The sequence below is a fragment of the Onychomys torridus genome, chromosome 13, assembly GCF_903995425.1.
Source record: "Onychomys torridus chromosome 13, mOncTor1.1, whole genome shotgun sequence".
NCBI lineage: Eukaryota > Metazoa > Chordata > Mammalia > Rodentia > Cricetidae > Onychomys > Onychomys torridus.
The window spans coordinates 53,772,337-53,844,425 of record NC_050455.1 but is presented as its reverse complement, the minus strand read 5'-3'; the positions used below and the strand labels follow the sequence as shown (position 1 = coordinate 53,844,425).

The window sequence follows — 72,089 nt, the reverse complement described above, 5'->3', positions numbered from 1 at the left end:
CAGTGCATCTTCAAGGGCCGCTTCCTGTGCAGGCAGCTGGGACGGTCGCTTGCTCCGGCCTTCTTCTTGCCTCCTCTGCCCCTCCCTGGATCGCCCCCTGCTGTACTGCCCCGATTGTGTGTGGCACTCTCCAAGTCATAAAAAACGAATGGCCTGGGCACTGTCCTCAGCAGGCTCCAGAAGAAACCGGGAAAATGCCCAGGGGACACAGCTGGCCAGCCAAGGATAAATACAAGCCTGTGCTGCCCCCTGCCGGAAGTCTCTGCTCACAGCGCTCTCAAACCAGACCTAACTGGCTCCCCCAAAGGAGCAGGGATAAGGACCAGAATGAGAGCAATACTTCTTCAAAGGGTCACCCAGGATTCATGAAGACCCCTCGTGGGTCTTTGCCAGCCAGCCCCTGTAGCGCCTGCCCTCCCTGTGTGGGTACAGGCTGGCCCACAGCTGCAGTTGGAAATACGGTCCCACACTGGAACGCCAGAATGTTGTTGGCTGTTTTCTTTACTCTCTTGCTCTTTTCTCTCTAGGCTTTTTTGGGGGGGGGGGGGGGGGAGGGGCCCGCAACCCAGCTCCCAAATAAATCACCCACAGAGGCTTATTCTTAGCAAGTGCAAGGCCCTGGGTTTGGGCCTCAGCTCTGAAAAAAAGCCAAACAAAACAAAACAAAACAAAACAAAACAAAACAAAAAGAGGCTTATTCTTAATTATAAATGACTGGCCTTAGCTTGGCTTGTTTCTAGCCAGCTTTTCTTAACTTTAAATTATCCCATCTACTTTTTGTCTCTGGGCTTTTCCTTTTCTTACTTCTGTATATCTTACTTTTACTCTTACTCCGTGGCTGGGTGGTTGGGTGACTGGGTGGCTGGCCCTGGAGTCCTCCTCTCCTTGTTCTCTTGCTCTTTCTTCTTTTCCTCCCAGATTTCTCCTTCTATTTTTATTCTCTCTTCCTGCCAGCCTGCTTATCCTTTCTCCTGCCTCGATATTAGCCATTCAGCTCTTTATTAGACCATCAGGTGTTTTAGACAGGCACAGTAACACAGCTTCATAGAGTTAAATAAATGCAACATAAAGGAATACAACACATCTTTGCATCATGAAACAGATGTTCCAGAGCATAAACACATATAACACATCTTAAAATGATATTCTACACACAGCAATACGTGCAAGTCATCGAGATGTCTAGCCTAGTGTCTGCTCGGTCAGCTTCCTTTCCTAAACAGGTCTGGCGAACGTCACTCCTGGTCATATCATCGGAGTCTCTGAAGAGTCCACCTGCTTCTTAGGCCATTAGAGCCTAGCTCTCTCTCTGCAGACTGACTGATCTGTGCAGAACCTTTATCAGATTCCCATGTTCTGCCTGGTTTCCTTCAAATTCAGCCTGCAACCAGGATTGTTATGGAATCCAAAGCCCTTGATGTCTGGTTCCCATCTTATCCATGTTTAATTGGATCGTTATCCTCTCTACCAGTCATACATTCAAATAGCAGCTGGGGGGTTCCCTCTGTAGTTCCATTTGCTAGTAGTGAGACCTGAGCTGAGCAACCCCTGTAGCCTCAATGTCTTCATCTAGGATAACAGTAAGAGAAGAAGGTTTCACGGGGTTCCGCAGTACCAGGCACGAAGAAGGCAGTGCATGAGAAGTCTTAGCCTGACTGTTCATTGAAAGTGTTGTCTGTGTCTCCCTTCACTCCCACTTGTGTGTTTATCAGGCTGCTTGAATAGTCACCAACAGCCTGCTCCTCAAGCTCCAAGCAGCTCTGCGACTTCAATCCCAGCCACCTCCACTGTTCTTTCTCCTTATTTTAAAAATATTTTTATTTCATGTATGTGTATGGGTGCTTTACCTGCATGTGTATCTATGCACTGCTGCTTCCAAGAGGCCAATTGGGAGGAGCTGGATCCCCCGGAACTAGTTACATCCAGTTGTGAGCTGCCATGTAGGGGCTGGGAACTGAACCCGGATCCTCTGGAAGGGCAGCCAGTGCTCCCATCCACTTAACCATCCCACCAGCAACAACCCCCACTTTCAACGGACCTCTTCCAAACACCTCAGAGCCACCTCAGACCTAGTCATCACTTAGAACCATCAGCACCATCTTAAAATCCTACATTTCAGCATCGATTTTGGTAGTGACTACCCATCATTCCTTCATCTCTTTGTGTGCCCAGTTTCATAGTCTCTCATTGAACTTACAGGACATCCAGTTTGGGCCCCTATTCTTTTTTTTTTTTTTTTTTTTTTTTTTCCCTTGGCTCATTAGATTCTTTTTAGCTTTTAAAATTTTTCACTAAGACCGAGTTTCTCTGTGAAACAGTCCTGGCTGTCCTGGAACTCACGCTATAGACTAGGCTGGCCTCGAACTCATAGAGATCTGCCTGCTTCTGCCTCCCCACTACTGGAATTAAAAGCGTGCACCACCACCCCTGGGTGAGAACAATAGAGCATTCTACAGTAGGAAGACAAGCTTCTTGTTTAAAACTTAATTAAGCCAAGAGCCCTGTGTGACAGCAGATGTCAGGTGCCTTTGAAGCTGTGTCTGGATGAAGCTAATCTGTCAAAGGGAAAGCTACTGATGACAGGAAAAGCAATGAGCAGATACATGGGAGCCGGAGCGAAGACGGACCAGAGGGGGTGGACATGTAACGTGAAGAAGGAACATTAGACAGTGGATGTAAGGGGCAGGCGTGAGGCTTAGCTGGTCTCCAGTTTCTCAAGGGAAAGCAAAGAGAAGCTGGAGAAAAGAGAATAAGGGAAGGGGGAGGGAGAGGGCCTGAGGGGTTGAGAGAACGTGTAGGAAGGTGGCCAGGACCAGAGTTTCATCATTTAAAGAAAACGGAAACCATCACTGGAGGAGTTGGAGATGGGAAGTGGAAGAGTGGATGAGAGAAGTTGCTGGCATGTGTGAGTGATAGTGAGGCAATCCAAAGCAAGAGAGAGGAGTCCAGGCTAGCCTAGAGAGGAGTCCAGGCTAGCCTAGAGAGTATGGCAGGCGAGGCCGACAGAAATGAGAAACAGCGGTGGGTCAGCAGTTTTCACTCAGGCGGCTAGAAGGAGTAGTTTAAGTTCATGGTTTGGATGGTGTGTGGAGATGGAGTCCAGGATATCTTCAGGATAGTTGGGTTTATGAGAAGAGGGCTCTTCTGGCGAGGAAGTTGGAGAAACTTTGGGTGGGACATCATCATGGAGTTGAGTTTCCCAAGAATGATGGGGGTGGTGTGCAGGGTGGAGGATGAGACTTCAGTACAAGAGATTGAAGCCTTGAATCTTTCTTCCAGAAGGGGAGAATCACTCCCCGCTGTTAACAGCTCTTTCAATGGTGTTTCTGTGGGTGTTTGGGGACTCTTTCTTTTCCATTTCCCTTCACAAAGAGCTTACAGACCCGACACAATTACTTTGTCTGTGCCAGCAGGGGGAGCGAGAGACTGCAACGTAAAGCCTGAGTTCATCATGGCGGCTGAGGACGCCGCTCATCAGTTAAAGGTGCCTGTCACCAAGCCTGGCGAGCTGAATTCCGTCTCAAGGTTCATCCCACACAGCAAGAAAACCGACTCCCACAGCTGTCTTCTGATTTTCACATGCATATTGTGGCACGCCCCACCCCAATAAATAAAAGTGTAATTTAAAAACATCAAAAAGTTGACTGGGCATGGTGGCGCACCCGATTAATCCCAGCACTCGGGAGGCAGAGGCAAGAGGTCAGCCTGGTTTACATAGTGAGTTCCAGAACCCATCCAGGACTCCATAGGAAGACTGTGTCTCAAAACTAAATAAAATATAAAACTAAGAAGTGAAAGCGAACACGGATCCCTTCTTAGGACTGTGGTAACATTATGTTAATCCTGCTAACTCATGAGCACGGGAGAGCGGTCCATCTTCTATTGCTTTCTTGGGTTTTGTTTTCCTGTGTTGGGAGTTTTTGTTGTAGGGGTCCTTCATGTCCTTGGCTCTGTTTATTCCTAGTTGTTGTGTTGCTACTGTAAATGGATTTTTTTTTTCCTTTGGTTTGACTTCTTTCTCAGCAAGTTTACTATTGATACATACAAAAGCTACTGGATTTTGCATGTTAATTTTGTAGCCTGCTACTTGGCTGAAAGTCTAAAGATTTTCTGGTGCAGTCTTTAATTTAAACAAATAGGGGTAGCAGCCCACCTACTGGGGCCCTCATTTACTCTCTGCCCCCACTCCCAGGGACCACACGATCAGATCTTCTCCTTCCTCCTTCCTCCTTTACACAGTCCCCTGGTCTCAGCGCCAACCCCTGGAGGCACTCTCTGCCTGGAACCCTGCTGGCTACTGCCCGTGCAGATCAAGAAGGCATCTGCACTCTCCTTTTTGTCCTCTGTATCCAATTCCAGTCTCATGCTCAGCCCTGAGTTCGAGGCCAGCCTGGTCTACAAAGTGAGTTCCAGGACAGCCAGAGCTGTTACACAGAGAAACCCTGTTTCAACCTCCCCGCCCTCCCCAAAAGAATGACAAACCCTTATGCAAATTAACTAAAAGGTATAGAGAGAAGATCCAAATTAACAAAATTAGAGGCAAAAAGGGGGACACAACAACAGACATTGAGGAAATCCAGAGAATCATGAGGATTTACTTTAAAAAGCTGTACTCCCATGTGGCTGGAAATCAACGGATCGTAGCCGAAATTTTCTAGCTCCACTCAAGAGGACTCCAGCAATAAACACCTCCACATCAACCAGGAGCCCACCCACTGGCGCTGGGCAGTTGGACACTGTTGAAAACAGGGTACAGATCTAAAAGAATTCTCAGTAGAAAAAACTCAAATGACTTTATCACTCTTGGGCAAATACTCAAATGATACTTCATCCTCCCACAAGGAAACATGCTCAACCATATTCACTGCTGCTCTTAATGATCGCTGGAAATTGGAAACAACCTAGATGTCCCTCAATAGAAGAATAGATAAAGTGAAGGTGCTACATTTACACAATGGACTATTCCTCAGCTGTTCAAAAACAACATCTTGAAAATTAACATCAGCTGGATAGCCCTGCTCCCTAGGCCCTAGTCCCCATGGGCACATCTCATGCCTTTCTCCCACCCAGACACCTAAGCCCCAGAGACCCTGTAGCAGCCTCTCTCTACCCCCAGAAATCCCTGCCTCATCAGTGACCACCTGCACCTGGAGAAGGAGCTACCACAGGAACCACCTGCACTTGGAGGATATGAGTGTGTGGGCTCCAGCTGGACAGCCCTGCCCCCTAGTCCCTATGGGCACATCTCATGCCCTTCCCCCTCAGACATCAAAGCCCTAGAGACCCAGCAGCAGCCTCCCCACAGCCCCAAACATCCCCTGAAGCATCAGCGACCACCAGAGCCACAGACCCCACCTGTACCTGGAAGAAGAAGGACCACCTAAGCCACAGGCCCCAGTGCACCAAGTGGAGGAAGAGAGGGTGGATGACAGTGTAAGAATACATTCAATAACATAAAGAGCAATATGGAACCTCCAGAAACCAGCGGTTCTAAGACAGCAAGACCTGAACACCCCAGTGTAGAAGCAGAAGAAAATGACCTAAAAATAACTTTATAAAGATGATAGAGGCCCTTCAAAAGGAAATGAAATATTCCCTTAAACAAATGCAGGATAAGACAAATAGAAAATTGGAAGAAATCAATAAATCCCTTAAAGAAAGCCAAGAGAAAACAAAACAGGTGAAGGAAACAGTTCTAGACCAGAAAATTGAAATAGAAGCAATGAAGAAAAGACACACTGAGGAAATTCTGGAAATGGAAAATCTGGGTAAATGATCAGAAACTAAAGATGCAAGCATAACCAACAGAATACAAGAGATGGAACAGAGAATCTCAGGTGTTGAAGATATGATAGAAGAAATAGATTCATTGGTCAAAGGAAATGCTAAATCCAACAAATTCTTTCTTTTTCTTTTTCTTTTTTATTATTATTAAGAGATTTTCTATTCATTTTACATATCAACCACAGATTCCCCTCTTCTTCCTCCCCTCCCCCCCAGCTTCCCTCCAACCCACCCACTCCCATTCCCACCTCCTCCAAGGCAAGGTCTCCCATGGGGAGTCAGCAGAGCCTGGTACATTCAGTTGAGGCAGGTCCAAAGCCCTTCTCCCTGCACCAAGGCTGCACAAAGTGTCTCACCATAGGCACTGGGCTCCAAAAAGCCAGCTCATGCACCAGGGATGGGTTCCAATCCCACTGCCTGGGGGCCTCCTAAACAGTTCAAGCTAAACAACTGTCTTGCCTATCCAGAAGGCCTAGTCCAGTACCATGGGGGCTCCTCAGCTATTGGTCCACAGTTCATGTGTTTCCACTAGTTTGGCTGGTTGTCTCTGTTCTTTTTCCAGTCCTGATCTTGATGTCCCTTGCTCATAGAATCCCCTCTCTCTCTCATCGACTGGACTCCTGGAGCTCGGCCTGGCACCTGGCCATGGATCTCTGCATCTGCTTCCATCAGTCACTGGATGAGGGCTCTTTGATGACAGTTAGGGTATTCAGCCATCTGATTATCAGAGTAAGCCAGTTCAGGCACCCTCTAGACGTAGTCTAAGGTGGGGTCATCTTTGTGGATTCCTGGGAACTTTTCTAGCATTCTGTTTCTCCCTGTTCCCATAATGTCTTCATTTATCATGATAACCCTTTTCCTGTTCCAGCTTGAACCTCCCACTCCCCTATGTTCTCATCCCCCATCCCTTGCCCTCCCTTACCCCCCTCACTCCCAGTTTGCTCATGTAGATCCCATCTATTTCTCCTTCGCTGGGCAATCCATGTGTCCTTCCTAGGGTCCTCCCTGCTAGCTAGCCTCCCTGGAGCTGTGGGTTGCAGTCTGGTTATCCTTTGCTTTATATCTAGTATCCACTTATGAGTGAGTACATACCATGTTTGTCCTTCTGAGTCTGGGTTATCTCACTCAGGATGATATTTTCTAGTTCCATCCATTTGCCTGCAAATTTCATGATGTCATTGTTTTTCTCTGCTGAGTAGTACTCCATTGTGTATATATACCACATTTTCTTAATCAATTCCTCAGGGAAGGGCATCTAGGTTGTTTCCAGGTTCTGGCTATTACAAATAATGCTGATATGAACATAGTTGAGCATGTGTCCTGGTGGTATGACTGAGCATTCCTTGGGTGTATGCTCAAGAATGCTACAGCTGGGTCTTGGGGGAGATGGATTCCCAATTTTCTAAGGAAGTGCCATATTGATTTCCAAAGTGGCTGTACAAGCTTGCATTCCCACCAGCAGTGGAGGAGAGTTCCCTTTGTTCCACATCCTCTCCAACATAAGCTGTTATCAGTGTTTTTGATCTTAGCCATTCTGACAGGTGTAAGGTGGTATTTCAGAGTACTTTTGATTTGTATTTCCCTGATAACTAAGGATATTGAGCAATTCTGAGAGAGTGTGTGTGTGGGTAATGGAAGGCAAGGGATGGGGGATGAGAACACAAGGGAAAGGCACGGTTGAGCTGGAACAGGGACAGATGGGAGCCCAATGAAAGAGAGACCATGATAGAGGGAGACATTATAGGGATAGGGAGAAACCAGGAATAGGAAGTTCCCAGGAATCTACAAGGATGACCCCAGCAATAGTGGAGAAGGTGCCTGAACTGGCTTACCCCAGTGATCAGATCCATGAATACCTTAACTGTCATCATAGAGCCCTCATCCAGTACTGATGGAAGCAGATGCAGAGATCCACAGCCAAGCACCAGGCCGAGCTCCAGGAGTCCAGTTGAAGAGAGCAAAGAGGGATTCTATGAGCAAGGAGCATCAAGATCATGATGGGGAATCCTACAGAGACAAGTGAACCAAGCTAGGGGGAACTCATGAACTTTAGACCACCAGCTGTGGAGCCTCGATAGTACTGGCCTAGGCCCTCTGCAGAGGTGAGACATTGTGTAGCTTGATCTACTTAAGGAGCCCCCTGGCAGTAGGATCAGGATCCATCCCTGGTGCATGAGCTGGCTTTTTGGAGCCCAGTGCCTATGGTGGGACACCTTTCACAGGTTTGATGCAGGGGGAGGGGCTTGAACCTGCCTCAACTGAATGTACCAGGCTCTGCTGACTCCCCTTACCTTGTCTGAGGAGGGGATGGGAGGTGGGTTGGTGGGGGGAGGGCTGGGGGCAGGAGGAGGGAAGAGAGGGGGATCTGTGGTTGGTATGTAAAATGAATAAAAAATTTCTTAATAAAAAAATGAAAAAAAAAAAAAAAGCCCCGAAGACCTGAGACAAAATGAAACATCCTCACCTGGAATTGTTTCTTTCAAATATTTTATCACAGTAACAACAACAACAACAACAACAAAGATGGCTAAGAGAAGGAGGAAGGGAGAGGAGGGGAACCGAAGGGAAGGTCTCCGGGTCCATTTAGGAGGAAAGGCTAAGGTTCTGTAGTTTGCATCAGGCCTGCAAGCTGAAGTGTGAGTGGACAAGTTTGTTTCCCTTTTACTGATGAGACCGAAGAGTCCAGACTCCTTAGAGACAACAGGAAGTGGGAACTCGATCTTCACTCTAGGCAGATGTCTCTACTTCTGGGAAAGTGTCTCCAGGAAAAGGAACAGGAGAAGTTCCGATAAGGCCTGAGTAGAAGCCGTCCCCTCACTCGGGCTCCCCCAGGGAAGAGGGCCTCATCTCTGGCCCTGGGTGACTGGCTGGCCACAGAAGGACAGCCACTGAGCATCTCACCGCTGCACTAAGTGCTGTGGATGTGGGTCACCGATGCTGAGTGATGATGCCTCCAGTTAGGGCCTGGCCTTGTGGATCCAAGTTCTATGACTTCAAACTAGTGTAGTGAATGTCAAGGAAGGAGTGAGGGGAAGGATGGGGTAGGCTGGGGGGAAGAGAGGAAGATGCAGAACACAGAGAGAGAGAAAAACAGAAAAGGTGAAAAGAAAAGAGACGAGAGAGAGAGAGAGAGAGAGAGAGAGAGAGAGAGAGAGAGAGAGAGAGCCCTGCCTGGTTGCTCCCTTGTCTCTCTCCTGCTCCTCAGTCCCTTTCTCAGTGCACCCCTGTCCTTAGCCTCTCACTCATGCTGTGCCCGGTGGCTTTTGGCCTGTGTTCAGGCTGGTTTTGAAAAATATGAATGGGTAGATATTCACCTTTTCTTCTGCTCCACCAGATTCAGTCCACCCAGTCTCATCCCCAGTTCTGTGGCAGAACACCTGCTGCAGTCTCCCTTTCTTCCCTAGTGGACCACAAAGATCTTCTCCTACAGCCTTCCTTCCCCCAACTCATCCCATTATTTCAAGTTCCAACACCAGCAGGCATTCATCTGGAAAACACCAGGTGAACAGTCCAGGGAAGCAGAGCCCTGTAACCATACCACTGTAGGCAGACTTTACTTTCCTGCCCACCAGTTCCCAATGACCTGACATAGAGACTTAAGATAAATTATACATGATTGGTCAAAAGCTCAGGCTTACTACTAACTAATTCTTACAACTTAAATTAATCCATCTTTATTAATCTATGTATTGCCACATACCTCATGGCTTTACCTGCCCTCCAGTATATCTTGTTCTCTCTAAATTTCATGAGTTCCCACTAATTTGGTTTGGTCGTCTCTGTAGGCGGGACAAAAGACCCCTCTCTAGCACAGCCAAGTGCAGACCCTTCCAATCACCTGGTAATCACATACATGGTTAAGCCATCTTCTAATGCAGCCCTGCTGGGTGAAGTAAGGTTAGGTCTCCACTAGGAAACCTCCATGGGCCCCACAGGCAGCACAATAGAGCCAACCCTGTTGGTGGAGTTGTGGGTGAGCCATCACCTAAGTTGTGACTATGGGAGAGCTGTCCCCATTACTTATCTGTCTTGTGGTGGCATGGGCGGGGAGGGGGAGAGATGACCTCCCCCATCAATGCCTGAGGCAGGTGAGAGAGCTGGCCCTGAGGTCATGAGAGTAGAACAGCTACCCCTGCCCCCCACCAGCTGCAACACCTGTGTCTCACCTAGAGGCCCTCTATCTCACAATAGAGCCAACCCTGCTGGCAGAGGTGTGGGTGAGCCAGCCCCAAAGTTGTGAGCATGGGAGAGCTGTTCCCATTACTCATATGTCTTGAAGTGGCATGGGCGGAGGAGAGACACCCGCCCCTCCCATACATCAACGCCTGAGGTGGGAGAGCTGTCCCTGCCCCTCATCAGCTACATCTCTCAGGAGGGCAGGCCTTGCGCCTCGCCTGGGCAACACAGTAGAGCTGGTCCTGAAGGTGTAAGTGTGGGAGAACTGACCCTAAGGATGTGAAAGCGGGAGAACTGGCCCATCACCTTGCTCTTTGCTGCAAAGGGTGAACTAGCCATGGCAATGCTAGAAAGCTCACCCTGGTGTCGAGGACAGGGAATCTCTGTGTAGACAAGCCAGCCTGGTCTACAAAGTGAGTCCTAGGGCAGCCAGGTCTTGAAAAAAAAAAACAAAAGCAAAAGAACATAGATGCAAAAAATTCTTAATACTTGCAAACCGAATCCAAGAACACATCAAAAAGATCATCCACCGTGATCAAGGAGGCTTCATTCCAGAGATGCAGGGATGGTTCAACATACTCAAAGCAATAAATGTGATCCACCATATAAACAGACAGAAAGACAAAAACCACATGATCATCTCATTAGATGCAGAAAAAAATCTTTGACAAAATCCAACACCCCTTCATGATAAGGGTCCTGTGACACCACAGAGGGAAAGCATGCTTTAGGAAACAACGCTTAGTTGGCAATAATAACTGATTCAAATGGGAGAGTAGCAGATGGTACTTGACTTTGCTGCCAATATCAGCCAGCAAGCCATATCTTAAATGATGTAGTTGATTTGAGGGCTAAATTTGGTCCTGTTTGTTCCAGGGACCAAAAGTGCTTGTCATCAGCAGCTCAAGATGATCGATTCCCAGGTGCCTTCCTTCTCTGAGAGAGGAGGCTGCAGACTGCAGTCCTCACTGCCTGGTGGGAATCTTATCCCCTTTCCCTCCTCCACAGCGCAGTCTGGTGCTGTTGTGGCTCTATGTGAGAGGAGACTTGTCAAGCAAAGCTGGACTACTGAGACTAGAAGCTGAGAAATTTCATGCAAACCACAGCTTACCTGGAAAGTAAAAGAGATAACAGCAGACTTGGTGTATGAGGCAGAAGGGGGAGCCCCTATTCCCTCAAACAAGAGCTACTAGAACAGTCTGAAAACCACTGGACTCCACTGTGAGGTCAAGCATGTGAACGAGAAAGTGAGAAGGGCTACAAAGCTCTTACTTAATGTGGGAAGAGAGTGGATGATGCTGAGGTCAGATAACAACATCAGAACAGTATGTTGCAGATTGTTACAGATTATCATCAACCTTTAGAGAGAGACACACACACGCTCTTTGCAATTCAGAAAGGAACATTCTATATAACATCTGGAGGAGTAAAACTCAAATTTACAAACCTACTTTAAAGATGGGATGGTTTGAATGAGAACGGACCCAATAGGCTCACATATTTGAATGCTTGATCAGCAGTTGGTGGAACTGTTTGGGAAGGACTAGGAGGTGTGGCTTTGTGGGAGGAGGTGTGTCACTAGGGGAGGGCTTTGATGTTTCAAAAGCCCATACTATTCCCAGTTAGCTCTCTCTTGACTCCAAATTTCAGATAAGGATGTAAGTTCTCAGCTACTGCCTCAGCACCATGCTGACCCACTGCCATTCTCCCCACCATGGTGGTCATGGACTCACTCTCTGAAACTGTGAGCCCCCCATTAAACTCTTGTATAAGTTGCCTTGATTGTAGTGTTTCTTCAAAGCAATAGAAAAGTACCTAACATGTTTTAAAAATATATTTATCAGAACAGGCTTCTCCACTGAACAGACCATGTCAACATCATATTAGGCCAAATCCTTCAGGGATTTTTTTTTTTTTTTTTTGAGACAAGATTTCTCTGTGTAACCCTAGCTGTCTTGGAACTCAATCTGTATATCAGGCTGGTCTCAAACTCACAGAGGTCCACCTGCCTCTGCCTCTCACACCTCATATATATATTTGATATTTTGAGACAGGGTTTCTCTGTGTAGCTTTGGTGACTGTCCTGGATCTCGCTTTGTAGACCAGACTGGCTTCGAACTCACAGAGATCCCCCTATCTCTGCATCCCAAGTGCTGGGATTAAAGGCATGTGCCACCACCACCTGGCTTCTTCATGATATTTTTAATGTGACCTGTGGTTTTCATCTGAGAGATGGCAGATTATTTTCTTCTCTGAACATTTTAGTATTAAAGAATTTTTCTTGGGCTGGGGTAATGGCTTGCTTTGTAAAGTGCTTGCTGTACAAACATGGACCTGAGTTTGGACACCCCAGACCCATGTAGAACCCCAGAACTGGGTAGGCAGATAGGAGGATTCCCAGGGCTCACTGGCCAGTTAATCTTGCAGAATTGGTGAATCCTAGTTTCAGTAAGCGACACTGTCTAAAAGTAGGGGCTGGGGAGATGGCTCAGTAGTTATGAGCACATAATATTCTTGCAGTGGACCCAAGTTCAATTCTTAGTGTTATTGGATGGCTCAAAAAATGCACTCAACTCTAGCTCCTGGGGATCAATACTCTATTCTGATCTTGGAGGGCACCTATATTCATGTACATACACGTGTACACACACACACACACACACACACACACACACACACACGGGGTGGGGTGAGGAGGGAGGGAAGGAGGGAAAGTATTCTCATTGAAGACTGAACTAGTGAGACACTGTTAAAAAATGTTTTCAGAAAGCTGTGCACGGTGGCGCATGCCTTTAATCCCACCCAGCACTTGGGAGGCAGAGGCAGGTGGATCTCTCTGAGTTTGAGGTCAGCCTGGTCTACATAAGGAGTTCCAGGAGAGCCAGGACTAGAGAGCCCCTTTCTCAAAAAATCAAACCAAAAAAAGAAGAAAAAGAAAAAAAAAAAAAAGAAAGAAGTTATCTGAAGCGTTTTCCTGTTGTGGTTAGAGAACCCCAAGACCTAGCACGTGAGGTCTCCTAATTAAAGACATCATTTCTGCTGCTGTCAAAAGACAACAATTTCTTGCAGACTTCAAAAGTAGTTTTGTTACTTTTGTCTCTTAGACATAAAAGTCTCTATTTTTTTCTTCATCAGGTATGAGTACCCGATGGAACACAGCTTTTGCATTGATTTACAGTCACTGCAACTCCTTCCCCATCTTCTGTAACAGCAAAAACATCGCTGTGGTCTAGTTTTGAGTCATCCGAGGTACACGAACATCTCAAGTTAGCCCGACAATCAGTTTCTTCATCTAGAAGTACAAGGCTGCTTAAGGTTAAATGAGGCTGAATAGAAAACGCTCATCTCAGCATACAGAAAGTGATGCTATTCATTGCTTTCAAGCCCAGCAACTTAATGGAGAATACTCACTTGCTGTTTTTTACTGCTTACAATGCTCAAACCTGATGAAAAAAAAATGTGTAGGTAGGACCAGATTTATGTTGGTTTGATGGTGCTGTGTCTCAGACCCAGGGCTTTGGGGGTGCTAGCAAGCACCCACCCCTGACTGAGCTATACCCTCAGCCCAGCTTTACTCATACTGTAACATGAATTAGAAACAAACACCTCTGTAATTCATGACATGAAAATATGCGTGCTGCACCAGTACTCATATGTAAGAGGATGTTTACAGAAGATAAAAACACGTCCTCAGAAGAAACTTGTCAAAATTGGGCATCTTTACATAATGGCATTCATCTATATTTCAAAGTTACACAACAGTTGTTCAGGATGTACACTTTGGAAAACATAGACAAGCAAACAAAAAATATAATCACAATGCAGATAAACTATTATGCTATTCTGGGTTGGTACTCAGAACATGTAATACATTAATAACTGGTCATATCAAATCTGCACTTCTGTTTTTACAAAGTGATTTTGGAGTGAATAAAATTCAACTGTAACTGATTCTTATTTTTTAATTACTCAATTTCATTTACTTTTTTTTTGAGACAAGGTTTGTGTGTCTAGTCCTGGCTGTCCTATAATTCACTATGTAGAGATCCACCTGCCTCTGCCCCGTGTGCTGGGATTAAAGGCATGCATCCCTATGTCTGGCTTTAATTTAAAATGTATGTGTATGGGTGTTTTACATGCATGTATGTCTGTGCATGCCTAGTGCTTTTGGAGGCCAGAAAAGGGCATTATATCCCGTGGAACTGGAGCTCCAGACAGTTGTGAGTCAACCTGTGGGTACTGAGAATCGAACTGAGTCCTTTGGAAGTGCAGCCAGTGGTGCTCTGAGCCCTCTCTCCAGCCTGTGCAACTTATTTTTGCTGTACATTCCCAATCTCATGAAAATCCTTCCCAGACTATACTCTACTTGTATAGGTACAGTTGCGAGAACATCAAACTTGATCCTTTTGAAAAGACTGGTAGTTTTTAGTTTTGCTTGAGTTATCTCTCTCTCTCTAGAGCATAGGCTTCTGAAACTCAACCATGTAGCTCAGGCTGGTCTCCCACTTGGGGCAACCTTGTTTCAGCCTGAATGCTGAATTATCAGTGTTGTCAGTAGGAGCCTCACCATTTGCCCCAACAGCGGCATTTTATAGGAATAGCTTCATTGAGCACTGCCAACTCTGTGAAGGACTTTAGGCCCTCTGATGTTAGCCCGTCATTTGCGGCTGTAGAGAGAAAATAGTAGTCACCATCCAGGAGAAATGAAGCCTCTTCATGAGTAAAGCCAAAGCTTGTGTCTGGGGTACTCAAGTTTTTTCACTGCCACCAAGTTGGAAAAGACAGTATGCACTTACACATCATTCTCATGCTTCAGATGTATTTTTCTGTACCAATAGTTTGTCCATAAGAGAAATATGTCATGTAGTGGTTGGATGTAAAAATTTAAAATATTCTTTAGTTAGACCTGGATAAAACTCATAGTATCAAAATATGAATTAAAACATTGGGGTTACCAACCCTCACCACAGGCCAGGGTGAACCGACTCTAAGGACATGCACATAGGGGAGCTGACTCCATTCATCCCCTTGCCTGAGGTGGGTGGCCCCAGGGGTCTGGACTAACCAGCTTGGCTACCATCCAGGCCCACAGCTGGGCCTTGGGTTGGCCCACCCTAGCATCTACCCCATCTAGGACCTGGGGGAGCTGGTGAAGGGACTCGTCCTGTGGAACGGCACCTGCAAGATCTCCAAGACATGTGGAAGCCATGGGATATGCCAAAGGAGTTCTGGTGAGGATCCAGTGATGAGGGTGTACCAGAAACCAGAGGCCTTGAACCAGAGCAGTGACTCACTGCAATGAACACTAAAGCTGATGGGACAAAGAGGTATACTAGATGGCACACTGAAGCCTCCACTGCCACCAGAATGAATGAAGAGGTGTTGGAGAAGCAGAGATTATTTTGTTGCAGTGGTTTTGGTTTTTGTTTTTTTTTTAATTTTCTTTTGGTTCTTGCTTTTGCTCACTTGCTTGCATACTTTGTTTCCTTATGTGGGGGGGATGTGGCAGGAGTGAGGGGAGGAAATGGGGGACCAGGAGGTGAATAGAATTGGGGCACATGTGAAACTCCCAAAGAGTCAATAAAGCAAAAAGAGAAAAATGTTGGGGTGAACTTGAGAAATGGGGTTAACTACAGAGTGGAATATATACACAAATCTCTCACCCACCAGTCCCACAGCTGCTCAGACCCAACCAAGTAAACACACAGAGACCTGTATTGTCTACAAACTGTATGGCCGTGGCAGGCTTCTTGTTATCTACTTCTTCTATCTCAAATTAACCCATTTCTACTAATTTATACTTTGCCACGTGGCTTGTGGCTTACCGGTACCTTACATCTCCCTTGTCATGGTGGCAGCTGGCAGTGTCTCTCTGCTTCAGCCTTCTACTTCCCAGAATTCTCTTCTCTGCTTGTCCCGCCTATACTTCCTGTCTGGCTACTGGCCAATCAGTGTTTTATTTATTAACCAATCAGAGCAACACATTTGACATACAGAACATCTCACAGCAAACACCTTACGGTATTTTACTTATTTTCCTTTTTCAATTTTTTTGGGAGACAGACTCCTTATATATTCCTGACTGGTTTGGTACTATGTATTTCAGGTTGACATCAACTTTACACTAATCCTGCCTCAACCTCCTAACAGCTAGGATTACAGGAATACATCAGAACACTGCCTTATTCCTGATCAGAATTCAGCATTCAATCTATTACCTTTAAATATTTTTTCAGGTTGAAGGCCTCCTTTTGCTCAGTTTGTTATCACAAAAGGATGTTAGGTTTTAGTGTCTTTTTTTCTACTTATCAGATGGACACACATGATCATGTATTTGTGTCCTTATTGATTTGCTATAACCACCCCCCAAAAATGTGTAGACATGTGTAGACCAGTGAAAACTTGGAGCCATCCAGTACTCGTGTTTCCAGCTGAGGTCTAACAGGGCAATGCTCTGTCTTCTTGCTTCAGCTCTTTCAGCTGATAAAAGGATGGGGATGGGGTAAGGTAGGTCAGTATGCTATGCTATGGGACAAGCTGGACAGGAAGTGAATTCCAACTATGGTCCCTTAGTGGGGCAGCCTCACTGAATACTTCTGAACCTCATTTTTATTTTTGTAAAATCAAATCTAAGGTGGTGTGTACAGTGACTTTCTAGAACATAGCTACTATGAAAAGTAAAACCTCAACTGCATATTAGCCTAATTGAATTTTGGACATTAAACCAACTTTGAGTTCTTGGGATCTTCCGTGATAAGGCTGGCCTTGAACTCACAGATATCCAACCTGGCTCTGCCTCCCAAGTGCTGGGATTAAAGGCATGCACCACCACCACCCAGCATGTGATAAGGTTTAATACTGCTAGATTTAGTTTGGCAGTATTTAATGATTTGGTGTTTGTATGTACAACAGATGCTGGTTTGCAGTTTTGCTGTGATGCTCTGGGCTTGAGAGAACGTGGGACATGTTTTGTATTTCAGGAAGATCTGCAAAGAAAGGTGTTGCTAATTTTAACGTCTGTTAGAACTGAACTGTGTTGGCATCTGCTTGAAGGATTTTCTTTGTCGGGACTCTTGTGATTACTAATCTTTTTGTTACCAGTTACCTTGTTATTTCAAGTTGCTTTTAAGTCTGCTTGTAGGTCAAATAGAAACGATAGGCTATTATCTCCTGTAGCTTTTGAAGTTAAACAAGGAAACAAGGAAGCCACTTTCAATGATTGGAAAATTCAGCAGCCATCAGAACTATCCAGTCTAATCTCTATTCTTAACCTCTACTGTAGCTTTAAACATAAACATTTTATCACTTCCTTGTTTTTCATGAACTTATGAACAAGAAATTTCAGTCTGTTCCACATAAAATTTATATACAAGCCTCTTGACTAACACTTGAAGCAAAATCTTGTAATCACATAATCATAAGCAGTTCTCGGGGTTATAAACAGCTCTTTCTCCCTCTCCCTCTCTCCTTATGTACACAAACAATTCCTATCTGAGAAACTGCAGAAAAGGAAGTGTGGAGTAGGAAACCACTGGAATAGAAATTTGAGCCTAGAACTGAGACTTCAGTTCTGCTTCAATGCAAGACAGTTTGCCTCGATCTATTTTCCCATTGATAAAAGGAAGTTGTTAAATCTGGTGATTGAAAAGATTCTTTCTGGGGCTGGAGTGATGGCTTAGTGATTAAGAGCACTTGCCAGTCTTTTATTTTTTATTTATTTATTTATTTTTGAAACAGGGTTTCTCCATGTAGCCTTGGCTGTCCTGGAACTCGATTTGTAGACCATGCTACAGAGATCTGCGGGCCTGTGCTTCCCAAGTGCTGGGACTGACTACAGGTGTGTGCCACCACCACCTGGTGAGAACTTGGTATTCTTGCAGAGGACACAAGTTAAGTTCCCAGTATTCCCAGTGAGTGGCTCACACTTGTCTGTAATTCTAGTTCTGGGGATCTTATGCCTTCTTCTAGTCTCCATGACAACACGTATATATTCAGGCCCCCACACTTACACATAAAAGAACTCTGAAAAAAGAAAGGGTTCTTTTTTTGGTGCCAACAATATAATTCAATCTTTAGTAATGCCATTCTTACCACTTTTCTGAGTGGTCAAAATGAAAATATTTGGTACACATACACATACACTCTAACAATTCATCTTCCTTTCCAGTAATGATGATTAAGCCCGGGGCCTTCCACCTCTTAGCTGAACACTGTACCATTGAGCTATATTCACAGGCCTGATACTTCATGCTTTTAGAACAAAGTCTTAAAATGAGACGAAAACAAGAGATAGTCTGGTTAAATAATGTAATTCTTTTTTTTTTCCTTTTTTTTTTTTTTTTTTTTTAAATCTTTCCAGACAGGGTTTCTCTGAGTAGCCCTGGCTGTCCTGGAACTCAGTCTGTAGCCCAGGCTGGCCTCACACTCTAAGATCCACCTGCCTCTGCCTCCTGAGTGCTGGGATAAAAAGTGTTGCCACCACCACCACCTAGCTTAAATAATGTAACTCTGGTACCTCACACTCCTGAGAGCCTGCCATAAAAACCTGTTGCCAGTTTTCTTTCTATACATATACGTTTGCCTTTTCACCACACCGCATAGTATGTAAGTGATAGTTCATGTGAAAGTACTGGAATTACTCTAGTTTTTACAAACCTGAGGTCAGTTTTCAGAAATCATAAGCCTGTCAGAAAAACTGAATGGCATCTCATCAGTTGTCTCTACCGGCACGTTACTTCTCCCAAACTGGCAGGAGTACTGGTGGGCGGGATGACTTGAAATAAACGTATGTGGAGTCCGGCTGCAGTGACACCTGTCTGGTGGTAGGTCACTGTCTGAATGACCAAGATGTGAATGGTACATGTCATGGAATGAGTCCTGAGATGAGTGAAAACACCCTGCCCCCCCTGGGGTAGGCGTGGAGCTGTGATAAGGCTCATCGGGCATACGACAAGCTTGAAAGCAAGTCTTCCGGCCCAGTCCTCGATGCATGTCTAACTTGGCTATAAGAGGCTTCCCAACATTCACCTCCTGCTTCTCCTCCACAGTGTCCTCCAGTCCCGAATACTGATAGGATAAACAGACTGTGAAGATCAGGTGCTCCTACAAGTGAAAAGAGGTTTGTCATGTTTATTAACTGTGGAACCTTAAAGAACCACTCCCGTACCCACAACAAAGCCCCACTCAGCTTCCTCTCTGAGGTTCCTTTCCAATACCCTACAGCAAACAGGCGGCTGCATCATTTACTATCTATCTGCTACCAGAGTTTCAGTTCTTACTAAAATAAGCTGCAAAACCAGAGATTTCCCATTTCTGATGCCCTGTGAGAGGCATTTTCCATGCAGTGAGACACTGGAATTTCACCCTTCCCCAGAACCAGAAATAGGGTCCTTTAATGTCAAAATCATCTACTTTACAAGGACATTAAAAGCCCTAGCTGCTTTACCATATTATTAGATAGGAACTCAATCAGATAATGGGAGGAGAGCTGAAGTAAACTAGATATAAACAAAAAATAATAGTCTCTTGTCTGCATAACAAGTGTCCATTCCTTTGCCTAAGTTTTACTACACTGTAACCATGTAGCTAAGAAAAAAAGTGAAAATTTTTTTTTTTTTTGGGGGGCAAGGATATGCTTATATTAGAAAGCTTAACAGTACAGAACCAGTTTCTTATTTGTCAGTCAACAAGAAATGGAATAAAAAGCAATTCCAATTTTAATTTGCTATATGTTTTGTGGAAAGTGACAATAAAGAAATCATGACTCAAAATGTATCACATATCCACTATGTACCTAACTTCTCAACAGGCCAGTGTCAGGGACAGAATTGAATGCCAGATGTATCCCTGGGAAGACCCACTGTAGACTGGTTATTGCTGCTCCAATTTAATATCCCATTGAAGTGGCTCATCCACAGACTATCCCAATCAGGTTCAGTTGCACAGCTTTTTCACTGTGGCTACAAACAGGAAAAGTAGTGACCTTCAGTTTTTGTAGTGAACTGAGTCTGGTGTAGAGGCAATGCTTGGGCAGCTCTCTTGACACTAAATAACTGCCCGTCTCTTCAGGAGTTCCCTTATTTGCATGTTTTGGATCAATATCTAGGTCCTATAAAAAAACACAAATCAGTGAAGGTCAATGATACAATCAATGGAAGTTATAACATTGTCTATAACATAAAATACCCTCATAGATACTGTTCTCTCATTAGCACTGGCTTGAATAGGTAATCCCTTATCCAGGACTAAAGAAACATGGAAACAATCTTCTAAGGCTGCAAGCTGCCATAGGAATTCTGGACTCTATACATTTAAAAAGTAGTTACATTAAAAACATTTGAAGTTATTTCTGAAAGGATGGTTGCCTTTTAAACTACTCTTGAAACGCTTTGTAACCTGTTCAGTTTCCTTTCCAGTCCTATTATTTAACTCCTTGATTTTATTTTGATTATCATTTTGGGAAGGTGCAGGGAGATCCATATGCTTAGAATATTTAGAAAGAATAAATGAGCAAGATAAAAATTAGCTCCTCTCCTTTTCTTTTAGAAGCAACCCTCTAGTGAAGGACCGGAGGGGTTCTGCTCCTCCAGAGGGAAGCCCATGGTCTTCTCTGGCCCATCACCCAGGAGGCCTACCCTATACACTGTAGCTGGGACTGCACCCCATGCTACATACTTTCATGCTACATACTTTGTTCTCACACAAGCTATGTCTTCCATGAATCCTCTGTAAGTAATAACAATGATATTTAGGATTTCTTTTTCTCTTAGTCCTTGCTTATTTAATTTGTCACACGTACATAGGGAAAAAATAGTTATATACTTTTTTTTAAAAAAAAACTAATCCAAAGTGATAACAGAACTAAATGTGTGGAAAAAACTGATTTTTGTTCTTATGGCTACCATAGTTTGACAAGTCAGTCCTTTTTTGAAAAATACTTATTTTTTATTTATGTATATGGATGTGTGCCTGGCTGAGTATATGTATATCACATACATAAGGGTACCTGTGAAGGCCAGAGGATGTTGGATACTCTGGAACTTTAGTTACAGGTGGTTGTGAGCTAGCTAATGTGGGTACTGAACCCTGGTCCTCTGCAAGAGCAGTAAGTGCCCATAACCTCTGAGCCATCGCTCCAGTTCCAGCAGTAAATTTTATGTTGTAATAAACACTTATACTGTACTCAAGTTTTTAAAATAAAGTTACTCAGCTGGGCAGTGGTGACCCACACCTTTAATCCCAGCATTGGGAGGCAGAGGCAGGTGGAACAAAGTGAGTTTCAGAACAGCCAGGGCTACTCAGAGAAACCCTGTCTCGAAAAACCAAACATAAACAAATAAATAAGTACATAAAGTTATTCATGGCATTTACACACACACACACACACACACACACACACACACACACACACACACACAGACCTTGTATATATAATATTCCATTCTTCTCACATTTAAAATTCTATTTAGAGGATAAGATACTGCAGACATCCTTCCTGAGTGAACTTTGGACACTTCTGAATCTGACAAACTTAAGGTATTGTGGCAGTTATTAAACATGATGATCAGTGTTACACAAGTAAGCACACAGAAGAACATAGACTTCCTTTTCACTCACCATTGAATTTTAATTTATTATTTAAGTGACTTTGCTGTGGATATTGCTCTGTGTAAATAAAGTTCTGATTGGCCAGTGGCTAGGCAGGAAGTATAGGCGGGACAAGAGAGGAGAGAATTGTGGGAAGTAGGAGACTGGGGAGAGACACTGCCAGCCGCCACCACGAAAAGCCACATGTAAAGACACTGGTAAGCCACAAGCCATGTGGCAAAGTATAGACTAACAGAAATGGGTTAATTTAAGATAGAAGAAGTAGATAACAAGAAGCCTGCCACAGCCATACAGTTTCTTAACAATCTAAGTTTCTGTGTGCTTTCTTTGTTGGGTCTGAGCGACTATGGGACTGGCGGGTAAGAGAGATTTGTCCTGACTGGGCCAGGCAGAAAGACTCCAACTACATGACTTCTTTTTTCTTTTGGTGCTGGGGCTAGAACATAGGGCCTTACACATCTGTTCCTAAGCTATAGCCTCATCTCAAAGTTTAGTCTTTAATAAATGAGAACATATCATTCTATTTTAAATAAAAGAAACGAGACTTACAAGAGGGAAATCAGTAACATAGGCATCACACATTATTATCTCAGGTGGTTTGTGCACTATACTTGTGTAGATTATCATGACATTCGAGAACTCTGCGGCAAATCCTAATTGAATATGAACACCACATTGAAATTTAAGGCACATACTTTCTGGAAGTTCTGGAAAAGAACAATAAAAACAACATATAAAAATATCATTTAAAGAGTGCTTAGCAAATTTTCTGATGGATAGCAAATATCTGCATGGGGCAGTATATGGTTAAAACTTTTGCTTAAAAATATTATATAATGTTACTGCTGAAACATATGCACACAATTAGACCAAAAGCCAAACTTTTGCCATCTGCATATACAGTTTTCCTAGTGGTAATAAAAATATACATAGATTTTTATTGATGACTCAATCTTTATGACAAGAATTTGTGTGGTGTGGTGTGGTATGGTGTGAAGGATAAAGCCCACAGGGTCTTGCACATTTTAGGTAAGCTCTCTACTATTACACTAAAACCTCTTACTAAAACAAGAATTTTACAAAATATATCACCAAGTGGCTAAGATAATTTGGTAAGTAGTCATTCAGCTACTCCTGAATAACTATAGTATTTTTGGGTTTTGATATTTTTCATTTTCATCTTTTTTCCAAGACAGGGTTTCTTTGTCTGTCCTAGAACTAGCTCTGTAGACCAGGCTGGCCTTGAACTCACAGAGATCCACCTGTCTCTGCCTCCTGAATGCTGGGATTAAAGGTGGGCGCCACCACCACCCAGCTTGATATTTTTCTATCAGCCAATATTTCATATATTTAGGATTCATTCAGGATCATGGGAAGAGCTATTAGATGTCACTTACATATGCAACCATATTGTCTGTAACTGACACAAAATATAAATACACTAAAACAGAATTATTTTTTGAGTGTGTGGGATCGAAAAATAAAATAAATGATTTTAAGTATATATTTCTCTCTGGTTTTTGAGATAGGGTGATAGGTTCTGGGTAGCCCAGACTGACCTGGAACTCCTTAACTAGCCCAGGCTAGCCTTTAACTTTCAACTCTCCTTCCTGCCTCAGGCTCTCAAGGCTGGATTGCAGCTGTGCACCACCATATCTAGTTTGGTATTGTCTGATGAAAGGTTATCTTCTGTCGAGCTAATTTAATTTTAATTTTGTGGTGTGGTGCTAGGACCCTAACCTGAGGACTCATGTATGCCAGGCAAATACTTAACTACTGAGCTATGCCCTATCCCTTAATGTTTACCTTTACCACTATAGTTTTGTTTTGTGTGTGTATCTATCTATCTATCTATCTATCTATCTATCTATCTATCTATCTAGATATATATATACACACACACACACAAAAAAAAAAATACATATACATATATATATATGTGGAAAAGACATTCAATTTTAATTGTTTGTGCAATTATCTAGAAGATGATGGATTTATAGTTCTTTACCCTTTAATGTGCTCTAACATGATAATTTGCCAAAAATTACAACTTCCGAGAACAAAGATTTTTTAAAAAGAAGTTCAAGAAACACATTATTTTTCGATCTTTCTTATGAAAAAAGACTCAGAGTAGATGCTTGGGGAATTTCACAGAAAACCCTTTCCTGCAGGCAATACTTGAAGCTGTTTTTACTACACCATATAAAACCACTAGAAGGTTGTCAAGGTGCAGATCTGACCTCTCTCCATCTTCTTTCTCTGTCTTTGCCACTCTACCCTACTGAGTGAGAGTCTCGGATCGCAGGACAGCAGCAGCTGTGAGCATGCTGTCTGCACAGGTGAACTTGTGGGTGATATCTACAACCCTAGGAGACAGAGCTGAGTGCACGGTGAATCCAGACCTGCCTGGCTCCTGACAACTGTACATTTCAGAAGTCACAGTATGGAGAAGTCAAAGGCTTGCCTGCATCCCACATACATAAAAATTTAACTCAGAAAGAATTAAACATGATTATTTAAGTTTTGGAGTTCTAAGCCAGCTTAGGCTACATAATGAGGTCTTTCTCAAAAGACACAAACAAAAATAAATTAAATTTGTCTTCACTAATAGTAAAATAATGAACTAGATAATTTGGTATTTTTAGCATAAACCAACATAATATATACAACTGAAATATTTTGGACTTGCCTACTAGGTGAACACTTACTTTTTTTGTTTTGTTTTGTTTTTTTCAAGACAGGGTTTCTCTGTGTAGTTTTGGTGCCTGTCCTGGATCTTGCTTTGTAGACCAGCCTGGCTTTGAACTCACAGAAATCCACCTGGCTCTGCCTCCTGAGTGCTGGGATTAAAGGCATGCGCCACTGCCACCCAGTGAACACTTAGTTTTGAGGTAGCATCTTGCCATGGATCTAGACTGGCCATGAACTCATGATCTTTCTGCCCCAGCCTTTCAAGTGCTGGGGTACAGGCACACACCACTATCTGCCACCTACCCCACCCCAATTTCACTGTAAAACTCAGGAGAAAACTCTTTAGTCAGGATAAAAAAAGACTTATGATTTTAAAAATAAGTTTATACCTGGGCATGGTGGCACACACCTTTAATCTCAACACCCAGGAAACAGAGGTAAGTGGGTCTCTTTGAGTTTGAGGCCAGCCTGGTCCACATAGTGAGTTCCAGGACAGGCAGGGCTACATAAGAGAGACCCTGTTTCAAAAAGCATTGCAAAATGAACAAACAAAAAACAAAATAAATAGTAAGTTTATGCTGTAAAGCTCTCAGAAGAAACAGACTTGAGCTTACCATGCGCCTTGGCCCACTGTAGATTCCGTACTAGGGACTCTGCGGAGCAAGCTGTTCCCTGGATTGGATCAGTAAGTGCCCTTTTTTCAGACAAGCTGCTTCGAATCTCTAGAGCTTGTTTGCCCTTGGTAAGGTGACACTTCCCCATATCTGAAAGACAAGAGGGTAAACACTTTTTAAAGACTGATTCTTTTATCTAAAATATTCAGTCAGGTTGTAGTCTCAGTACCACCTGTAACAAACATTTACTCAGTGCCTACTACGTACCAAGCATGGGGAAGAAGCAGTGCGGTCAGCAAACACATAAAAACACTGACCTGAAAGCGTGCTTCCTAATTATTAGTTATGGTTTTCTGAGACAGGGGCTCATATTGCATGTGCTAACAACCTCAACCTCACCACGTCGCTAAGGCTGGACACACACTGGTGTCAGTACCACAAGTGGCTCAGCGTGCTTCCTTTTGAAGGGATGCCACAGTAGCTTTACGTCTGTACACTGCTGAGAAACATTTTCAGTAGAAAGTCAGACGACAGCACATACATGGGAAAACTGAAAATGAAAAGCCCCATTTTCTTCAACTACCTCTATTTTTAAACAGGAAGCAGTTGGTTAAAGCCACCTTCCTAGCCTAAGCACCACCGTTTCCTTGCCCCCAGCTTGAAGTAACCATTACTCAGCTAATGGTTAACAAATATCATCACATAGTACTTGTAAATAGTCCGTTAACATTTTAGCTTTGAGTTTAACAAAAATGATATAAGCATGTTGTTGTAGTTTTATTTTTATCCAACATGGGCAGACTTTTGTATATTTGTATTCACCAATTTAAATTTAAAATCTATCATATATTTGGTATGAGTAAATGGTAATTTACTGATTCTACTTCTGTTTTTTTTTTTTTTTTTTGTTGTTTTTGTTTTTTGTTTTTTGGTTTTTGTTTTTTTTTTCCAAGACAGGGTTTCTTTATGTAGCTCTGGCTGTCCTGGAACTCTCTCTGAAGACCAGGATGGTCTGAAACTCAAGAGATCCCACTACCTGTGCCAACCGAGTGCTGGGATTAAAGGTGTGCACCACCATCAGCAGCCTACTTTTATATACTATACTATGAATTGTTAATAAATAGTAAACCTAAGATAGGGGTGATGGTTTGCTCCTGTAATCTCAAATTAAACATAGATCAGTATGTTGGGATCAAGGACTATATGTTAAAGATTCTTGTTGGTTAAGAAGCAAAGATATACAAAGAACTTAAAAAAAAAAAGATGAAAAAGAAACAGGAAGATTTAACCAAATAGAAAAACTGGATGGCTAAAAATAGTTAAAACTTCAGGTATGGTGGTACATTCCTGTAATCCTAGCATTGGGATTTTGAGTTTCCAGAGGAGTTTGAGTTTCAGGCCAGCCTCAACTACATAGAGAAACTGCTTGAAAACAACAAAACCAACCCATCAACCACCACAAACGAAAACCAAAAAAGGTAAATGAATTAAAATTCTTAGTTTCAAGAAAAGATCATCATTTTGCATTAAAAATCTATTACCTGATGACAGACCGTGGTGGCACATGCCTTTAATCCCAGCACTCGGGAGACAGAGCCAGGTGGATCTCTGTGAGTTTGAGGCCAGCCTGGTCTACAGAGCGAGATCCAGGAAAGGTGCCAAAGCTACACAGAGAAACCCTGTCTCGAAAACAAAACAAACAAAAAATCTGCTACTTGTTGCCTCTACAAGTTATAGCCAAAGCAGAATGACATGAAACGGTTGGAAATAAATGTTTAACAAATAGCATACAGTCAGTCAAAAGGAAGCCGATGTGGCCCTATTAACATGGTACAAAGAGGTAAAAAGCATTCCTAACAATCACTACACAGTGTGTGTTCATCTTCAGACATTACAAACAGCACAGCAGAGTAAATGCAAAGCAAAACAAACACGACAGAGAAGCAGAAACCAGTGATACACCAGCTAATGAAGGATCAGGGGACACAGTGGGCCAAATGTAAAGCTGACCGAGTCTGCAGCAGATGATCAAGGGGAAAAAAGCAAGTAGGCACAAGTCAGAATATTGGTGGAAAGGGCATAAAACTATGGATAATGCAGAAATTAAAGAAGACCACTAGAGAAAACTATCTGCAACTCCATCCCAACAATTTTGAAAACATTTCCTGGGAAAATGTAACTTACTAAAAATTGACTCAGTAGTAGTAAAAATCATCTACCCAAGAAAATACCATTCTTAGACTGTTACACAGTACTACTATAAAACCAAGTACTATAATCACAGTTATATAAAACTCTTCACTAAATTGTGGATTCTCTGAATTAGAGTTCTCAAATGAAATAGCACCAACAAGGTATGTGTGTGTATATACGTGTTTACAGAGAGGGGGAGGGGGAATTAATGTAGGAACTGGCTTAGAAAATTGTGAAGATGCATGTTTAAAACCTGTGACACTGGCAAACAGACGGCATGGACACAGCAAAGAGTTATAGTCTGATTTCTTCTGACAGAAATCCTTGTTTGGGTGACATCCTTATTCCTCTTCCAACCAATGGATAAGGCCCAAACACATCACAATATAACCTGCTTTAATGAAAGCCCATCGATCTAAACATTAATGTCATCTAGAATAATGAATGGGTCAACCATCTAGAAACATCCTGAACAATGTTTGACTAAATGTCTTGGCACTGAGTCCCAGTCAAGTTAACATACAATTAACCACTGTAAGCTCCAATCCACTTTACAAAGCCAACATAACATTGATACCAAAAATCAAAACAAATAGTATGAGAAAGTAAAAATACAGGCTCATCTCTCATATGAATATAGACGTGAACATTCTTTTTCTACTCAACATTTTAATGAACATTTAAAAACATTTAATACTTGCAATGAGATGTGAAAATTCTATGCAAATTGTTGGCATAGTAAATCAGGCTACATTTAAAATGTGCCAATAAAATCCACTCATCTTAGCTCAATATAATCAATCACACTGGCACTACCACAGAAATCACACAACATTCTTCTCAATCAATGAGCAAAGCAAAAACAACACAACCAAAACACGACAAAGGCTGGAGAGACAGAACAGTGGCTAAGAGCACTTGTTCTTGGACCCAGGCTCGGTTCCAAGCACCCACATGGTAGCTCACAACCACCCATATCTCTAGTTCCAGGGGATCCAATGCTCTCTTCTGATCTCCGTGTGTACCAGACATGTGGTGCACAGACACACATGAGCAAAACACTCATACAGATAAAATAAGTTAAAAAATTATGGGAAAACACGAATACATTTTCACTTAGGTGGATTTGCATGACAATTAAAATATGAACAGATATTCAACATCACTAATGATTAGGGGAGAAAAAAGCAAGACCACTTGATATATTATTTATAACATCATTAGATATGCAAAGCCAGAAAAGTCTAATCTATCAAGTGATGGAGAGAGTACAGATTCACACTGTCTCTTGCACAGTGTTAGTGGGGAGTGGGCGCAGACACCTTTTACAAAAGTTTGGTATCACCTCTTACAACTGAACACTGGCATACACTATGACCCAGCAACTCCAAATCACAAGAGACTCTGCATGTACACTCCAGGGTACATGGATGAGAATGTGAGAATAACACTGCTCACAGTAACAAAAATACCAAAGTAATTCCAATGCCCATCCACAGGACGTCATTGAATAAACAGCAGCATTCCCATGATGGAATTTTCTGAGGGCTGCAGTCTTTCAACAGTATGGCTCAATGTGAGTAGTGAAGAAATTCGAGACTTAGGAGATTACATGGAGCACAAGATCTTTTTATTTTTAAAGCTAAAGCTAACCTAAATACAAAGACATAATTTTGAAAAACACATAAAAATTCTATGAAACTGTAACAAGAAAATGGAAGAAATGATAAATAAAATTAGGATGATAGCTGGGTGTGACGGCAAACACCTTTAATCACACACAGCACATGGGAGGCAGAGGCAGGAGGATTTCAGAGTGAGCTCCAGTGCAGTTAGAAACCCTGTCTTGAACAACAACAACAAAAAGAAAAGAAAAGAAATAGAGGACATGCATAGTTATTACATGTAGGTTATTGGCAAAGTCTTAGATTTACATTGAACATCCAGTGATAATAGGGTTGTTCTGAAAAGAAGAAAATACAGGACTAGGCTATAGACTATAAACACTGTGGCCTTATAAAAGCAAGCAATTTATTTCACATTTTGTTTCATTTTTACACAGTTGAAATTGACAAGGTAATTAAAAAAAAAAGATTTATTTATTTTTATGTATGCAACATTCTGTCTGCATATATGCTTGCAAGCCAGTAGAGGGCACCAGATCTCATTACAGATGGTTGTGAGCCACCATGTGGTTGCTGGGAATTGAACTCAGGACCTCTGGAAGAGCAGTCAGTGCTTTTAACCTCTGAGCCGTCTCTCTAGCCCCTTGATAAGGTAATTTTCCCCCTTCAATAACTTCAATATGCTCTTCAAATATTTTCCATCATACATTTTTTTAGATCAACTATTTCAGAAGCTAAAAGGGGAGGAACAGGAAGTTGTATTTCAAAGTTGGATGCCTTTTTTTTTTTCCAGACAGGGTCTTGCTATGTATCCCTGGCTACCCAGGAACTCATTCTGCAGACCGGGCTAGCCTAGAACTCACATAGATCTGCCTGCTTCTGCCACCTAAATGCTGGGATTAAAGGTGTGAAGCTATTAAGCTTGACTTCAGAGCAATTTCTTATAATTACTTCTGTTCTTCACTACTGAGGTCATCAGTTACAACTGTTAACTTGACATATCTAGAATGACCCAGGAAAGGAAGCCTCCCTGGGGAGGAGGTTAGGCTGGTCTGTTGGAGGAGATATTTCGATTATGTTGAGTGAGGCAGAAAGACCAACATTCTCTGGGCAGGCATCCTTGACTGTATGAGTGGAGGCAGAGAGCAATAGACTGCACACATTAATATACTGCTTTTTCTTCTTGACTGTGGATGAAATGTGACTAACTGCTTCAAGCCCCTACCATTCTGACTTCCTCGTAATGATGGATGTAACCTGGAACTGTGACAACCCTTATTTTCTTAAGTTGCTTTTGTTACAATATTTTATTACGGCAATGAGAAAGGAGACTAAGACTATCATGCTACATTTAACTATTATGATTTCATCAAATGTTACTTATTTTTACAGTTGGTTGGCTATTACTCACAATATGAACAGTATGTCTAGCACTGAACTACATGTTTTACTCTAGTCTACTCTTGTCTGGGCAGTTTTAATTGTGGAGGCATGCCAGGTCTGAAACAACAGCAAACTTCTTAAGGAGTTAAAATACACTCATAGCAAAAGACAACTTGGTAACCATCAAAGGTAAATAAGCATGTATCTATTAAATTTTAAAATAGTTAAAATATACTTTGGATAAGTGATCTACCAATGGGCTCCACTTCCAGTTTTAAATATACTTTAAAAATGCAATTGGCCAAAGCATGATGGCTCACGTCCTTCATACAAACACTTGGGAGGTTGTGGTTGATCAACACACCTGTTGTTCCAGGACAGCTTAGGCTACCTGTCTCCCATAAAAGAAACTTAAAACACCCAAAGAGAGGCTGGGAAACCTTCACATACTTCAGTTTGAAGATGACTGAAATAATCCAAGGGCTTTAAATTTGAAGAAGCAGAATGTTTTCATATGAAGGCTTAAGAGGAAAGTCAATATGTAAAACAGATAAAAGCAGAACTTCTCTGGCTGAAGCAGGCAGGAGAAAGTCTAAAAATCTGGCAGGTTATGCTAAGTGATTAAGTCACATGGTGTGTGTGTGTGTGTGCGCGTGCGCACGCACTGCAGCTTGTGAAAAAAATGATCAACAGCCGTTAGTAAAATATTTTATTCTCAATGTGCTATAACTGAGCTGTGTGTATTCAGTAGACTAAGGCAGAGGGACTGCTGAGCATCTGAGGTCAGCCTGGGCTACAGAGTAAGCAAAAAAAGAGACTCAAAACACACCTAAAACACAACCTGTCAACTCTGTAATATCTATGAAATTTCAGTGTTTAGGGTTTGCAAAGGGTGTACCTTCTTTCTGATGTGGTTTACATAAGTTCATTAAAAAAATATACTGCAAAACACAGTACTAAATAATCTGAGGCAGGGGCTGGAGAGATGGCTTAGTAGTTGGCTGCTCTTACAGAGGACCCAGGTTTGACTCCCAGCACCCACATGGGAACTCACAACCACTGTAACTCCAGTCCCTGGGGATCCAATGTCCTCTTCTAGCCTTCTCAGGGTCCAGGCATGCATGTGGTGTATAGACATACATGCAGACAAGACAACTATACTTATGAACAAAATTAACTAAACATAAAGATAATAAAAAGGGCTAGGACAGACGAATTGTGAGGTTAGAGGCCAGCCTGGGCTACCCAGTGAGACCCTGTTTCAAAAAACAAAAACACCAAATCCAAAAATCTAACAAAACAAATTCAACCACACTGTAACCTATGTATTTAACAGGTATGGATTTGGCCTTGTGCGAGCTACCACACTGTGTGAGCAGACAGGGAAGGGGACAATAGGAGATGGAAGATATGACTATAAGGCCATATATGTAAAGCAGGACCTGGAAACATCTAAGTTCATCACAAAATAGTAAGGTTGGCTTTCTTCTAGCAGGGTGTCAACATTTCTGAAAGATAAGGTGTAGAGGAAGATGCCTTGTTCGCATAGACTGCTTACTGTATTTTTAGTTTTTCTAACAACTAGACTGGGCAGCAGCAAGGCACCAGGCTGGACAGAAGGCAGAGCTCTGAGGACTGAACTCCACATCATCACTGCTCATGGCATTCGCTAGGATAGCAAGGAAAGAGAAGAACCGAGAGCATCAGTGTTGCTGAGCATGAAGCCAAAAACTGTTTCCTAAAGCACACAATGATTCCAAACCCGCACAGTACTGTTGAGAGTATAATAACCACCGAGCAAAGAACCCCGAGTGGGCTTCTCCCCACTGCTGGACATTTTCTGAGTGGATTGCTCTGTTTAAAACTTTACCTTCTGCAACTTCATCCAGTAACACAGTGATTTTCTTATCTTCTAATAATCTATCTTTTAAAAATTTCATAAAAATCCCATTTGCCAATCCAGAGTGCTGGATTTCAAAAGCTTCTGCTCCTTGGCACCTTAAAAAGAGAAAAGGTGAGGTAAGCCAGGCACAGAACAACAAACCCCCGTCCGACAGACCTGAACACACAACAAAGAACACCCAAGGCAGAATGGTGGTCTTCAGAGGCTGGGAAGTGGGGGAGGGAGGGAGATGCCAGTCAGGGCATAAAGCTTCTTTCTCTAAGACAGGGGGGTATGAAAGGTAACTTGAATACTAATCAGTCCATGCTAATGCTGTACTCTACAAATATATATGCTTATAATTTGTCACTATCCAATAGAAAAGGAACCAACAAAAAGAAGAGCCAGCATTTGCTAGTGGGGTGCCTACACCCACAGATAAGCTTCCCTTTTATCTGCTCTTCAATGAGTTCCCAACTAGAACTGAACTTCAGGCAAAAGAGAAAGGTTCTGCGGCTTAGTGAGAAGGTGCTGAGACCGAGGTGCACAGCTGAAGCTTTCTATCAAGCACATCAAGAGGGAAAATTTATGCCTAGATGTCTATGGATATTCTGTCTCTAATCTACAATCAAAACAAAGACATACAAGAATAAAGAAAACTGAATATAAAGTCTTCTTACGTGGCATATCCAAATACAATATTGGCAGTGACTTTCAGTGCATCCAAGATTGGAATGGTATCATCATAGTCATTTCTATTTATATGCATGGGAAGGAGAAAAGGGTAGATACAAGTATGAGAAATTACACTGTCCTTCAATGAAAAATATGCTACTACTTTTAGTACACATAAATGACAGATCAACTTCTTTTACTTAGCCAGCTACATACAAACCAAAAGCAACCCAGGTTCCTATGTTATGAAGACAGTAAATGGTCATCCCATCTTTTGTTAAGTTTTTTTTTTTTTAAAGCTAGGATCTTCCTATGTAGTGTGGGCTAGCTTCAAACTCAAGATCTTCCCACTCACTCTCCTGAACTCTAGGATACTGCTGTACCTGGCTTTTAGGTTTTTGTTTGTTTGTTTTTTTCTTTTCCAGGCAGGATATCACTATGCAGCTCTGGCTGGCCTGGAACTTGCTATGTAGACCAGGCTAGCTTTGAACTCACAGAGATCTGCCTGCTTCTACCTCCTGAGTGCTGGGATTAAAGTGAGTTTACACCTGGCTTTTTGTTAGCTTTAACAATGAAGTTATATCTGAACTCCCTCATTGAATTCTGATTGGTAAGCAAAAAATCAGAGAAGAATGATCATTGGTTGTGATTCTTGGGAACACAAAGCCAGACAAACAGATTTAAGACTTCCAAAATCTACCCAACTACTTTCCACATTTGTAAGACAAGACAGACTGATGACTACATGCTCTAAATCCATGGGTGTGACTTGTTAATTCCTAGAGAAAAACGGCAGTGACTGCTAGCAACATGTATATGCATTCTAGAGGGCCGATGCTTTATGGTGAAAATATATAACTTGTACCTTTTAATCCCTTCTACAGCAAACAGAAAGTAAGTTAAAATAATTAGATACCCATTCTGAAAAAATATTTTTATCAAGTCTGCTTTCAGAAACTCATAATTCCCACTGGTTCTTAGTGCCTTACAGAACGGCCTTAGGTTGAATTTGCCAAGGCTGATATTTGATCCCAACAACAGCTTTACAGAGATTAGAAATTGTACCTTTTCCGACACATATCCAACAGGAACACATTGAGTCCAGTTTCCTTTTCTTGCATTAATTTCAGTATGTTTTGTACACACAGGCAATTTTCAGACCTATACGGATTTGGAGCATCAACTGGGACCATAAAACTGTTCCCAAAGTTTTCATAACCATGCCCTGCATAATATAACAACCCTAGGGGAAGGGGGAAGAAGAGATGTCAGCTCTAAATGCATTTCAACGTTTACAGATATACACTGTAATAATGACTTATTTTCTTCAGGCTCATGGAGGCATATCTAAGAACATCCAATTATAGACACAATCAATACTCAAAAGTTGATCTGAACTTTATATTATTTTGAAAATGGTCTTCATTTAAATTCTGTATTTTATAATACCACCAAGCTATTGTCTGAAATACATTCTAATTGATAGGAGAAAGACCCAGTTAACAGTATACCTAGGGACTTCTTTCCTAATCTGTCCCCTCATGAGGCTAGGGTATAGGAAAGAACCTTGATAAATATTTAACAGGTTAATAAGCAAACACAATTTACCACGTTTAACATCATTTACCATTAATAAATCAAAACTGTGGTAAGATACCATTTCATTCTTACTAGGTCAGTTGTAATCAAAAGACAGGCAATAAAAAGATGAGGAGAATTCGGGATGCTCATTCACTTGTCGTGGTAATATAATATAGTATTATACAAGAATTTTGCAAAGCGTCTACAAGTTCCCCAAAAAATTAAACACAAAATTACCTTATGTCCAGCAATCCCACTGCTGGGTATTCACAAAAGAGAACTAAAACTTGTCCACACAAAACTGTATTAAAAAACTTATAGAAGCATTATTCATATTACCCTCAAAGTGAAAATAACTTAATAACCATGAGATGAGATAAGCAAAATGTGGTATATTCATTTAATTAAATATTAACCTTTCTTAAAAGAAAAAGTTCTGGTAACATGCTATAACACGGATTAAACTAAGCACATACTTAGTAAACTAAGCACATAACATACTTATGTATAGTTAGTTTTTTGCCAACTTGACACACAAGCTAGGGTCATTTGGAAAGAGGGAATCTTAATTTAGAAAATATCTTCACCATAAATTGGCCTTCAGGCAATCTGTGGGATTTTTTAAAAATCAGTAATTGGTGTTAGTGGGCATCCTTGTCCTGAGTTATATAAAAAGCAAACTGAGCAAGCCATGTGGAACACGCCATGAAGCAGTGTTCCTCCATGGCTTTTGCTTCAGTTCTTACTTCCAGGTTCCCACCTGGAGTTCATGCCTTTACTTCCTTTCATGATATACTGTGATCAGAACATGTAGGCAAAAAATAAACTCAAGCAACCTTTCATCATGGTGTTTTATCACAGCAACAGCAAGTAAACCAAGACAGTGCGTGCGTGCGTGCGTGCGTGCGTGCGTGCGTGTGTGTGTGTGTGTGTGTGTGTGTGTGTGTGAATGCTAGAAACCATGGAGTCCAGAAGAGGGCATCAGGTCTCCTGGAATTGGAGTCACAGCCATTTGTGAGCTGTCTGTTATGAATGCTGGGAACTGAACTTGGTCCTTTGCAGGAGATACACGTCTTACTGCTGAGCCATCTCTCTAGTTCCAGTGTTTCCAATTATATGAACTATCTAGAATTGGCAAGTTCCTAAGACAGAAGGTACATTTATAGTGGTCAAAGGCTAGGTTAAAGAGACATAAAAGTGGGCATGGCTCTCAGTTCCCAGTAATGAAAATGAGTCAGGCACATGATCTATGCACAACTCTGGGCATATCCTGATCCACTAAATTATACTTTTAAGAAAAACAAGTTGTATTTTTAGCAAGTGTTCAAAATGTAACTTTTTTCCATTAGCCTCTACTATTTGTACAGCAAGACAAACTCTTTGATACAGTCTCTCTGTAGGCCTGGTTAGCCTTGAACCACAGAAGTCTATCTACTTCTGCCTCCTATGTGCTGGGATTAAAGGTGTGCACCACCATACCCACCCATGACAAACTTGTTTTTAAGCTCCATGACTGCACTCAAGTTTTAGCTCATTAAATCTTAACCCATGCCAAGAGGTATCTTGAATTCAGATTCCTGCTCAAGTTTTATCAACCAATATTATAGCTTTCTAATATTGTAACATACACCTTGAAATGCTACAGCAACATTTAAAAATTTACTAATATTTCAAAAATTTTAAAGATTTATTTTTATTTTTGGATGTGTGCAGATACCCATGGCGGCCACAAGAAGGTACTGGACCCTCTGAAGCTAGATTGAGAGGAAGTTATGAGCCACCTAACACAGATGCTGGGAACCAAACTCAGGTCCTTTGAAAGAGCAGGGCTCACTTTTAATTGCTGAACCACCTCTCCAGCCCTGGTGGCACTCACTTTTTGGCACTTTGTAAATACTCTTATGCATACTTAGGCTTTCTGATAGCAAATGCTCATGTTATCATTTATCTTTGTATAACACTTTCATGATTTTCAAAGTATTTTAATATACATAACCTACTTTTAATTCAGATAACACAATTTATAAAAGATAGCTACCTCTATATAATTCTGAGTTATTGAGACAGGGTCTCACTTTGTAGTTTGGCTGACCTGGAACTCATTCAGCCCAGGCTAGCCTCAACATTGTGATATTCCTGCCTCAGCATCCTGAGTGCTGGGGTTACAGGTGTGTCACAGAAGAGAAAATTAAACAGCTGTTTCAAGTCATATGGCTGAGGTGTCTGGACTCCACAGGTGGTATTTCCACCACTGTATTAAGTACTGTAATGTTCTCTAAGTACTGACCATGTCTTCTTTGTCTTTTTCTGTTCTTTACCTGCATCTTTCTTTTGCTATTACAGTGCCCCCAGAACACTGACTCTTCTTTATCTGTAGATATAACAGAACTCAGTAAGCACTTGACACTAACAATCAACCTAGTCCAGCAGGGAACGACCTTTTAGAACTGCTGCCATTTTTACAACTGGTATAACTTGGATACCCCCTCAGAAAGCCTAGGATACCCACTCAGAAAGCCTTTGGATACCCACTCAGAAAGCCTTTGGATACCCAATCAGAAAGCCTAGGATACCCACTCAGAAAGCCTTGGATACCCACTCAGAAAGCCTTTGGATACCCAATCAGAAAGCCTAGGATACCCACTCAGAAAGCCTTGGATACCCACTCAGAAAGCCTTGGATACCCACTCAGAAAGCCTGCGTGCTGCACCCTCTGGCTCTAGCAAGATTCAGCTTTGAAGAAGCAGCAGCTCTGAAGGATTTCATCATACAGTTGCCATATACTCAGCAACTGCTCAAATTAAGGCACTTACTACAAAATATGTTTTCTCCTTACCAAAATGACTTGTGCAAAGTTTAAACTTTTTGTCTACAATGAGATTACATTAAGGGGGATTGTTTTATATACAATAAACCAGTGAAAATCATTGTATTTTAAAAATTCCATCTCCAGCAGTGCTAATTCTATTAATTATTCAAGAAAAGGGGAGAAAATAGACACGTTTAGAGATATCAAGCATTTTTTTTTTTTTTTTTTTTTTTTTTGGAGCTGAGGACTGAACCCAGGGCCTTAAGTGCAAGTGCTCTACCACTGAGCTAAATCCCCAACCCTGAGATATCAAGCAATTTAACATAGTTAGATATAATTATGCAAATTAGGCCTTTAGAGAATTTTCTATTTTGGCAACATGATTTTCAAGAATGTAGTCTGGGGCTGGTGAGATGGCTCTTTGGGAAGGGGTGTCTGCCACCAAGATTGATGACCCAAGTTTGATCCTGGGATCCACAGGTAGGAGAAAACTGACTCCTGCACACTGTCCTCTAGCCTTCCAGCACTGTGGCACACACCTGCCTACACGCAAATGCAGACACACTAAGTAAATACACGTAACTAAATTAGTTTTTGAGACGAGGTCTCTGTATATAATCCTAGCTAGACTAGAACACACTATATAGCATAAGCTGGCTTTGAATTCTGAAATCTGATTGTCCCTGCCTCCTAAGTGCTAGAATTAAAAGTGTGTGCCACCAAGCATGTGCCTTAAAAACACTTTTTTTTTTTAAACTTTTTTTTTTTTTTTTTTTTTTTTGAAACACAGCTATTTATTTTTGGCTACAGAGAAAACATTTGGATGGTGACACATATCTGGAATCCCAGAACAACAGAAGCTGAAACAGGAGGATCCTGAGTTTAAGGATAGTTTAGGCTACATAAGGAAACGGTCTCCAACAGAACAACGTAAAACAATAAAATGAAAACAGTAACAAACTTCTCCTACTCAAGTGGACTGGCATTCTACTTTGCATAGTGCTCTGTTGAGAATATCAAATCACCAGCTCTAGGAGACTCACATCCTCTTTATAACAAGGCAGGTAATGGCATCACTCCCCTTTTTACATACATAGGAACTCTTCATAACAAAGCAGGTAATGATATCACTCCCCTTTTTTGTGCATAGGAACTTGAAACACCGAGAGATTTCAAACCTCACCCAAATTCCAGAAAACCAGACTTTGGATGCACGTAAGTTTGATCACTGTGTTGGCTTATATTGTTAATGTGAGTGTACTGATATTTCATTGCATAGACTACATTATAGTTTATACCTCCACATCCCCACTGTTATTTTTCCCCCAAAGAAATTGTAGGTAGACTCTTTTTTCTTTCTTTTTTTTTAAAATATGGAATGCTTCACGAATCTGCGTGTCATCCTTGTGCAGGGGCCATGCTAATTTCTGTATCGTTCCAATTTTAGTGTCTGTGCTGCTGAAGCGAGCACAGGTAGTCTCTTAATACACAAAATCTGATCAGTTAAGGCCCAAAGTGCTATCTAGACTATGCTTATACAGCAAGTACTTTATCCACTGAGCCAACTCTCTAGCCCATTTAATAAAATTTCAAGAACTGTAATAATAATGGTAACAAGGGATACAATAATTTAGGCATTTTGAGTGTGTCAGGCATGAAGGTGATTATTATTATTTTTTTTGTTTGTTCTATAACAGATTTGATAATTAAGTTCTAGCCGCTTTATAGGTCACTGTTTCAGTTTGGAAAAATTACCTAGCCACAAAATCTAAAGCTTGTACATGGGTGGATTTATTCCGGTGCTTAACCATTGGCTTACACTGAACTAAGTGACTGACTCCAGGGTAAATGGGCTTTTGTCAGATTCTGACCATCTTCACTGAGTAGTCTGTCCACAAAGGCACAGGGAAGCTGCAAGTGGTGACGGACATACAAACACATTTGGTGAGGTAGACAGACCGCCACATGGTTACTGTTTCCTCCTATTATCTGGATAAGTATTTATACATTTATAAGTAAATTATTTCTATTTTTGGGTTTTGCTTACTTAAATGTTACAGACTGAATTACTCATTTTCCTGTTCTAATTTTTCCTTCTTTTACAATGAGTGGACAATAAGAGAGTGTCAACTTGTGTTTATACTTTCCTGTATCTAAAGTTCTTCATGCTGAAACTCCTTTACCTTCTCCTAATCCCTAAAGGACCACTAGTCACCTGGGGATATCAGGAGAGGTAAAGGCATGGTACAAATGAGGAATAAAAAGTCTCTTTATGACATGTCCTACACCATGAAGCCTTTACCACAACTTACATTTAATGTAGATGTGTCTGAGGTTTTGGGTAGTCACAATACTTCAAAATATAGTGCAGCCACCCTGTTAAGACACGAATCAGGATTTTAAGTTTTTCTAGCTTTCTTAAGCTTCCCTTTGTTCTATTCTTTATCACTCTTTATTTTACACCCCAAACTGACATTGTTACAGTGGGGACTGTGTGTAAAGCGTCAGGCAAACTGAAATCTTGCCCCAGCCATCCTTTATGGTTCTGGAAAGTTACGAGGGCAGTTGCAGTAAAAAGAAAGAGTAAGTGAATATATTACTATTTATATAATTCTCATTCTTAAGGTATTTCACCAAGCCAGAAACCTGAACTCAACCTAAATCAATACTTATCATACTTTTTTTCTCACACCTCACTGTTTCTAGTGAAGTTTTAGAAGCAATACCCTATGTAAGTCACTTAGGCACCTTAAAAATATAAATTATAGAATATACTCAAGCAATCCACTTTTTTAAAAAAAGAACTTCCATTTATTGAAGACTCATACAAAGTAAGTTAAGTTTTCAGAAACACGTTTTCACGGGGAATTTTATCAAATGTAGTCATCATTTTGTAGCTCCCTCCCACACAGTGTCCAACAATGAATGCTGGGAAGAGGAGGCCATCTTGGGTCTGGCGGTGGAAGAAGCCAGTCATGTGACTGAGATAAGGAGTGACTGCCTGCTCCACACTGTGTATGTTAAGTGCCTGGGTGCTGAGTTTGCTGGGTGAGTGCTCTACAGACAAGTTCCTCAGAGTGCACTCTCTGGCCTCTTCCTGTCGCCATGGTTCCTTTCCCTTTACTCTTTGACAATTTCTGTTATCATCATTATTATATTTTTCATCACTTAAAACAATTTTCAAATTCAAATATATTTTGATCATACTGAATCTTGTTATAATGAAAAAATACAGGCAAGCTGTCAAAAGGCCTATGTGTATGGCATACGCTTTCCTATTTTTAAAAAAGATCTATTTTATTATTTTTAATTATGTGTATGTATATGTATATATGTCTGTGAGTGAGTATATGTACAGGAGTGTAGTTGCCTACCAAGGCCAGAGGCATGGGATTCCCCTGAAGCTCGAGTTTCAGGCAGCTGTGAGCTGCCCAATGTGGGTGCTGGTAACTGAACTTGGGTCTTCTTGAAGGGTAGCATGTGCTTTTAACCACTGAGTCATCTCTCTAGCTATTTTCCATTTTTGTAAGAAAAATGGACGAATACACCTATTAATCATCAATTTACAGTGCTCATGAGAAAATGTTTGTTTCACAATCAGCATAAGGTAGAAATGGAAAACTTGCAGTAGCTACCTTGTTATTCATGTGTACTACAACAGTAACCCTCCTTATTGGGAGGAAAACATTCATTTAAATGAAATTTTAAGGCTTTTCATCATCCCTTAGCCAACAGTTTGTTATATCTTCAAAGGGGTGGTTTTTGTTCCTTTAAAAATTCTACTTAAGAATCATTAGAAATTCTACCAAGTTATCTCACCATGTCAACCTACTTGTAAACATGAAAGCTAAATCTCTAAGCTATTGAAATAAAATAATTTGAAATGTAAGAAAGTCAAATTGACACTTTATTGACACTTTCTGTTTATTATCTGCAAGCCTAACTCCAGGCCAGGAGATGTCACATTCTGGGCACTCAAATATTAACAGTTACAGTAAGTAAGATCTGAAAGACCGTTGGAATGAGCTCAGCTGCTGGCCTTCCCAAACTCAAGGCTAAACACATTATAAGAAATAAATTAGCAAGGAAATTCTTACTACTACCAGCATATTCTGGCTCATAAAATTCTTTATCAGATCTACAGTATTTTGAGCACTTTCCAGAAAAAGAATGGGAAGAAGCCATTAAAAATGCATGGCTACATCTTGAACTGTATCTGCACAGGATTTTAATTAATAGACAGGTAAGGATGGATATGTACTTGGTGGTAGTCTCTGCCTAGCACATAAAAGGCTCCCCAGACTGAATTACATCCTCAGCATAGGGCAGAAGACTGGGATGGAGATGAGGGAGGCCCACTCTCTAACATTACCTTATTAAATTCTAGATCCTAATAAACAACTAGAAAATACCATGTAATAATTAGATAAAGGAGCAAATACAATGTATATTCTACCACAACATTTTATATTTAAAAGAACCTACGTAAGATCAAGCATATATGAATGTTTTGTTATCTGATAATCTACAAGGTCAAATTTCTAAATTTTTTTTCTAATTTCTAAAACACTACTGTATGGTAACTTTTACAGTCAATAAAGAATAATGAAAGATAGGTAAGAATTCTCATAAGAATAATGTTGTGCTGGACAGTGGTGGCTCACACCTTTAATCCCAGCACTCAGGAGGCAGAGGCAGGCGGATCTCTGTGAGTTCAAGGCCAGCCTGGTCTATAAGCGAGTTCTAGGACAGCCAGAGTTATAACATAGAGAAACCCTGTCTCAAACAAACAAACAAACAAACAAACAACAACAACAACAACAGAATGTTGTTCTAGTAAGATTAAACAAAAAACCCACAGAAGATACTAGGCTAATTAGCTATTCATATGGAATAAAGATAAAATTTACTTTTTTTACAAGAATATCAAAACTCTTCAGTTCAACAATGTTTACCTACCTTCACCTGATTTCCAACTTTTTTTCCTTTTTGTTTTTTTATATGTATGAATATTTTGCCTGTGCACCACTTATGTGCCCTAAGAGGGTTCCAGATCATCTGGAACTGGAGTTACAGATGATTGTGAGCCATTATGTACTGGAAATAGAACTCATGTTCTCCAGAAGAGCTACAAGTGCTCTTAACTGCTAAGCCATCTCTCCTGCCCATGACTTTTCAACTCTTAATGTGTTTAATAGGAAAGGCATATAATGACGAGTATTAGAAATATCTTACCATATACTCCTTTGTCTAAAAGTAGTAAAAATTCATCCACAGCATTACACATTTCAGATTCAGTAAGATCCAACAATGAAACAACTTTGAAATCTAGTTGCCTTAATAAGTTGGTCAATTCATACACATCCACCAAAGGAGCTTTAAGCTTGGGGTGCTCCCAATAATTCATATTTCCTATCAAAAGAGCAACTTTGTCCTTTGCTGTAAGGAAAAAAAAGGGGGGGGGTAGGAAATTAGAGGAGGGTATGAAGATTAAAATTTATAGAAGTATTAAAATGAAAAATTTGCTGTAAGATTACAGTGTTTCAAGTAAGATGACATTAAATTTCATTTTAGAGGTATTACTTTACAAAGGAGACTAAGAACACAACAGGCTGAAACATCAAATCAGACAAAGGATATTTATTAGTTACATATGAAATATACGCCAGAGTTTGCTCCCATTGAAGGTTCTGATTTACTGAGAATGGAGGAAGTAAAACAAACACCTCCAGAGGGGCGGAAGAATTCACAGAGCGAGGAAAGACCAAAGGGAGAAAAGGAGGAACTTCACAAGGACCACATTTGTTCCTATAGTAATTGTGTGGACGAACTGTCTCCTCCTACCTCTAAATTTAAAAACTTTATCATCATCATCATCATCATTGTATATGTGCATGTGTGTGGAGTTCAGAGGGCAACTTTCATCTTGCCAGCCCTCCTTAACTTTTTAAAGATACATTTCCTGTTTGCCTGGGATAAGGCTACTTGAGGAATTTTTTTGAGTTTATTATTTTGACTTTGCTCAGACAGAAAGAGGTGTTCTGGGGTGTGGGCAGGTGAACAATTATGTACTTATACCTTAAAAAGTATCAGCTAGCTTATTTAGGGGATGGACTGGCCTGAACAGTTATGAAGGCTGCGCCAAGCTTAGTACTTAAGAGACTTCAACACTGCATCTTTCTTGATGGTCTTGGGATGGTATGGTGGCAGCAGAGTGTCAAGAGACCTGTGCACTGCCAGCTGTATAAAATTAGAGCTGAGAATTACATAAAACACAATACTTCACAGTAATCACTAAAAACTACACTACTGTTTATATAGTTACTATATAATGCCTTTCAGTGCTAAATTTTATTTTAAAAATAGCAAGTTTCATCATTATGTAGAGTATGACTTCTGCATATGAAAAAAAAGGTTACTTCTGAACAGCATATCGTGGTCTGTCAGCAGCCTCATATTCCTCAGTATTTACTGCATTTCTTGAATGAATTACAATAATAATTGAGAAACTGACCTATAGGGTCTAATGATGCATTTCTCAAGATATACCTCTATTATATAGATACACGTATTTAGTGATACGTAACTAACTGTATTTGGGAAAGAATGACTTACAGAATACAAGAGTCCAAGAATGTGAGAATGTGAAAATATTTTTTTGTCAATGGTAATCTTAAAAAAGCTAGATTATATAACTTTTAAATTTTTCTGGTAAGGAAGATGGTGGGTCTTCCTTGACCAATCTACTTGTGGACAGTTCCTGGCTGGCAGGAGAGCTGGAGTGGACTGAGACTAGAGAAGTAGAGACGGCTGGAACAAGATGACAAGGACCCATTCTAGGAATGGTTGTGGCAAACAGACCAGACAGAGAAAGGAACATTTGACTTTAAGGAAATGAGAGGAATAAGACAATTTAAAAATGGCAAGTACATAAGCAAGTCGACTATCATGAGTTTTAGATAATAAATTCAAGAAATTTATTATAAAAAAATTACTGTATGAGCCACTCACAAGTTCTTGAACACAAGCTATCTACACATGGGGCTGGGAGTGCAGCTCAGTGGTCGAGTGCATGCTAGCATGTGAGGCTCTGGGTTCAATCCCCAGCACCAAGAAAAAGAAAACAAAGAAATAAAAATGCTATTTGACTATACAAAAGAACAACAAAACCACTTTGGAAATACACTTACTAGAGGATCCTAGACATTTTCCAGAACTTAAAGTAGTAGACATTCTTCAAAAACTGGCACAGTGCTATACCATCAATTCCATGTCTAATAATTCTAAGTTATCCAAAATGAGTTCATATTCCTAAGCACCTAGAAAAGAGTCTGGTTTATTCTAAGTGCTATTAAGCATTTGCTACGTCTTTGAATATTTATAAAAAATGTAGAATTAGCATCAAATCTAACTAGTTCAACTGAATTTGACTTCCTGTTACTCTGATGCGTCCACTCTTTTAATGACTCTGTATCTTACACAATAATGTCTGAATCCCTCACTTTGGCATACAGAGACATTCACGTTCTCGTCATGTAATAGATGGCCTGTGGGGAATCTTGGTATCTTTGCCCTGTACGGGACACTCAGCCTCACCTCACGTGTGCTGCCCTGACTTTCTCCAAGCAGTATATAACATGTGGTGGCACTGCCAGTTCTGGGCTGTGGATTAAAGAAGTCCTGACAGCCTTCACTTTTGAGAGACAAGCACAACATTAACAAAGCAGCAGCTTCTCAGGCAGGGAAAGAGGCAGGACAGAGGGGAAGAGAATCTTCTCAGTCTCCACTAAGTGTCACAGCATGAAAGTAAAGCCTTCTTCTATATGTAGCCTTGGTCACCGACAGACTAGAACTACGTAAGAGACTCCAAGAAGGACCATCTGTAAAACCCACAGAACCAGGGGATAAAATAAAACTGATAGATTTTTTGAGACAGGGTTTTTTCCTTTAGTCCTGGCTGTTCTGGAACTCATTATGCAGACTAGATTGGCCTCAAACTCACAGAGATCCTCCTGCCTCTGTCTCCCAAGAGCTGGGATTAAAGATGTGCGCTACCATGCCTAGCTGATGCTGTGTTTTTTTGTTTTGTTTTGTTTTGTTTTTTTAAATCTAGTGAATTCTGGAATACTACTACTACTTGTTAGAGAACTGTATCAGCAGCCTAATGACTGGCAGTCCTATCCAAAGACTCCACCCTCCAGCAGTACTGATCTATTTGTTCCCCTCCCACACTCACCAAGTCTTTTCCCTTCTTCTTTAGAGAACATTCTAGCTTTATCTACTTGAGAACTCCTCATTTAACCTTGAAAGTTCTCATTTGAACTTTCCTCATAAACAAAGCCTTCCCTGAGTCCCCTAGACAAACCTAATCACTATATTCTAAGAATAATTTAAGATTATTTATCTATTTCTACTAGGGTATATACCACATATTATGTATCTATGTATTATGTACCACGTACTATTATAAAGTTCATTTTCTTACTTTATAAACGGTCGCAAAGACATGAGATATCCAATGCTCGGTGAACCTCACAATAAGAGCTAACCTGACACTCGGTTTATTTTGTTCTTAGCATTCCATTGTCTGGGAAATGGCACATGCTACAATGGACCCAACAGGGCGCTACAGAGTCACTGACTCCCAGATATCAACCACCAATCAGATACCAACTACATAACTCTGAGCAAGTTTTAGTGTCAAGTAGTTGTTTTTCCTGAGAAAGGGTCTCACTATGTAGCTCTAGCTGTCTTAGAACTCACTATGTAGACCAGGCTGGCCTTGAACTCACAGAGATCCGTCTGCCTCTGCCTCCCATGTGCTGAGATTAATGACGTGCACCTCTACACCTGGCTAAAATCACCCACAAAAAATGAGGACAGAGTCTACATTTCAGGAGTAAATTATACATTTCATAAAGCAAAATACATAATCACTGCTGAACTTTCATTATCCGCTTGTCACTGTATTTGTAATTATCACACGTGCTTCTCATTACAGAATACAGTAGCTATGGCTTTGTTCAGATCACTATTAGTTGGTCTTTCTTACCAAGTGAGGGTTGGGAAAGAGCAGAACTGGACTATGTGAAATTTTATCCTTATGAATGAAATGTAGTTTTTTTATAGACAGTCTTCTTCAACATCAAGGGCCTTCCTTTACATTGACTGTTGCCCAATCCTGTGCTTATCCTTGTACTTTGCTATCACCTGAACTGCTGCATTCTCAAATCTAAAGTAATGTACTTTATTCTTGTGGTGGTTTAAAAAAAAATGGTCCCCCAAGGAAGTGTCCTTGTTGGAGAAAGTTTGAAACTGTGGAGGAAGGCTTTGCGGTGTCATATATGCTCAAGCCATACCCAGTGTCTCAGATCGCTTCCTGTTGCCTTCTGATCAAGATGCAGCCAGCACCATGTCTGCCTGCATGCTGCCAATGCTCCCCACAATGTTGATAATGGACTAAACCTCTGAAACTGTAAGCTGTCACCTCAATGAAATGTTTTCCTTTATAAGAGTTACCATGGCCTGAGGGGAAAGTTGGTCCTACCCTTCATCAGCTGCAGCGCTTAGGAGAGTGGCCTCTATACCAGGCCCGGGCAACACAGCAGAGCTGACCTTGAAGGTGTGGGTGTGATCTGACCCTGAGGACATGAAAGTAGAACTGGCCCCACCACTTGCTCATGGCTGCAACAGGACAGTGCTGGAGAGCTCACTCCACCTTGTGGTGAGGACAAGGGAGAGCTGGTGGGCTGACCAACCCTGCAATGATCCATGTCCAGAACCAGGGTAATGTGTTGGCCCACCCCAACATCCACTCCATGTGTGATCTGCTGGAGCACGTGAGGGGACCTGTCCTGCAGACCCAAAGCTACAGGATCTCCAAAACACAGGGCAACAGCAGGATATCCAAGAGGAGTTCCAGTGAGGGTCCAGCATCGATAGTGTAGCAGAGATAAGAGGCCTTGCACCACACCAATGACTCTCTGCAATGAACACTTGCACATAAAGATGTATGGGTAAAAGGGTTTACTGTGTGACTCACTGTGTCACACTACAGCTTCCATGACAAGATTGATTTTTTCCTTCTTTCTCTTTTCTTTTTTCTCTTAAACTTTATTTTATTTTGGCAGGGAGGTTGCAAGGGCAGAGGATGGATATGAAGGGACAGGGAAATGAATGGGACGGAGATGCATGATGTGAAAGACACAAAGAATAAATATAACAGAGGGAAAAAAAGAGCAACAGAAATCCTAACTAAGACACTCCTATTCTTTAACCTGTTTGTTCTTGCTGCACTTTTCCCTCCAACTCAGTGAATCCAATGTCCTGACTCCTGACGTTTTCTGTTTATTAACCTTTCAAGTGGTTCTTCCATAATTTCTTTTACCCAAAATAAAAATCTGCTCCAATGCCCTTCAATCAATCAAATCAAATACTGTAAATTCCTTCGTGATAATCAAACAATTAAACTGTAATTAAACTCCATCATGTACTTTAAACTCAACTCACCCAAAGGCTGGCCAATTGTTTGTTCTTTATTATCTGTATAAAGATAAGAGAGCAAACAGACGCTGTTATTCGTGGCGTATCTTCAGAGCTCATGAGAGAAGAAAAGCAATGAATGCCGACAGCAAGATGTCATTAGAATGCTATATATAGTAGCGCAGAGGTCAGAGAGGCTAGAAAGGAGGAGAGACAGTCAGAGGGCGAATAACGGCACAAAAAACAGGAAGAGGGATTTAATGTTATACGGCATAATAGTGCAACTATGTCTCTAACAATTGCGAATTTAAGAATCATTAAAGGAGAAGCTCTTGAAGGCTCCCAACACATAGACTAATAATAGCTAAGCAGAGAGAAATGCTAATTACTGAACTGGATAATTATACAATATATGTATATGTATCAGTATGTAATATGGTACTTCATATATAAATAATAATTTAGAAGGAAAAATACAGAATATGGTTACTAATAGCTAATTTATCATTAAAAGATTTTTGACAAAAATATATGGGCTTATCATTATCATACATAGAATGAAATCACATTCACTCTCCGGTACCACCAGGAGGTGACACAGGGAAAGACGAAGTTCAGTCCTTCATGAGCCCAGGACTTGGGGGAGGGGGATTTTACCTGCACATTTAATATTACAGATGCTATGGGAGTCTACTACAAACTTCACTACACATTCATTTTCTTTAAACTCAAGGTTTGGTTTTTTGAATCTTGGAGATAAGGAAAATCAGGCCCGGAAAATGTTAAAAACTTAGTGGTGGGTATATGCTACAGTTTTTAAGAAGCAATTTTACATTAAAAATATTTATTCATTTATTTTTTATGTGTATTGGTGTTTTGCCTGTGTATGGCTGTCTGTGTAAGGGTGTCAGGAACTGGAGTTACAGACAGTTGTGAGCCACCATGTGGGAGCTGGGAATTGAACCCAGTTCCTCTGGAAGAGCAGCCAGTGCTCTTAACCTCTGAGCCATCTCTCCAGCCCCAATTTTACATCTTTTTAAAAGGGCAAGACATAGCAGTCAAATTGAAGGAAAGAGATTTTATCAATACCGAGAGAAACGATTACTAGAATGTTTTTAAACAGTCTTTAGTTTGGGACAATCGAAGCAATTCTTTCTGAGCTTCACATGCATTTGAAGATCCTACAGCAAAAATGATCTGTTGGCCACAGTGGCTTTGTCTTGTCTAACATGCTTATATACAGTCAGCGGAATCCAGACAGAACTTATAGGAACAGATGCCTCTGAATGGAACACAAAGCTAAGCAAACTGGTGCTGGAGTAGCTGCTCAGTGGTAGAGTGTATAGCCAGCACACACCAGGCGCCTGAGCACAATCCCCAGCACCATGAAACAAACCAACCAAGCAAACTAATTATGATAATAAAAGAATGAGACAATAGGCTTTCTGCAAATATTAAATAACTGCATGCCTTCTTAATACATTTCTGTGTGATTTGATTAAATCTACTCATGGTTCCATCCTTGTCTTTCAGAATACCCACAGCTTATGCTGACATCCTCTTTCTTTACATGATCCGTATTAATGAAATGTCCTGTCCCAGGTGATGGCTTTCTCTTTAGCTTAGCATGTTCAGAAATCTGTTCTGATCGAAACTTGTCTAGAGACTATTATTGTTAGTCTTATAGTTACAGACCGATTTATCCATCTACTGCACACTCTTTCCACTAACTGCCTTCCATCAGGCAAAGGCACCTGCTCAATCACTCCAGGATGTTCTATGTCTGACAGTTTGGAAATGTGATGTGTCACTTATCAATATGCATCTGGTCTCCCATACTAAAACAATGTACCTCTTTCTATAAGGAGCACATAAAATGATGTTTAAAAAGTATCAGTGCTGGGTGGTGCAGCTAAGCACTTGGCTGATCATGTACAAGACCCTGGGTTTGATTCCCAGTAACACACAACAACAACAGTTATTTATTTTGTGTAGGGGGCTATGGTGCACACAGAGATCAGAGGAAAACATGGAAGAATTTGTTCTCTTCTCCCACCACGTGGGCTCTAAGGGTCAAGCACAGGCAATCAGGTATGGCAATAGGTAATTTTCCTCATTCAGCTATATTGCTGGTTCAAGTATTGTTATTTTATTGTTATCCAAAATACTTTTCGGTCTTTATGGTCTTATAATCAATACTATTTTTGTATTTACTTGCTTTAAATTGACCTTTGTGTAAGCAGTAGTCTAAGAATGTAGGCAAGAATGTCTATAGCACTTTTACTATATCAAACTTAATCTAAAATAGAACTTTGTTTATAATACTTACCAGGATGCCCAAAATTATTTAATTCATCTACAAATAGAGCAAGAGAAAACAGATTAATTTTTAATAACCTAACTTCCAACAGCACAAATAGTATAACTAAGAGAAGCAGTTTATGAACTGTTAGATTATTAGTTAGAACTTTTCAAAGTTAATGAAGAAGTCATATAAATAGGGAACAGGTGAGAATACTGTTGTTATATTACTCAGTTTCACTAAGTTACAAAATCTAAATAAATAAACTCATTCACAATTTGTTCAAAGTTTTAGGTATTTCATAAATGACCTAAAAACAGAAGCAAAAACCTCTAACTTGGAAACACCAGGAAACTTGATGAGCTATTGTGGCTACTGTAGAGGAGAGTTCCTGTGTATGCCAAATCTAGTTTCTCTACTGTTGACATCTCACGTTAGTACATTACACATGTCACAACCAATGGACCATTTGTGTTGTCCCTCACGACCTATTTAAGATACCAGAGGCATTTATTGTGTCTCCTTGAGACACTCTTGGTTGTGATAGTTGCTCTGACCAGACAGTCCTTGTTTTTAATGACCACTTCAGTTTTGAGCAGTTGCATGTTCTCCAGTTGGCATTTGTGTTTTTCTTATAGTTAGACCAAGGTATGGTGTGCTTTGGGGGGAGGCAGAACAGTTTCAGAATTAACTTACATCCTCCATACACCTTTCACACAGGATAGATAAATAACCTGAGTACAAGTTTATGACATAACAATCCTCATCAGTTTTTTTTTTTACTTATTAAATTTTATGAAGACAAAAATGAACACGAAATAAGTTGCAAGTATGCAGGATTCATAAAGTATTATATGGGAATATATTCTTTGGTTTATTTGCTTGAGATGAGGTCTCAGTATGTAGCTCAGGCTGTCGGTAAATCTGAAATCTTCCCACCTTAGTCTTCCCTGTCCTGGAATTACGGTCATATCACTACATTAAGGCTGGTATTTTCATACTACATAAAACCAGTTTAACAGTGATATCAACTTGTGCACATAATATGTACAATTGCTGTCTTTCATCTTACAGCATAGATTAGTTTCTAGATAGGTAAGTCAGCACATCACTCTACCTCTTTTCAGTAAGGATATTTCATGCATTTGTAATACAGTTAGATGTTTCTGTCCATATTCTGGATCCCATCTTTGATGCCTTTCTTTTGGCCTCCTAAAAGACTGTTTGAAATTTGCATAGTCTCACTAATCTAAACCACAGCTGAGCTTCGCCTTTTCAACCACACCCCTTGTTCTAATAATATTCTAACAAAATACACAAAATGGAATAGGAGACATGTACTCTACACTAAAATAAGATGTAATGGAGGATACTGTTCACAGTATGTGTCAACCTATCAACTATAAAATATCTTAGTTTTGTAGGCTTTTTGAGAAAAAAAGTTGGAACTGATGTTTTCCATCTTAAAATTTGATTGTTCTTATCACTGAAAAAACTGTATAGTGAACTGTACAATTACAGAAGCAGCAGGACAGGGTAACAATCACATGTTCACTCTGAAGCCAAACAGCAGTGCTCTTTTATATTTATTCCTAAAGGTCTCCTATATGTTAGCTAGTTCAAAGAAACACACATGCAATTAGGCAAAAATATGTAAGAGATAAGAGAAGTTTGGTTAAGATTTTCTCTGCATGGCTTCCCTCCTTCTGTACGATTAACAGATGTGGGATTGGAATTTCTTTATAGGAGAATTCTGATTCACAACTCTGTATTAGGATCAAAATAGTAATTATTAGTAGTTTACATGCTACCATAGAGATGAATGACAGGAAACCCAGGAAATGTATGATTAACATTACTACCTTACTTTACCCAAGTAGAACCTAAGAAAGACTATGTAATGGTTCAAAGAAGCAGCAATTGAAAAAATACTCAGCTATCCACAACTCTACTTTTATAAACCAATGTGACAGTACACTAAGGGGAGGTAATCTAAGTTTTAATATTTACTTATTGCAATTTAAATACAATGTTTTGGTATTTAAACTGAAACAAGTTAAAAGATTAGACTAAAATGGATTTTCAGTTCTCTTTCCAGGGTGAAAGTGGTATGTAAATTCATCTAAAACATTACAGTTTTGAAAATCTTTATCAATATTATTTCCAGAATATTTAATATTTGATTAAATTGTATCAAATGATATATCCATCCTGAAATTTTTATAGAAACTATGTTTGCTTCTAAAGGGCATCTTAAATAAAACATTCCAAACAAATATTTATGACAGTATTTAAAATAAATTTACATCAAGAATTGTAAATATTCACTATTTCTAATAATATGGAGGAGCTCTGGGCCTATGTGCAATAGGAAGTCAGCTGAAGATTACTTTAGAAGTGTCTGTTCAACAGTGTTGAGGAAACTTTACACAACTTTAAGGAGTACAACCCAGAATCCTTCAATCAAAATGACTTATTAGAGCCGGTATTTTTTCCATCACTGCACTCAGTAAGCTAGGACATGGCACCTCTCCCCAGAGTGACCAGCATGCAGACCACCAAAGGATTACACTACCTTCGGTACACTCCACTGCCTCATCTGTTCTTCCTTATGTCAGAGAAAACAAATTTGAATACATTGTAACTCAGAGTCTTAGGAAGGGTAGCCACTACATAAACAGAGATAAACATCACAGAATCATGTTGTCAAAGCAACATATGCATTCATATTTCCTACTATTGAAAACGTCACTATAAATACATTCAATGTAAACAGAACTCCAAACTTACACATTTCACAATAGAGTACTGACCAATAATTATTTTTCATTTATATGTCTCTGACTTTCTATGTTTTATTAAAAATCTTTTTCACCAAATCAATCTTTACTAATTTAAAACTTCAAGGAATACATTTTGACACAAATATTTAAGATAAATTGTAATACTAAAAACAACTAAAATGAGCTAAAATAATTCCAGTTTTTTGTTTTGTTCTTTGTATATAACTTAAGAGAATTAATTTATTATGAATTCTCTAAAATTTATCTATAAAAAATGTAACTCCTTATATGTTATTTATTATTAAATGGCATGGGACAAAAAGCAATAGTTTCCTTTGCTTAAGCACTCCAGGTATACAGCTTATATTATATCTTATGTGTCAGAACGCTAATACTGCTTACCTATGATGATTTCTACCTTCTTACTATCTTGACTGTCTCGATCATTATATACATGACACCAGTAGGTTCCTTCATGTTCTAGATCCACATATGGAACCTGTATCAATATCAGAACACATATTTTCTCTTCAACTTTAATTTGAAAATTGATTAAAATGAAAGTCATTTGTATTTAAAAAATGTTCCAAGCGTATACATCCTTACATTATCTTCATTCATTAAGCTAAGTATTAGCAAGCAACGATAAGATGATTCTAACAGTGCAAAGTCTGGTGCAGTAATATCTGACATCTTATCCCAAAGCTTGGTTGAAATCTAGCTTTGCTGCAAATACAAGAAACTAATCAATACTGAAACATAAAGAACTTGAACGAAAAGTACTGAAAACATTCCAGAGAGCATGAGTTTAAGTGGTCCCTTTACATCTTAATGGTACCATTTATCTTAGAGATTAATCCAACCCTCCCACCCCTAGAAAATCAACTGCCTACCGTGTAATGCTTTTTTGTCTCATGTGTTAATGGTGATTCATTTTTGAACCACTGGTAGTGAGGAATAGGGCTTCCAATAGCAACACACTGTAAAACCAATTTGCTGCCTGGCATCAGCTTTTGGGACCTTGGTTCAACACAGATTTGCAACTTGGATTCTGAGATACCATCCACACTTCCTTAAATTAAAAAAGATAAAATCTCTGGGTTAAACATAAAACCAAAAATTTCCTACAATTTACGCAGATATATCTAAGTCTATCCTTTAGTTTTTACAATCTTTAAAACTATACTTAAGGTATATTTTCATCAAAGTCCATAAATGTTAAGAGATGTTCTGAAGAGAAAAGAATACTGTGGTGAACAAAAACAGTTGAGAAATTCTGGGCTACAGGTGGGGATACTCAAGAAAGGAGAAGTGAGGGGGACTAAGCTTGAATTATAGCTGCCACATGTAAAGGGCATGAACGTCAGCAGTTCAAGCTCAGCATCAGGCCGGAGAATGAGAAGGGTTCACGTCATCTTCAGGGGCTCACACGGAAAACGGCAGTCAAACCATGTGAGTTAACTCTTAACGACTCATGCGTGACAGTTGTGCTCTGAAGTTAGTTTAAATAACCATTTAAATAAAATATGGTGACCCTCTAACCAGCAATTTCACTTGTCACATACCCTGGAGGCTTTCTGTCACTTCTGCCACATCACAGACATCGAGCTGTGACCACTGGCTGAATTCAAAGGTGGAATTGTTGTTAACTCGGCAGACATAAAAGCCTGCATCTTTTACATGCACCGTGTTAAAAATAAGTTCTGATGAATTTCCATATGGGATCTGCAAAAGAACCAAAGAGAACATAAGTGAAGGATTCGTCCAAAATCCAGCTTATAATATAATTCATGCTGTGTAAAATCTGATTTTATTATGGACCTTTGAGAAGTATATTTCTTTTTTTCTTTAAGTTATAAAATGTGCTAGTTACAAAATAAAAAGTGAGATTTTTGAGGACTGGAGTATTAGGAATCCGGTCTTTAACAAATCCACTCAACAGAGATTAGCTGTCCCCCAGATCTTACAGGGGCTCACTAGTAGGAACCCGTCTGTTCGGTCATTAAAAAAGTATATTTATTTATGAAACTGCCACTTTTATAAGTAGCACTTAATGTAGTAACAGCACAGTGACATGAAGGAAACAAACTGGCTATTATTTTCATTTCTGGTCAAATAGCTATGAATACGTGGATAAACTATTTTACCTTGGGACTTCACTTTTCTTATCTATGGAACACTGTAAGAAGACAGGCTGCAGAGGCAGGTGGATCTCTGTGAGTTAGAGACCAGCCTGGGCTACAGAGTGAGTTCTAGGACAGGCTCCAAGGCTCCACAGAGAAACCCTGTCTCGAAAAACCAAAAAAAAAAAAGAAGAAGAAGAAGAAGAAGAAGAAGAAGAAGAAGAAGGAGAAAGAAGGAGAAGGAGAAGGAGAAGGAGAAGGAGGAGAAGGAGAAGGAAGGAGAAGGAAGAGAAGAAGAAGAAGAAGAAGAAGAAGAAGAAGAAGAAGAAGAAGAAGAAGAAGAAGAAGAAGAAGAAGGAGGAGAAGAAGACAGGCTGCTAAACAAAACCGTCTCCAGCGTCCTTCAAGTTTCTGGCTTCCCGGAAGCAGAGAAGTGAGAGGAAGGAATGGCCCTAGCAGGCTTCACTTTGGTCAGAAGCACTGTTAGTGTTCTCCTCATGTTGCTCTCAGATCAGTAGAAATCTATCATAAAGTCTCTCAGTTTTATGGTCATAAAAAAGACTTTCATAACTATATGAACAAACAACACGAAACTTCCCTAGCCTACCCTTGTTCTTTTAGAACCATTTTTTGAGTATGTAATTTTTAAGCATGTTTGTTTGTTTGTCTTGAGACAGGGTCCTACAATGTAGCCCCGCCGTCCTTGAAATCATAAAGATCCATCTGCTTCTTTGCCTTCCAACTATTGGAACTAAATTCATGAACCAACTGTCTAGAATCTCTGGTCTGTTATGAAGAAACACACTTGATTTTCTCATAGTTTCTCATAGTTAGATATATTAGCCTCTAACTTTACCAATTTAGCAAATTGCTTAATTTATAGGCTTCTCCATGCATATAGTTTTTCAGAATATTTTGCACTTATTTATTATGTACACACATGCACATGTATCACAACGCATGATGGTATGATGGTCAGAGAACAACTTTTGGAAATTAGTTCTCTTTTTGGATCATGTGAGTCCTAGGGATGAAACTCAGATTATCAGTCTTGTAAGCAAGAGCCTTTTCCCAATGAGCCATCTTGTAGACCCATGTTTTTCTTCTGCTAATGTATGCATGTATGTATGTATGTATCTATCTATCTATCGAGACAAGTCTCTCCACATGGCCCTGGCTATCCTGAAATTCACTATGTAGACCAGGGTGGCCTCAAACTCAGACCCACCTGCCTCTGGAGATCTGGGATTGAAGGCATGCACCACCATGCCTGGTCCCCATCTTTTTTTTTTTTTTAATTTAAAGATACATTTTATTTCATTGTATGTGTACTTGTCTATATTTGTGTATGTGCACCATAAGCACGCAGTGCCTGCAGAGGCCAGAAGAGGCTGTCAGATCTCCTGGAAGTGCGTTACAGACAGATGTAACCTGCCAAGTTGGTGCTAGGCGTTGTAGGCGGTCCCTGGGAAGAAAAGCAAGTGCTCTTACCTGCTGAGTCACTCCTCCTCCAGCTCCTCCTCCTCCCTCTTCCCCAGCACAGACACGAAGAGGGAAAAGCTTTTCTTTCTCAAGAATCCCATCTTCTCTGAAATTGCTCCTGTATTTTTTCTTGGCTTTAGCATGTGTTTCTTTCCTTTACCAAATCATTTTCAAAAACGCACTTTTAAGTCCTTTGTATCAAAACTCAGTCAATAAACACTCTTCTGTTTACGTTCTCTTCTCAGCAGCACTGAAGAAGCTGGTCACCCCTTTCTTCTCGAAACACTTTGCTTTGTCCTCTCCTGACTCCATCGACCGGTCCATCTTTTAATTTCATTCATTATAAACTCTCACTGTTATCTCCCTGGCTATCCAAACTGCCCATGGGATTCACTTGCATGTATAACAGACATGGTCTGAAGTCACACTCTTATTCTCCCTCCTAGGCACAGACCTCTCCAGTCTTCTCAAAAACCAAAAAACCCTACAGAGTAAACATGGCTAAGAGAGTCAGTGTAATCCGTAATCCGTGTGCTGCATGGTCACGTAATTTGCATGCAGCGTGATCACGTGATCTATGCGCATTCATGGCGTAGCTATGTAAGTCCATGTGTGCATGTTGGAGGGGGGTCCATAAAAAGCAGGCCACATACCCCTCCCCGCCTCCCTGCACAATCTTCAACAGGTCTAAGCACATCTCCTCTGTTCTCCTCCCCCATCAACTCTTACAGTGGGTTTTGTTGTACCTTGTGCCTTTTCTTGCATGGTAAACAGTGCCCCTAATGAATAACAGTGCACCGCTTAGTAACTAACACACGCTGCTTATGTCCCTCCTAGCTCTGAACTCACAAACTGGCCGCCATCGCTCTCTCCCCCAGATGCAGATTCTTTGGGCAAAGAGACACTATGTGTCATTGCTCCATTTTATCATGGCTTGGCACAAAATAGGCACCCACAAAAATATCCTAGAACAGACCACCAACTCCATCACAGCTCTTTAAATTCAAGATGTATTCCACATTCCCTATATTCCTAACTGATAGGATTTCTAGCCACGCCTCCATGACTGCAAGATGCTTAGTCATTTCCGGGGCCATATGTCCTACATAATCTGTGGTCACATGATCTATGCACATGCATGGGGGAAGTCCATAAAAGGCGGACCCCGCGTATCATTCCCTTTTCTTCCTGCATCAGTCTTTCAGTAGGCCTAAAGCACATTCTCTTCCGTCCCTTCTCTTAATAAACTCTTATGGGAGCTTTTGTTTTGCCCACTGACTTTTCTCACATGGTAAACAGCACCACATAAAACTAACACTAACTTCTTCTAGTCATGATGTATTTTATAATTATTTACTTCCTTTAGTAAATTTTTTTCTCTATCATCTACAAGAGGACTTCATTAAAATAAAAGCAACTAGAAAAAAATATGATAAAATACCTTTAGTTACCATCTCTCAAGGGCTTGATACATATAGCATCTCACAACCTTGGTGACAGGGATTCACACATCCAGTAATGGTAACTAGGGGCCAACACAGACTTAACCTAGTACTAAATGTCTCTGTAACTGCTCTGTTTTATTTTCTTGTAGGGAAAAGATGTACAAAACCATAAATTTTCTATGAGATACCATAATCTGTTGCAAACAACTATTAGAACGAGGCCCCACTCTGGCCCACCCCATACGCTGCACGACTCCTCAAGCAGTCCTGTGCTGCCAGGCTTCCTCGTTCACCAAGTTGCCATGTTGTCTGACATCACATCCAGCTCCTCTAGAATCTCACTTTCCCTTCACTGCCTGGCTGCCTGACTGCTCCAGGATCCCACACCCTTGTGCCTCTAGCTAGGCCCATTCCCTCTCTCACATACGTCACCCGGCTCCTCTCCTCTGAGAACACGTCTCCATTTTGCACCACTAGGTAGGCCCTGTTCCTCTGGCCTTCACTACAAGTCCCACAGAGGAAAAGACCTCAACCCGCTCACAATTTACAAGATCCTCTCGTGAACAGTGTATAACCTCCACGAAAAAGGAAGATCTGGAGAGAAGACTCAATCAACAATCTACTTCAGATGCAAGAACTTCACTGAAGAAGCTGGTCACCCCTTTCTTCTCGAAACACTTTGCTTTTTTACTCTCCTGACTCCACTGAGTGCAGAAACAAAAGCAACATATACACAAAATCACGACAACATGTCACCTCCTAAAATACTAATCCTGGAAGAACTACCAGATGCAGAATTCAAAACATTATAATCATGTTCAAACAACTCAGAGAAGATATGAATATGTTTCCGAAGAATAAAAACAAAAAGCTGAGGGAAATGAGGACGTCAATTCAAGAAGAAGGTTAACTTACTTGCTGAAGGAAACCCAAACTGAAATCATGCTGAAAAATGAAAAACTCAATAAGCCCAATAAAAACCTCAGTGGAGAGTTTCACCAATAGAACAGATCATGTGGAAACCAGAGTGTCAGAGATGTAAGACTTTGTATTACTCAGTAAAGGTCAATAATAGACTTCTTAAAAAAAGTATGGAGATCTTTGAGAAGACACAGCCTTAGAGTTATGAGCATGGAGAAAGGAGAATACCACATGAAAGGCAGAGAGAATGTTTTCAATAAAATAACAGAAGAAAAAAGTTTCCCCAACCTAAAGAAGAAATACCCATTCAGGCATAAAAGGCTTACAAAATACCAAATAGAGAAGCAAGGAAAGAAAATCCCCACGACATAATTATAGTAAAATACTAAACGCACAGAATAAAGAGAGGGTACTGAAAGCTGCAAGACAGAAGGGTTGGTCCCTTAAAAAGGCAGACCCATAAGAGTAACACCTAGGATTATTGTTCAATAAAAACTTGTATAGCCAAAGTACCTGGAAAGACCAAGTTCTGAAAGACTTCAACTGCCAACCCAGACTGTTATACCCAACACAACTATCTACTAAATTGTAAGAGAACTAAATCTTTTTACAATAAAAACAGACAAGAGGAATTTATGACCATCAAGCCAGTTCTACAGAGGACTAGAAGGAATACTTTGGATTTAAGAGAAGGATAAACATAATCAAGGGGCCACGGGGAATAAACACTATCACGCAAGCACAAGAGTGGTAAGGGATGGGGAAATGAGGGATGGTGGAAGGTCTGACCAAAATAAAGGGCCATGAGAAAGCCACACAGAAATTCATTTTCTTCCAATCCCCACAACAGGCAGCACAGCTTTTTTCCTGTTTGGAACAGAGGGGTCACTGGGTTTTCATTTAATAACACTATGCCTTCTGGGAGTGGTTTTACCCAGCCATATTGTCTGGTGGCTCACACTCTAATCCTAGCACTTAAGAATCAAGGCAGCAGTATCACCACAAATTTAAGACCAGTCTGGGTTCCACAGTGAGTTCCAGGCCAGCTTGGGCTACAGAGTAAGATCTTTCCTCTAACCAACTAACCAACCAACCTAAGTGGAATTAAAAGACATTTAAAAATTACCTCCTTATTCATTTTGAACCATTGATATTGTACAAAAGGATGTCCAGTTGCCCGGCAACATAGTTTTACAAACTGTCCAGCCAAAACTGACTTTGATTCTGGGTTTACAGTGATCTTTAATCCTAAGGGGGAACAAAAGGGTAAAGTCACAAAAGAGGGTTTTTCTTGCTTATATACACAAAACAACAAAGAAATATCCATCTTTGTCATAAATCAGGTATTTATTTCTCCTTCTCTATCAGTATGCATTCTTCAGCTGAAAACTCTGCAAAACCATAAGAAAAAGACCTGCAAGAGACTTTGATATACTCTATTTCTCCATGGTTAGGAAGGGAAATTATTTGCCACATTTCTCCAACTTTTAGAAAGACTTTTTTCTCAAACACTACCATTCTGAGATCAGGATGCACTTTTTAAGATACCTGCTAGACAGACATCACCATGCAGTTCTCAATGCCAGCACATACAAATACCTACCTGGTCATAAATGTTCACGTTACCAGCACTTCAACTCGGTTAGTTGCACAAGTAAGTAGTGTGCAAGTTATCTTTTCTCAACCTGATGTAAACTAGAGACATCCAAGAAGTTGAGTTGGTTCATAACTAGAAGCATAACCCCTACTGACTAGTGTTCATGGTACTGGAAGGTACTCTGCACACTTCAAAGGAGAAAGAAAATCTTTCAATATCTCCCGGCTACAAATGGTTCAATGTATACCAATGATCTGCCTGCAAGATATGATGGTGCTACAGTGGCACAAATGTCATGGGAGTAACCAAGCACTTTTGATTGGATTTAAGGCCCTCTCCATGAGATAGGACCTATAACTGACACTGCTAAAATGACCAAGAACCTGAGACAAGGTAAGTCATGGGCCAAAGGGGAAACCTACTACTATTATGCTGCAGAAAGAACAGCAATAAAATTACCCCTAATGACATATTGCTATACCCACAGATCCAATATTGCTCAATCCTTATCAGAGAAGCTTTTTCTTGCAGTAGATGGAAATTAACACAGAAACCCACAAGTAGACGATGTACAGAGTGAGAGACTTTGGAACACTCAGTCTTAAATGAGATGTCTTCACAAAGCCCTTCCCCTCAAAGTCCATTGGTGGTAGATGTCTCCGAGGAAACAGTGTCTTCTAGATACTGAAGGGTTGTACACGTATGATCTCAAAGATACTGTGACAACATGCGCAAGACCTGCACAAATTCAAGCCATATAAAATGCCAGCACATAGCAGAAGGGGAAGTGGGCACAGAGTGTCACCCCTAACCAAGAAGCTATTTGTAATCGATGCCTGCTGGCATAGAGGAAATACGTTTTCTACAATGGAGTATATTATATATATACTAGATGTCAACTATACTCCAGGGCAGGCCCCATGTCCAGGAGTAGTTGGCCAGATTTTTTTTTTTCTTTTTTCTTTTGTGTGTGTGTGTGTGGAGGGGGGAGCTTTTTATTTCACTTTTTTGTCTTATTTGTTATTTGTTTTGAGTTGTTTGATTTGATTTGTTATTTGTTGTTTGAGTTTTGCTTTTTGTTTTATGGTTTACTGTTGGAAAGAAAACACGAAGTTGCATGTGTAGGGACGTTAAGTAGGATCTGGAAGGAGTTGGGGTAGGGGGAAATATGATCAAAATACGTTGTATAAAAATTTTAAAAATAGGTTTAAATTTTTATTATTATTATTTTTATGTGTATGTAAATATGATACATGTGAGTATGGTAAGTGCACATATGTGTTTACAGGTGTATGTGCTTGTGATCAGGCACATCACAACTAGAAGCAGTTTAACAAATAATTTAAGGAGGACCAGGTCAAGAGCAAAGTCAACCCATGGGCTATGGAAGGCCAATGAGAGAGCTAGTGAAGGCGACACCTCATTCCTAGGGGCCCCTTAGAAACCACATTAGGAGAGGACAAGTCTCAGGGTGAACTTGCACTCATCTCCAGCTTCATGCTAGTGGCCACTGGAGTCACTCCCAGCTCTGCCTTAGCCAATTTTAGCTTTCAGAACAAATAAAAAGGAATCTCAGTTAGCTTCTCAAAAGACAGGGGCCTCTATGCTACAGTTATCCGTCTCTTAAGAGCTATCTCTGGCAGGCGGTGGTGTCGCATGCCTTTAATCCCAGCACTTAGGAGGCAGAGGCAGGTGGATCTCTGTGAGTTCAAGGCCAGCCTGGTCTACAAAGCGAAAGTGAGGACAGGCACCAAAACTACACAGAGAAACCCTGTCCCAAGGCCAGCCTGGGTTACCAAGTGAGTTCCAGGAAAGGCGCAAAGCTACACAGGGAAACCCTGTCTCGAAAAACCAAAACCAACCAAAAAAAAAGAAGAGCTATCTCTGGCTATAATTCCGTAACAATTGGAACAGAATATAGCAAAATCAGATTAAAGTTCTTCCTTGAGTTAAAATGAATCTAGTTCCTCCTTCTTGCATGTGGACCTGAAAGGTCTGGTAAGATGCCACAGCTTCTACAGAACAAATCTTATCCTAATCACACTCTCTGCAAGGGCTGTCAGAGAAAAACATGGCTTTCTGTGGAAGAAGAACTAACGCTTTCAGTAAAATCACATTAAGTTCAAAACAGAGAAAACACTAGCACACTCTGCATCTTCACTAAGATTTAAGAATGTAAAACTGGAGATCAGATAAACTTACACACACACACACACACACACACACACACACACACACACACACTGTGACAGGGTCTCACTATGTAGCTCCAGCTGTCCTTGAACTCATTATGTCGACCAGGCTGGCTTTGAAGTCAGGGATCTGCCTGCCTCTGCCTCCCAAATTCTGAGATTAAAGATATACACTACTACATGTGGCTTGTAACTGTATAGTTGTTCCAGATTTGGTATTTGTCTGCTCTACTGAACAAAGACCTTTTAACAGGCAGAAATGATTGCCTTGTTCATCTCTGAATCCACACACAATGCCTGAGACTGCAAAGGTTCAATACAAGTGTTCAATGAAGAATTCTGAGCAAAGTCACAAATTAAACTGATTACTGTCAGAGCTTACGTTTTTCTTATGATAGTCTTATTCTCAAATTTGCTATTAAAACATAAAAGACATTTTCTATAATTATTTTTGGTTTGAGAGATATTGCTCTGTAGCTGAAGCTTACCTGGACTCACTGTGTAGCCCAGGCTAACCTTAAACTCATGCTGCTCCTCTTAATTCAGCTTCCTGACTGCTGGATTACAGGTATGAGCTTCCATTTCGTGTGATTCCTATAACTCTCTGAGGCAGAGAATACCCCACTCACTCTATAGATCATGCAACCTACAGTCCGAGTGATTTTATTATTGAAAAAGAGAAGAAGGTTATATTTACTTCCCAGAAAGGCTTAAATTTTCAGAGGCTTTGGTGTTCTATAAAGATGAGAAATTAGTAGATAGTGTATTAGGCTAGTGGATTTCAATCCTTACAACTTCTGGGTACCTATTATTCAAAGCACTGAGTATATAAAACTTTTTAAATGCTCCTTTAGGACCTTCATTGTTTAGAGATGGGCAACATTTACATGTGGTATCTGCGTTAGCAGTTCATTGTTCCTAGCCTATACACTGTAGTTGAAGAAGCCAAGCATTCAACACAGTACACCTCCAAAGGAGGCATGCAAGGGTATAGAGAAAGGCTGGGAGTCCATATTTCCTCCCTCATAATCTAAGATCATCAGTCTGCTTACACCTCCAGGGTCTGTTGCCTCTTTTTCTTACCCAACAGGTCTATTTTTGTTTGGTGATCCATGTGGTTCCTGGAAAGCTGACTCAGCCTAACTCCATTCTTGGCTTTAAGCCAGGCATATCGACACATTCCATGTCCTTGGCTACAGTGACAGTATTAGGGACAAGCAAGTGAACAAAACAAGTTAACTAGAATAACCTGCTTTTTGCTTAGAATTCTGGGACAAAGATAAATGAGCCTAAGAAGACCCAGCAGACATTCTGGGGTATTGAGTGTCAGTTTTAGAAGGAAGCCAATGCTAAGAAAGAAGAGGAAAAATATTACACTTAGGGCTCTTCTCTGCCTCTTAGGAAGTCTTATCTATTTCTGGGTGTTTCAGGTAGAAATAATTTATTACCTTCATCAATTTGAGTTTGGGTTTCTGGTAGGTGTAACTGACAATTTACCACTATATGTTATGTTCCTAATTTCTCATATTGAAAACATATCATAGGGGCTGGAGAGATGGCTCAGTGGTTAAGATGGCTTAATGCTCTTACAGAAGATGCAGGTTCAGTTCTCAGCACTCACCATCAAGTAGTTCACAACTACCTATAACTTCAGTTCCAGGGGATCCTATGTCCACTGGCCTCTAAGAGCACTTGCATGCATGTGGTGAATATAAACGTATGCAGGCATGTAAACATATACATCATAACCAATTTGTTTCTATAAAGAAACATTAATATACCACAGTTATGGAAAATAGAGAGCATGAAGTCCGTAGTTTACAGCTCTTCCAGGCTTGACTGGATTATTTGCTCCTAATGGGACATATGGAAAAATAGAGTCCTGGAAAGAAGGCATGCACGGTTGCCACCACCAGCAGTGTCTGTTCATCTGAAACAGGATCCCACTATGTAGTCCAGGCTGGCCTGGAACTCTTGATTTTTCCTTTTAATCTCTAGAGCACTGGGGATTCAGACACCCCCATACCTAATCAAGTAACATTGATAAAATGTCCTTCCTCTCTGATATTTCTGTAGTTGATCAATTCCACCTGCAGCTAAATGGAGGCTAGATTGTATCCTATTTTTTTAAGTAGCCATCTCTCAGGCCTGTTTCCTATTTGTTTTACTCTTAATTTTGTATTTTATTTTTATTTATGTGTGTTTGTGTCTCTGTTTATATGCAGGTGAGTGTAGAAGATGTCAGAGGTCAGAAGAAGACACCAGATCCTCTGGAGCTGGTGTTACAGGCAGTAGTGAGTTGCCTGCTGTGGGTGCTGGGGAACAATGCTTGGGTCCTATGCAGGAACAGCAAGTCTCTTAACTGATGAGCCCCTCCTGTTCTAACCCCTTGTTTCCTATTCTTCACGTGACTTTGCATATGAAAAGCCTCACTCAATACAAGTATAATAAAAAAAATTCCTATGACTAACATTTCAAAAATATTGCAATGGCAAAAGCAGTGAGTATCTGACCTATTCACTTTATCTCATCCTTATATACACATACGTACACTGTGTTTTAGGATACACTATTTCAGTGTATATTATAGAAACCTTACATGTAAATACATTAGTATGCATCTTAATAGAAAATTAAGAGTCTTCTATTGGACTACAATATCATAGCACAATCCTCTAATATCAAATATGTGGGTTACATTCAAATTATTTTAAATAACTGCTTAAAAATGTCTTGTATGCCTTGCTTCTTCAACTATAACTCAACACTTTTGATATCTTCTTTGGTCCCAACATAGGTGGAAGGAGAATGAAGCTCTATGCATTTAGATATTCCAATAATACTGAACACACAATATACCTGGTCAAGAGATGTATTTTTCTCTAAGTTTGACTCAATGAATTTCTGAAGAACATTCCCGAAGGAAAAAGCAAAACAAAAAAGCCACCTACCTGGGGGGTTGAGAAGCTGAAGAACATCAGTGTGTTCTAAAGCCTGTAAGAAGTCGTTCAATTCTGTGACTGTACATCCTTTTTCACCCATTAGCTTCAGCAAACACAAACTTGGGCTTCCCTCTGGCTCCAATACCTTAAGAGAACACTGCTCCAGGTCCAGGCAGCTGAAACAACAGATTTAAGTCATGAAGTGTCTAATATGTGGCTGGACCATTACAGGTGCTGTACAGAAGAAACCCTGGGAGGTAGGAAATGAATTTCATCATGAAACCAGGGCCCTTCCCTCCTCCTTCCCCTCCTCCCTTCCCTCCTCCAGCATTCCTTCCTCTCCTAGTCTCCTCTCCCCTTAGCTCCTTAATTATTAAGTCTAAAGGGTGTGAGAGAAATTTAGTCTTGACGCTAATCAAACTTTTATCCTTAAATTGAAAGTGAGGAAAAGGCTAGAAAACGTCCTTCCTTTCTATCTCTATCTATCTATCTATCTATCTATCTATATCTATCATTCTATCAATCAAGATAGAGTCTTACTATGTAGCTCTGGCTGGCCTGGAACTTGCTATAAAGACCAGGCTGACCTTTCATTTAGAGAGCTATCTGTCTCTGCCTCTCAAGTGCTGAGTGCTAGGGCACCACACCAGGCCTATTCACTCTTTCTTCTTTGCATTTTTGTTTTGTTTTTTTTTCTTAGTATTTTGAGATAGGGTTTCTCTGTATAACTTTGAAGCCTGTCCTGGAACTCTCTCTGTAGACCAGGCTGGCCTCACACTCACAGAGATCCTCCTGCCTCTGCCTCCCAAGTGCTGGGATTAAAGGCATGCACCACCACCACCTGGCTGTGTGTTATTTTAACTAAAAAAAATATTTTTATTTGTGTATCAAAGCCTCTATAGCTAACAGTTGCTGTCAAGATCATGGCAAAAAAGATTTGAAAAACTATAGAGGATAATCACTATTGGATTTAACCTCCCTTAATTATTTTAGACAGCATTTATGATACACTTCCAGCTAAATCTTAAGCACATGTGTCAGATAACAGAATTATGGTTCCCTTAACGCTTCCTTTAAAGATGAAGTAGAATATGACCCAAAGTGAAGGGACTAACTAGCTGGCAAGATGCTGCTATCATCTGAGAGGAACATGTCCCTTATCCCACAAGGTCAAGATACCTTAAATTATAGCATGAACAGTATGAGAAGTATTAAGAACAGAGAAGCTCATGTCTCAAAATGATACTGGATAGGATAATCAATGTTATAAAGTTAGCAACCGGAAAAGACATAAGAATCTCTTGTCTAAGATCATATATTAGAAATGAATTACTAAATTTTCAAATGAAGGAGATTCATAATTACATGAGTGCACTATACAAAATACATGTTTCATGATTTAGAAGTTTGCCAGGCACTAACACATGAAATTAAGAAGCCATCTCATCAGATATAACCAAGGGATGTTTTAACTGATAAAGGAAAAAAGTTCAATAGCTGGTTTTCCTTCCTGACAAAGAACAAGGAGCAAATTAAGTTAAGTATTTCTGTTCTGAAACGGGATATAAAGACAAAAGTGAGATTTGTGGATCATTTTGTTTTACTGATTTTCTGCATGGGTACTCACCAGCTTTTGGCTAAGGTGATACTACCTATCACCCAACTTCTATCTTTCCTTTTTTAGTTATGTTCTTGTAACAGTGTGCTTTGATGTGGCTTCTGTAAACTTGAATTTGGAATTTAAAGAACTTCTCTATCACTGAAGCAGATGAACTCTGCTTTTAAAAATTCTTTTTAGGTACTGGAGGACTGGCTCAGTGGTAAAGAGAACTCACTGCTCTTCTGGAGATGTGAGTTCTGTTCCTAGCACGCATATCACATGGCTCACAACCACCTGTAACTCTACCTCTGGAGACATTATTTTCACTTCGGACTAGAAAAGCAATTGGATGGCATAGTAAGCAGAGGAACAAGCCTAACTCAAGGTTTTTATTTTATTGTTTTAGGTCCAGGGTGGCCTCAGGATTAAAATGCCCTTCTACTTCAACCCCCCTAATGCTAGAATTACACACTGCACTTACCTACCACACCTCACTGATCTTTTCTTTGAGACAGGGTTATGTATCCTAAGCTCGTCTCACACTCTCTTTATAAAGGACCTTTAATTCTGATTCTCTTGTCCCTATTTTCTAAATGTTAGAAATCCAGGCATTTGCTACAATGTCTGGTTTATGTGGAAGTGGGGGTGGAACCCATCTACACCAGGCAAACATTCTACCAACTGAGCTACAGCCCCAATTACTTACTAATATTTTGAAAGAAGCACTCTTACTGTGTGTTTAGAAAGGTTGGAATAAGTAAAGGCGAGGGAAATCAAGCAACTGCTACAAGAAACTGGATGGATGCTGGATTCTAAATATATACTGAACATACAGCACTCTGGATTGACTGACAAAAATGATGTGTATACAAGTCAAGTCAGGAATGACTGGGTTTTCTGGTCAACTAGAAAGATGTGCTATCACTCAGATACAGAGAACTAAGGTCTGCAGGAGAGTACATATTAAGTTTGGGACATGTTACATTTAAGGTGGCTACTAGCCATTTAAGAGGAGATGGCATTGGTGATCTACATACATACATCTGTGAAAAGCAGATACACTGGTTGTAATCAGCTTGACTGTATTTAAAACCCCGAGTGAAGGATAGTACCAGAAGATTAGATAGAAAAGCATTTCGAGATAAAAGCAAGAGTCTAGAGCACTTCAAAATTCAGACTGACTCCACAGATGAGGGACATTTGTAGTAATCTTTTAAACACATGTTTTCATTTGTACCATAATCTGCTTGAGGGTAAGATTTCTGCAGCTAAGGAGCTTCTTCTACACTGTAGACAAGCGGCAACAGATGTTTTTCCCTTTCGGTTCATGTTTCACAGCTCTACTTTCAAGTACTCTGCTTAGACAATTTAGATATTTCAAAGCTTTCTGAAAGTTCCGCCAGTCCTTGGAGTTCAGCTGGTCCACTCACCACCAACCAACATATGCTGGCACACTAAGAATGAGTCTAAACTGCCAGCAAAAGACATCTGATTTTAGCTGAGCACAGTGGTGCATACCTTTAATCCCAACAATGGAAGATCTCTTTGTGTTCAAGGCTAGCTCACTCTACATAGCAAGCTCCAGGTCAGTCAGGGCTACTGTAGAGATTCTTCCTTAAAGTGTCTGATACTAGATCAGCTTGAACAGGATCAGGGTTTTAAGGCACACTGCAGTCAGAGGAAAATGCCTTCACGACCTTTTACCATCAGACGCTCTTCCACCTGCATCAAGTCCCCTTAAACGAACTTTTAAAAAAATCTTAAGCATCGTAAGAACCACCAGCTGACAACACCCACCCCTTTGGTTCAGACTGGCCAGCCCCAAGCTTTCACGGCTAACTTTCATTTGTTTGTGAGACAGCATCTCATTATGTAGCCCAGGCTGGCCCAGAACTCACACTGATCTGCCTGCCTCTGCTTCCTGAGTGCTGGGATTAAGGATGTGCGCCACCATGCCTGGCTTTCCACACTCACTTTTAATACCAACCAGTTCTCCTGATGTCAGTCGGTATGAGTTACTACTTCCAGATTCTCCAGCCCTCCCCAGCCCAATTAACCTACATGGAGCTATCTAACCACCATCATGGAAGACTCATGAAACTCAGCCGACTCTTATTAGATTCTACCTTGAATTCTAAGATTCTAAAAATGAACAGTAAGTAATGGCCTTCTCTCCACACTACTCCTTGTAATTTGCTTTGAACTTTTCCCTAAGCCCCCTCAAACACCATTCTGCAGTTTACTTAGCAATATTTTACTGAATTAGGAAGGAAAGCTTAATACTCAGCATTAAGGATCCATTCCTTTTATAGTTCAGTAGCCATGTTTCTTTTAGGCAGAGCTTAGTATACTGGCTTTTGTGTCTTCCTCCATCACCATGAAGGCTCTCTCCAGGAAGCCTGGCACCTTCCTTAACTGGATTCACAGTTAACACCATAATACTCTGCAGATCTACTCTCAAAGAAAATAATTTCTTATATTATGTAAGTCTAGAAGTTGAGACATTTACTAAGCTTGAATATTTTGGTTCTATATCCCAAAGCCCTACACATTTTTTTTCCTAGAACAGAACTTATGGCCTCTGTCTGTCACTATGTCCAGCTTAGTTTGCCATTTTCTGACTATTATTATTATTATTATTATTATTATTATTATTAAAATCAGGCGGGTTAGGGATTTAGCTCAGTAGTGGAGCACTTGCCTAGCAAGTGCAAGGCCCTCTGGGTTCGATCCTCAGCTCAAAAAATCAAATCAAATCAAATCAGGCAACATGGGTCTCTTCTTCTTCTTCTTCTTTTTTTTTTTTTTTTTTTGGTTTTTCGAGACAGGGTTTCTCAGGGTTTCTCTGTGATGTTTTGGTGCCTTTCTTGGATCTCGCTCTGTAGACCAGGCTGGCCTCGAACCCACAGAGATCCGCTTGCCTCTGCCTTCCGAGTGCTGGGATTAAAGGTGTGCACCACCGCTGCTGCTACCACCACCACCACCGCCCGGCAACATGTGCCTCTTCTATTTGAGCAAAAATCCCATACCAGCATTACTCTTTGCCCCACTCCTGTACTCTGAAGCTTGGGGTTGATGGGAAGATTAAGGTGGATAATGCGTGTAAACAGCACACTGTAATAGACTATGTGTTCAGTGAACATCATTTACAACCAACCTGCCATTTCATATGTGTAACTGTGAATGTTCCCCAAAGCAGTCTATAGACCTTCCAGCTAATATGAAGCACTCAATAAATACAATTTTAAATTTGTATTTTTCTCTAATAAGCATTTGTCTAAGAGAAGTTTTGTGTATAACACAAAATAAATGACTTCTACTCCTAGGCTTATCAAGATGTATTCAAATAATTACAGTAAAAGTCAAAGTTTAGTTATTTGACAAATCCTGGAGGCAGGCTGAAATCTTGACAAGGGTACAAAGCGGTGGTTCCTGAGACCACTTTCAGGCGGTTCACAAGGTTAAAGCACTTTTTTCTTACTACTACTAAGTATCTGCTATTTATTCTTAAAGGTGTATACACAAACTTCTAGAGTTCTGATACTTATGATACTGCAACGGAATGAGTCAAATATAAAAGAATTGATCTCTGCAATTAAACTAAGGCACCATAAAGATGTTCAAAGCATCCAGCAGTGTGAGGCAGGAAGAATGCTACAAGATCCAGACTAGACTGGCTGATTGGGTGTTCCAGGACACCTCAGGCTACAGAGTGAGATCCTGTTTCTGAAACCAAGAAGAAAAAAAAAAAAAAAGCCTTCAAGATGAATATGATGGTACCAGCTTGAAATCCCAACATGAGGGAGGCTCAATCAGGACAATGTTAACCGATGCGCTATTTGTTTTTGGACAAACTTTTTCTGAAGAAAAAAAAATCAAAACAAAACAACGACATCGTTTCTGCTACCATGTAAGAATTACTTTTAAGGTCAATATTTTTAAGAGTTATTGGTTTTACTTTCAAATAGTAAATCTCCGTAAACACCTGCAAAATGTGGAGAACCCCCTACAAAAACTATTTGTAGTCTTCGATAATTCCCAGGAGCGTGGAAGTCCTGAGACCCAAAGCTTGAAGAATCACTAACTGTGGTGCCAAGCCACGCCAGTGGTCCCTTTTCTCAGCAGGAAAAGTCTTTTAATTTCTTAGAGTCTAATGTACGTGGTGAAGTCAGGCGAAAGTTTGCTGAGCTCGCTGGACTGAAGACGATGGTGAATTTGGTCCCGTCTTCTCCCTCCTCCCTTCTCTCTACGCTTCATTCCTCCACCCGCCCGGGTCCTTCCAGATCGCCCTTCGGGTTCCGAGGGCTGTGTCCACACCCCTCTCTTTTGCTTCCAAACCCACTGGATTACGACCCTGCAGACAAGCTTCCCCAAGATCGCTCCCCAGCCTTAGGGGCCGAGGGTCGGTGAGAAGGGGCCACCTGGCCATCGGGGCCAGTGCCTTCCCGATCCCAGGGCCCCGGTCGGTCTCGCGCGACTCCCCGCCCCGGGGCACACCCCTCCACCCGGACGGAGGGTCCCGCCGCGGGACCCCGAGCTCACCTGAGCCGGAGGCGCCCCCGACTGCCGGCCAGCTCGGCCAGCCGCCTCCAGCCTCGGCCCTCGGGTGCGCGGTCCAAGCTCTCGCTGAGCCTCCGCAGCAGCGGCTCCGGCAGGCGGTTGAGGGTGGCGCCGGCTGGAGGGGCACCGCTCGGAGGCCCCGAGGGCGCGGTCGGGGGCGGCTGCACGGTCGGGGGCAGCGAGGCCTTCAGCGGCTGCCCCCACAGCGACATGGCTACGCCGGGAGCCCCGACGGCCCAGCTCCAGCCGGTCCCCTCGGGCCTCGCCGTCCCGGGAGGGAGCCGCAGGAGCGGAAGGAGAAGTCGGCTGCACCGCGAGGCCGTCACAGGAAGAAGCACTTGCTCCCGGGCCGCGAGACAGGTTCCCCTGAGAAGCCGCGGGGCGCGCCGGCCGAAGGAGGGGCGGGGGCGGGATGGGGGCGGGGCCAGGGGCGGGGCCTGGCTGTGCGCGTGTGTGGGCGGGGCTTGGGTGGGGCCTCGAGGCGGGCGGTCTCTCCAATGGCAGGGAGGGATGGGCTCAGGGGGGCGGGTTATAGGGTGGGGCCGGCTCATGAGTGGCTACAGCCTCACCTGCCTTGGCGAGGGTGGGAGAGGGGGCGGGGCCTGGCTGCGGGTGTGCAGGCCGGCAGCCTCAGCCTCCC

The 72,089-nt window shown here is 41.0% G+C and overlaps 1 protein-coding gene and 1 non-coding gene across 5 annotated transcripts; both read right to left on the bottom strand.

Moving 5' to 3' along the window:
• Window positions 1-14,217: 14,217 nt before the first annotated feature.
• Window positions 14,218-71,827, bottom strand: Malt1 (MALT1 paracaspase). Of its 4 annotated transcripts, XM_036205273.1 has the most exons (18): window positions 71,432-71,827; window positions 65,299-65,465; window positions 59,685-59,806; window positions 54,153-54,312; window positions 53,481-53,659; window positions 52,990-53,086; window positions 52,380-52,412; window positions 49,832-49,858; window positions 47,530-47,562; window positions 42,256-42,459; window positions 33,696-33,873; window positions 32,636-32,710; window positions 31,944-32,071; window positions 24,873-25,022; window positions 22,117-22,274; window positions 19,943-20,068; window positions 18,616-19,062; window positions 14,218-14,627 (listed from the first exon to the last, which is right to left on the bottom strand). In XM_036205273.1, the coding sequence occupies exons 1-17, from the start codon at window positions 71,659-71,661 to the stop codon at window positions 18,622-18,624; spliced, it is 2,508 nt and encodes an 835-aa protein (XP_036061166.1). In that variant the 5' UTR covers window positions 71,662-71,827; the 3' UTR covers window positions 14,218-14,627; window positions 18,616-18,621. The 4 variants fall into 4 exon arrangements, with proteins under 4 accessions (XP_036061166.1, XP_036061165.1, XP_036061167.1 ...); XM_036205272.1 differs by lacking the exon at window positions 14,218-14,627 and having other exon boundaries at window positions 18,411-19,062; XM_036205274.1 differs by lacking the exons at window positions 14,218-14,627; window positions 52,380-52,412 and having other exon boundaries at window positions 18,411-19,062.
• LOC118595066 lies at window positions 38,388-38,491 on the bottom strand. Its single transcript, XR_004946444.1, has one exon. It is a non-coding gene; the product is annotated as a U6 spliceosomal RNA (small nuclear RNA).
• Window positions 71,828-72,089: the final 262 nt, after the last annotated feature.

Bases quoted from the DNA above. Each gene is read 5' to 3' on its own strand.
- Malt1 (XM_036205273.1), bottom strand. From the start codon at position 71,661: ATGTCGCTGTGGGGGCAGCCGCTGAAGGCCTCGCTGCCCCCGACCGTG. The intron at 53,660-54,152 runs GTATGTGACAAG...TTTTAATTTAAG, and splicing joins AGTGACAGAAAGCCTCCAGG to GAAGTGTGGATGGTATCTCA. The intron at 25,023-31,943 runs GTAAAGTTTTAA...CTTGTCTTTCAG, and splicing joins ACTGGATGAAGTTGCAGAAG to ATATGGGGAAGTGTCACCTT.